The sequence below is a fragment of the Gossypium arboreum genome, chromosome 1, assembly GCF_025698485.1.
Source record: "Gossypium arboreum isolate Shixiya-1 chromosome 1, ASM2569848v2, whole genome shotgun sequence".
Classification (NCBI taxonomy): domain Eukaryota; kingdom Viridiplantae; phylum Streptophyta; class Magnoliopsida; order Malvales; family Malvaceae; genus Gossypium; species Gossypium arboreum.
This window is the reverse complement of record NC_069070.1, coordinates 40,858,789-40,930,877: the sequence shown is the minus strand read 5'-3', so window position 1 is coordinate 40,930,877 and position 72,089 is coordinate 40,858,789. Positions and strand designations below refer to the sequence as shown.

At 36.2% G+C, this 72,089-nt stretch overlaps 2 protein-coding genes across 2 annotated transcripts; one reads left to right on the top strand and one right to left on the bottom strand.

Moving 5' to 3' along the window:
• Positions 1 to 63,364: 63,364 nt before the first annotated feature.
• Positions 63,365 to 67,765, top strand: LOC108479408 (uncharacterized). The gene is made up of 6 exons (XM_017781984.2): positions 63,365 to 63,776; positions 64,002 to 64,143; positions 64,300 to 64,914; positions 65,573 to 66,065; positions 66,614 to 66,695; positions 67,258 to 67,765. The coding sequence occupies exons 1-6, from the start codon at positions 63,747 to 63,749 to the stop codon at positions 67,456 to 67,458; spliced, it is 1,563 nt and encodes a 520-aa protein (XP_017637473.1). The 5' UTR covers positions 63,365 to 63,746; the 3' UTR covers positions 67,459 to 67,765.
• On the bottom strand, positions 67,709 to 70,794 carry LOC108479409 (uncharacterized). Its single transcript, XM_017781985.2, has 5 exons — positions 70,195 to 70,794; positions 69,319 to 69,453; positions 68,485 to 68,541; positions 68,202 to 68,336; positions 67,709 to 68,069 (listed from the first exon to the last, which is right to left on the bottom strand). Exons 1-5 carry the CDS (start codon positions 70,492 to 70,494, stop codon positions 68,004 to 68,006), a joined length of 693 nt encoding a protein of 230 aa, XP_017637474.1. The 5' UTR covers positions 70,495 to 70,794; the 3' UTR covers positions 67,709 to 68,003.
• Positions 70,795 to 72,089: the final 1,295 nt, after the last annotated feature.

The following is a 72,089-nucleotide window of genomic DNA, read 5'->3' as shown; positions in this document are numbered from 1 at the left end:
AAAGGCGAATGTGGTTGCGGATGCCTTGAGTCGTAAATCGTCATTCACTTTACGACGATGAATGTGCACTTGTCTATCCGATCCGACAGGTGTGTTAGTGGCTGAAATGAAAGCCAAACCATTATTGACACACCAAATTCGAGAAGCTCGAAAGTCGATGACGAGTTGGTTGCAAAACGGGCTGCGTGTGTTCGAACAAGGACTCGGAGTTTCAAATCGACAATGACGATTGTTTGAGGTTCAAAAGTCGTCTGGTGTCCCAAAGAATTGAACTCATTTCGATAATTCAAATGAAGCCCATTGTAGCCGAATGGCAATCCACCCGGAGTACGAAGATGTACAATGATTTGAAACGTCGATTTTGGTGGCATGGTATGAAGCGAGACATCTCCGACTTTGTTTCGAGATGTTTAATATGTCAACAAGTGAAAGCGGAACATCAGTGCCTTCGGATTACTTCACCAATCACGATACCCGAATGGAAATGGGATCGAGTCACAATGGACTTTGTATCCGGACCGCCATTGTCGCAAGTAAGAAGGATGCGGTTTGGGTCGTGGTAGATCGATTGACTAAGTCGCCCACTTTGTCCCCTCGTCGTCGGATTTTCAATGGACAAATTAGCGGAATTATACGCTTCTCAAATTGTGAAATTACACGGTGCCTATTTCTATCGTGTCGATAGAGATCCGAGATTTACCTCGCGATTTTGGAAAAAGTTGCAAGAAGCTTTGGGTACCAAGTTGCATTTCAAAGACCGCCTTTCACCCCCAAACCGATGGTCAATCCGAGCGGATAATTCGGATACTCGAGGATATGTTAAGATGTTGCGTCCTCGAGTTTAGTGGTTCATGGGAACGGTATTTGCCGTTGATTGAATTCGCTTACAACAACAACTTTCAATCGAGTATTAAGATGGCACCTTACGAGGCTTTGTACGGGCGTAAATGCCGTACACCATTGTTTTGACCGAGCTTGGTGAAAGCAAGATTTTCGGTGGATTTGATTAGAGATGCTGAAGAAAGTGAAAGTAATCCGTGAAAGTTTGAAGATAGCCTTCGATCGTCGAGTCGTGCGCGGATATGAAGCGTAAGGATATCGAGTATCGTGGGTGATAAAGTGTTTCTCAAGGTATCGCCTTGGAAAAAGATACTCGTGTTCGTAGTAAGGGCAAGTTGAGCCCGAGGTTCATTGGGCCATATGAGATATCGAGGCGAGTCGGTCCAAAGGGCATATCGCTTGATTTTGCCCCTAAACTCAAAAAGGTTCACTATGTCTTCCACGCTTCGATGCTTCGACGTTATAGATCTGATCCATCGCACGTGATTAGTCCATCGTGAATTGAAATTCAAGCTAATATGAGTTATGAAGAAGAACCGATTCGTATCCTATCACGAGAAGTGAAAGAGTTATGCGAAACAAGCGGGTTCCGCTAGTGAAAGTGTTATGGCTCAAGCACGGATAGAAGAAGCTACTTGGGAGACCGAGAACTCTATGAGAGAGCGATATCCGAACCTATTTACTGGTAAGATTTTCGGGACGAAAATTCCTTAAGAGGGGGGAGTTGTGACACCCCAAAATAGACCCTAGCCGAATGTGGTTTCGGGACCACAAAACCGAGGCATAACAATAATTTAAAATTTATTTTGATGCCTATAATATGTGAGTATTCATGTATGACATTTTTGATGATTGATTTAGTGTTATAAAGGTGAATTTCACTAGAAAGGACTTGTGTGAGAAAATTTAGAATTTGAGATAGGCAAATGTGGAAGTGGCCTATTGATGCACACTAGGAAATGTTGTCCTTGCATGTCAAATTCCCCAAATTTGACTATAGTGGCCGCCATGGTGATGAATATGGGCAAAAGAAAACATGTCTTAAACATGTTTTCTAGTGGTGCATGTTTGAAATAATAAAATAAGAGTATGAAAAAAAAAGAAAAAAAATGTTCATCCTTCTCCATAGGCTTGGCGAATGTACTAAGGAAAGAAAAGAAAAATTTGTTCATCCTTTCTCATCTTCTTGGCGAAATTACTAAGGGAAAAGGGGAGGATTTTTGCTTCATGCTTGGGTTGGAAGAGACCTAGAAGGAGATTTGGCTAAGTTTACATCAAGATTAAGGTATGTATGAGGTTGTGTTAGGAGTTTCATGCATGACTTGGTTGCTAACTTGATGTGCATGTTAGCCATGGCTCAAATCTTTGTTATGCCATGGAAATGGTATTTGGCCAAAGTTGTTATGGTGATAAAGCCATTGCATGCTAAGTGTGAAGCTTGTTGATGATGCATGCAATGATGGATTTTCTACTCATGAGTAAGATTTTGAGTTTTCTCTTTGTTTTATCATGATTGAAGTTGAAAAGGAGCATGATTGTCATATTCGCCATGATGCATTCTTGAGCATGATTCATGCTTCTTGCATGTTAGTTAAAAATTTGTGTTTTGGATGGCTATGGACACCTTGAAAATTCGCCATGCTCATATATGCATATATATGATTGCACATTATGTTTGGTTATGAACTAAGTGATGAATATATTGGTTTAAAGAAGAAAATGTGGAAGAATGCTTGTGAAATTGCAAGCACAATTCGCCTAGCACACATATAAGTGCTTGATGCTATATTATAAGTTTTAAATACAATGTGCAAAGCATTAATTAGTAAATTGCATGCTGTTTTTGTGAGGTATTATGCAAAATTGACCTCAACATGTACATGAATAATCGGCCTTGGGTAGCCTATTGAAGGCCTTAGCATTTCCTTGATGCTCAAATAAATTGTATTGAATTGCTTGGTGTAGTATAAAATGTGCATGACCATTGTGTATTCAAGCTAAAGAGTGGCCATATGACCATTTAAAATCCTTGTCATATTCGCCATAAGCAAGCACAATGAGGTTTTAATAAATTGAATTTGTTTGAATTAGCTCAAGAGCTAAGAGGGCCACAATTGGACAAAGGGAAGGAAAAGGTGATCGAATAGCCGAAAAAGCCGCTTCGACAACATCCGAGGTAAGTCCTCAAGAAGTGACCTTACTTGAATTATGTGAGATGAAATATGGATGTGTATGATTGTTGATTATGTGTGTATGAGTATTTGAATTCCACCCTGGGCTAAGTCCCAAGGCGAATATGCTAATGATTATAATTGTGTTTGAGCCTTAGTAACTAAAAATGAAATATGTATGTCCAATGATTATTGATGTATGTGTGCATGAGAAATTGAATGATATCCGGCTAAGCCCCAAGACATTTATGCTGGAATTTATATCCGGTTAAGACCAAGGCAATTGTGCTAGTGGCTATATCCGGCTAAGACCAAGGCATTCGTATGCGAGTTATTCTATCCGGCTAAGACCAAGGCATTTGTGCACGTGATTATATCCGGTTATATTCAAGAATCTTGGGCTGGAGGTGAGTGTTGGTTGCTGAAATGAATTCAATTAGTACACTCGGAAAGCCCAAAGGATAAGGTACATTATATGTGCATTGGAAAGTCGACATGTTTGAGCAACATTCGCTCAATCGACTAATGAATTTCAGTTATTGAATTGATTGATGCTTTGCGAACTTATATAATGATGAAGTATGAAGTAAGAATGTGTATTAATGAAATGATGCATTTGGCTATGTGAATGTATTGCTGTAATTAGAGTTGATTATATTCCTTGAGACTTACTAAGCATAAAAATGCTTACCCGTTGCTTTGGCTCTTAGTTTTCTAGATTTCGCTCAAGCAATCGGATTTGGGATCGTTGAAGTCGAAGTCATCCACACTATCAAGCCTCCATTTTGGTATAAATTTTGGTTGAACTTGAGATGGCATGTATAGGACTACCCCTTGTTTGTTAAATACGTTGTAATGTAAGTATGTACGGCCATGCTAAAATGGCTCGAAAAGGAAGCATGAACTTAGTCTAATTGTGGGTTGTATGTATATATATTTGGTGTCATGATGTGGCTATGGCTTGAAATGGGAATGTTGGTCATATGATCAGCCATTGGCATGGTTAAAATGATCATATATGAACCTATGTATGGTAAGACTAGTTGAATCATGGAGACTACCAAATAGGCAAGTCCTATCTTAAAAACAGATGCTGCCAGCTGCAGTGGCATGAATGTGAAAAATCACCAAAATTCATAGGAATGGAATTAAATAGTGAATAAGCTATGTAAATGAACCTTGATGAGTCTATTTTCATATGGAAGAAATGAAATGGTCATAGGAGTTACAGGTTAAGAGATATTAAAGCTATTGTGAGACAGGGCCAGAATGGTTTCTGGGTTCCCTGTCGCAACTTTAAAAATTCACTATAAATTATCCAAAAATAATTAGGAGATATACCTTATATGTACAGATTCCATTTTGAGTCTAGTTTCATTAGAAACAAACGACACCAGCATTAAATCCATGTACAGAGAGGTATTCAAGTTATACCGCGCGAAGGTCAGAGCAGTCAATCCCTGTAACATGGGTAACTTTAACTAATAAACTGTACCAATTTGCCCGACCAAAAATCCTAGAAATAAATCCATGGATGGATATATGAGTCTAAATTCAGGAAAAATTTACGAAACCAGTTTCCGAGTTTTGAAACTCGAGATATGATTTTTAAGGCGACAGTGACGCAGTTTTCCAGCCTGACTGGAAGTGTCAAATTGGTGGGCAAAAACATGTGAACTTGGCTTGTTAACCCCTCGGGTCCGACACCGGCGATGGTCTCGGGTTTGGGGTGTTACACTTACTGTAAAATGATTAAAGCGCAAACAAGAAAACTTCCCTGAGAAGGTCGAACCTTTGTTGATGTATTGACATCGGGTTTATTTCCTCCAACCGGACAAGCAATACCTACAAAAATATACTATGACAAGAAATATGTAATTTAATATTAAGGAAAAGAAATTAATAAATGAAATAAATACTACATTAATATAATAAATGAAGCAAAATTTACAATTGGGATGATCCGTGTGCCACCATGGAAGAACTTCCAGCTAGTTATCGAAACTTTGATTCGATGTTTGTTTTACTGTTGATATATATGAATTAGCCCCTTTAGTTAATTCCAATGATGTTTCCTTATTTTTGTCCAACGTGACATCCAAATTACAAGCCATTTGGTACCAAATTCGAGTCAACCCCAAATTATTTTCCGGGATATTATTACCTCAAGCTTCCTCCTCTCCCTGTTGTGTGAGATTTTGGTTACTCAAGCCTTGTTGCCATTGTCGAATGAGCATGAATCAAACTCCTCGACCTCTTTAGTTGGCATCTCCTCTTCTATGGGAAAAAAGTGTATTGGCTCTTTTACACTTTCATTCATGATCGATTTAAGTTCCATGTTAATGGTTAGTTCATCCCTCACTTCTTCATTTACTCTAGTGCTACGTTAATTAGATACCAGTGTTCAACTCATCCCCATGATCTTCAATTACTGGCTCTCGCCATGAATCTCATCATGGTCATCGGTGATACCAGTGTTCTCATAATCCGAGTTGTGCACATCAAACATGTCATCTTTCCTTGGAGGCAGCGCTTCAGGTATCTCTTGCATCATTTTTATTATTTGCGCCATCATATCTAACATATTATTTGGTAAAAAGACGAGGTAAGTACTTCTGATTACTTGGTAAACGTTAGAATGAGCATGAAACCTTAGCAATAGGTAATAATTACTGAAATACCCTTATACATGCAAAATTACAATTTTACCCCTAGGGTTATATTTTTTTTTTGAAAAGCATGATGTTCTATTTCTGTATACGTATGCCATGACATATTATTTCTGTTGCATGGGACATGGGTTTATATTGATGGAGGAAGCATTCGCGACCTCATTTGCAACTGTGGCCTCGCCACATATATCTGATCGTGACTTCGTCACAATATCCGGCAAATTTCATCGCAATCTGGTGGCTTTGCCACATATATATATATATATATATATGTTCTATTGGCCTAGCCACAATATCTGTATCTGGTGACTTCGTCACAATATCTGGCAGCCTCGCTGCAATTTCTGTGGTGTGTAGCGGTTGGGTGGGTCGAGTAGTCTCCCCACATGGTGTAAGGCTGGTATGAGGGTGTTATGGATGGTTCTGGGTTGGGATTTCTATATTCATGATATATTTGTTCTGTATTTGCTATGGGTCTATGGGTTTCATCCTGATTTCTGTACTGGGCCAAGGCCCAGATAAGTCTGACTCTGAGGTTTGATCTGTTTTGGGCTATGGTTGGGTTATGTTACACACTGAGTTTACTGAACTCACCCTTTATTTTCATCTCTGCAGGAAATCCCCAACCATAGTGGGCTTGGATCTGTGAGGGATTTGGAGTGGCCACATCATCTGCAAAGTTGGTTTTTAAAAGTTAGTTTATTTTTATTATTTTATATTCTGATTTAATTTTGGGTTTTAAGTTGTAATAAGGCCGCTATTTAAATTTCTTTTTTCGCAATGGTTTTATTTTCTGATTATATTTATACTATGTCGAAACTACTAGTGTTAGGCTGCGCGGGTTTTCAAAATTAATGAACGTTTTCCAAGACTCAACAAGCACAACAAATGGATAGCCTAAAGATTGATAAACCAGCTTTTCATTCAACCGCTGTTTTTACAAAGACCATACCAATCACTTAAACCAACGAATGCATACTAAGTCGTAAGTCCATGTGACACGTCAGATCTGGTCATAACGTCTGGGTCGGGTTTGGGGTGTTACATATTTCGTGATTAAAGACCATCTCATCATTAAACCACATGTAATTAGTTTCATCCATGTTTAAATGATTATGTTGGGATAGTCTCTATGGAGCAGTGACTAACTAAACAAGTGTTCCTCTAATTTGAGGCATATACTGAAATTAAAGAAGAAAGAAGTTAGAAAACGTAAATTAATAAAAATAGAATAAAATAAAATCGTATCTATAATTTAGAAATTTCCTAATTATTCTATATAATGCAAAATATTAAATCAATCTAGTAGCGTTGCCTCTCCAGCAACAGCGCCAACAACTTGACCACGTTCGGACATACTAACGTCTAGAGTGCGAATACTGCACTTAAAGATATGGAATTGAGGCAGTGTCTGAAGGTATACAGGTCAAGTTGTAATATAGTTACAACAAAGTAGGTGAGTGCTCCGAGGATCGTACCCAAGGGAGGTGAGTACTAGATTAATTCTAACTTAAACACCAATTTAAATAAACTATATTACGAATAGACATAATTAAAGGGTTTTTTGTTTTTATAATTACAGAACTAAAAATAACATAAATAAAATGAGTCTTCGAAAAACTATATTATAAATTGGATCAAACATAGACATCGATGATTAGCTCGCTTTGGTAATCATAATCAACTGTCGTCTCTGGTTTTCTTGTTCAATCAACTAGTTAATACCCCAGCAAGATCTTCCGATACGTCCACTGAAATATTAAGCCGGCAAGAACTACTTACCTTCCGACCTTACAGTCTAGATCAATTCAAGGTTAAGGTGTTTATGGATAGGCCATACCAAATTTGGGTTAACACCCACTATATAACTTCCTAGGGTTGTCAAGCCTAGGGTTTAAGTTCTTCCTTTCCTGAGCAGCTGATCCATTAAGAAATCCCTACAAAACAGTTAATTATTCATACCTTTACTCACTAACCCCCCATGTGACATCCCAAAATTGACCCTAGTCGGGATGTGGTTTCGGGACCACAAAACTGAGGCATAAAAATAATTTATAATTTATTTTGATGCCTATAATATGTGTTAATTCATGTGTGACATTTTTGATGTTTCGATTTAGAGTTATAAATGTGAATTTCACTAGAAAGGGCCTAGTAGTAAACATTGAAAGTATGATGGGGAAATGTGGGATGACTAGTTGATAATACATGCAAAAATAAGGATTTGCATGTCAAATTTCCCCTAACATGAAGTGGCCAGCCATGACAAGGAATCATGGGCTAAACATGTCATGAAACATGTTTTGTTGGTGCACTAGGGAGAAACAATAAACAAATGAGTATGGGTAATAAAGAAAGAAAAAAAATGTGTGTGTGTGAGTGAAACCCCCCCCCCTTGCCGTGCATTGTGGAAGAGAAAAGAAAAATTTTGTTCATCCATTTTTCTCTTCTTTGCCGAAAATACTAAGGAAAAGGGAGGATTTTGCTTCATGCTTGGTTTAGAAGAGAACTAGAAGGGGATTTGGCTATACTTGCATCAAGATTAAGGTATGTTTGAGGTTGTGTCATGAGATTCATGCTTGTTTTGGTTGCTAACTTGATGTGCATGTTAGCCATGGTTCAAATCCTTGTTATGCCATGGAAATGGTATTTGGCCAAGGTGGATTTTGTGTTAATGCCATTGCATGTTAAATATGAAGCTTGTTAATGGTGTACGTGATGGGGGATTGATGGCTCTTGGACTTTCTTTTTAGTATTTTTGAGTGAGACATTAAGTTCTTTGCTTAATCATGACCAAAATGATGGTGTTGTGATGTATTCGGTCATGGTATATCCACAAGTATGATTCATGCATGTTAAATGGTAGGTAAGATTTGAGCTTTGAATATGTGTTTGCACATGATGAATTGGTATGACATATATACTATTTCAAGGTATATATTTGCTTGGGATGATGTTTTCGGTTATGTAGTACATGAGAGATGTGTATTGAGCTACAATATGTAATGCGTTAGTTAGTAAAATGCATGCTGTTTTTGTGTGGTATTAAGTGCATAATCGGCCTCAACATGGACATGCATATTCTACCACATGAGGGAAATTGGTGTGCATGCATTCGGTTAGAGGCAAGCATATTGATGCCTATTCTTGGCTTAGAAAATTCGCTAAGAGGAATACTAACTAAGGTGTTGAGTTCGATTCATGATTTTGTACATATGCGACTTTGATGCCTAATGAGTAGATATTTATATATTGGCTAGGCATCTTGAATTCCTCTTCCGATGCTCAATTGATAAAACCAATTTATTTGTTAAATTTAGCTCAAGAAGCTAGAGGTGGAGAATCAAGCAAAGGCAAAGGAAAGATAATCGAGTAGTCGATTGGAAATCGTTTCATCCAATATAAGGTAAGTCATTACATATATTTGGTGTTGATGTAAATGACCATAATATATACACAATTGTGTTTAAATGAATTGATGTGTAAATGGAAATGTATGTGTATGGAATGATGCCATTGTTGAATGTATAAAGGCAGCAAAATGCATAAGGTATTGGTCTCGGCACTAAGTGTGCGGGTATAAATGGACACGGTGACAAGATTGGCACTAAGTGTGCGGGTTTAAAATTGTACAGCACTAAGTGTGCGAGTTTGATTATATAGCACTAAGTGTGCGAGCTGAAAATTATATAGCACTAAGTGTGCGAGCTGAAAATATATAGCACTAAGTGTGCGGATTCACTATATGCTCTTGTATTACAATTGGCACTGAGTGTGCGACATTATCGAGTTAATCCCGGACAGCGGATCGGGTAAGTACCTCTAGCTCATGATGAATAGAGAATACGTTCATGCTTGGGGTTGAATTGGTAAGCCTTAAATCTATGTGATGACTGAAATTGTATGGTTGTGCTGGAAAATGAGTTAATGTGTAAAAATGCTTGATTATCTTGTTGTGTAGAATATGAAATGTGGATGTATGACTTGGTACGAGATTGGACCGAAAGGTCCGAGGTATTATGGTATAGATTCGATATGGATGAGTACCTAGCCTCGCTTGTGTACATGTTGTAGTGATCAGACGATGGATTGATGAATGCTTATGACTTACTGAGTTGTAAACTCACTCGGTGTTTTTTTCTTGTCACCCATTTTAGGTCTCTCGGATTCGTATTGCTTGCGTGATCGGGACCGTCGTTGAAGTCATCACACCGCTGAAATCTTGTGGTATTGTTTTCGTTGTTGAAGAACATTTGGCATGTATAGGCTATTATATTTTGTCGAATTGTGGGTTGTAAACTTTAAGCCATGTGAAAATGGCCTATGTGGTCGCCGAGTGGGATGCTAGAACCTATAGCCACGAGTCTTAGAAACTCTAATTTTGATAAGGTGGCCACAATTTGTGTCATGTATGATGGATGATTAAGGCCAAGGAAAGATTCATGAAATCGGCATAGTCTACTGCAGTAACTGTTGCGGACAGCAGCAGTGAGATGAGATTGAAAATCACTAAAAATAGTAGAAGTAGAATTAAATAGTGGGTAAATTATGAAATTGAACCTTGATGAATCTATTTTCATATGGATGAAACGAAACGACCATATGAGCAGTATACTGAGAAATATTAAAGTTCTCGTGAGACAGGGCCAGAACGGTTTCTGGGTCCCCTGACGCGACTTTGAAAATTTACCATAAATTATCCAGAAAGAATTAGGAGTCATGCCTTATATGTACAGATTCCATTTTGAGTCTAGTTTCATTAGAAACAAACGAAACCAGTATTAAAGCCCTGTACAGAGAGATATTCAAGTTGTAACGCGCAAAGGTCAGAGCAGTCGATCCCTGTAACATGGGTGACTTTAACTAATAAACTGTACCAATTGGCCCGACCAAAATTCTAGAAATAAATCCATGGATGGGTATGTGAGTCTAAATTCAGGTAAAATTTACGAAACCAGTTTCCGAGTTTTGAAACTCGAGATATGATTTTAAGGCGACGGTGACGCAGTTTTCCAGCCTGACTGGAAATGACAAATTGGTTGGTACCTTGAGAGGATTTGGCGTTAACCTCTCGTGTCCGACACCGCGACGGTCACGAAGTTAGGGGTGTTACAATTTTATTGGTATCAGAGCTATGGTTTAGTCGGTTCTAGGACTACCATAGCGCGTGTGAGTCTAGCTATACATGCCAAATTGTTAGTGCTGAATAATGTGATGACTTCGACGGTTGAAATTTTTGTTTTAAATAGCAATGGAACCCGGATAGAGAGACCCTTGGCGGATGACGTTGAAGGTGTAGCGGCTGCTCCGCACAAGGGACACCGCCTGTTGAGCCTCACCATCCGCGAATAATCAAAATGAAGGCGAAACAAGCCTTCTTTACCATGATGAATGAGTGGGTCGCGTAATATGCCCGAACCGACCCGGCTGTCCACCATTCCCGAATTTAAATACTCCACCCCAAGAGCCCGTAATGCCATCGCCATTCGATCCTGTGAGGCTGAGTAAACCACCGTGGACTTGATTAGGAAGCGTGGGGCGAGGAGTTTAAGGCCATAGTTACCGACGATGCCGAAAGGGCCGAAGTTCGCTTGATAACACCATTAGAGTGTTTGATGAATTGTCATGCACACCCGATGAATGTCTTAAGTGTGTTATATCTTTGTTGCGAGACTCAGCCTACTATTGGTGGAGGACCTTGATTTCCATAGTCCCAAAGGAACAAGTTACTTGGGATTTCTTTCAAACGGAATTTCGGAAGAAATATATTAGTCAACGGTTCATTGATCAGAAGCGTAAGGAGTTCTTGGAACTCAAGCAAGGCCGTATGACCGTATCTGAATACGAACATGAGTTCGTAAGACTTAGTCGGTATGCTCGGGAGTGTGTGGCTGATGAGGTTGCGATGTGCAAAAGATTTGAAGAAGGATTGAATGAAGAGTTAAAGTTACTAGTGGGAATTTTGGAGATAAAGGAGTTCGTGACACTAGTCGAACGAGCTCGCAAGGCGGAAGAACTTGGGAAGGAGAAGAAGAAGGCTGAATTTGAAGCAAGAGATTACCGTAAAAGATCGACGAGTAAAGCTCCGTTCTCGGCTGTAAAGAGGTTCGGGAGGACACCAAGAAGTCGAGGACGATCAAGGGAATTTCCATTAGAGCCCGACCATTGACGGACTCCGAGCTACTTCAGAGCTAGTGTGGGCAATAATCGTCAAGAGAGACCTGAATGCCCCAATGTGGAAGACGACACCTAGGTGAATGTTGGGGTAAGTCTATTAATAGGGCTGTTATGGATGCGGTTCAAGGACCACTTCATTAGAGATTGCACGAGCTAGATGAGAGGAATAAGATGCAAGGTGCAAGACCTAGTGGAACGACGGTGGAGGTAGGCCCCGAGAATCTCTGGAGGTAGGGGTGGTAATCGAGAGGAGCCTCTAATACGGCTGTCCGATCCGAGACCGTACTCTGCTAGAGCATATGCCATCCGCAAGACGAGAGGAGGCATCCTCCCCGACGTTATCACCGGTACTTTTACTCTCTTTGATACTAGTGTGATTGCATTGATTGACCCCGCTCTACTCATTCATATGTATGTGAAACCTTAGCATCCAAAGAAGACTCTACCGTTGAGTCTCATCGAGTTCATAATTCGAGTGTCAAACCCTTTGGGTCGACACGCATTGTTGATAAAGTGTGCAAGAGATGCCCCTAATAATTCGAGAATCTGCTTTTCCTACCGATCCGATGCTTCTACCATTTAATGAATTCGATGTTATTTTTGGTATGGATTGGTGATCGTACATGATGCAAAGGTGGATCGCAAAAGGAAAACCATTGATTTGAGGAGTGCAAATAATGAGGTAGTCCGAGTCGAGTCTCATCGATTTAAAAGGAGCGCCAATGATAATATCTTCTATGACCGCCGGAGGTATGTGAAAAGGGTGTGAAACATACCTTGCGTATGTGTTTGGAAATAAAGAGACGGAAAGGAAACTCGAATCGGTACCAGTGGTTTGTGAGTATTCAGATGTTTTTCCGAGGAGTTACCGGATTGCCACCGGTTCGAGAAGTGGAATTCGCATCGGTTGTACCGGTACTACGCCGATTTCAATAGCCCCGTATCGTATGGCATTAACTAATTAAAGGAATTGAAGGTTCAATTGCAAGAATTGACGGATAGAGGTTTTGCTCGACCGAGTTTTTCTCCATGGGGCGACTTGTATTGTTTGTGAAGAAGAAGGACGGAACCATGAGGTTGTGCATCGACTATCGTCAACTCAATAAAGTGACGATAAAGAATAAATATCCATTGCCACGAATTGACGATTTGTTTGATCAATTAAAGGGAGCCTCGGTGTTTTCAAAGATAGATTTGAGGTCGGGTACTATCGGTTGAGGGTCCGAGAATCGGACATACCCAAAACCGCTTTTAGAACGAGGTACGGTCACTACGAATTCTTGGTGATGCCGTTTGGGCTCACTAATGCCCTGCGGTGTTTATGGATTTAATGAATAGAATTTTCAGCCATACTTGGATCGGTTCGTAGTTGTATTTATCGATGACATTTTGGTCTATTCGAGAGATGAAATCGAGCATGCCGAACACTTGAGGCTAGTGTTGCAAATCTTACGAGATAAGCGATTATACGCAAAGTTCAAGAATGTGAATTTTGGTTGAAAGAGGTTAGCTTTTTGGGGCACGTGGTGTCCGTGACGGTATCGTGGTGGACCCAACAAAATTCGCCATAGTCGATTGGAAACCACCAAGGAATGTTACCGAAGTTAGGAGCTTTTTGGGGCTTACCGGTTATTACCGACGATTTGTAAAGGTTTCTCGACGATAGCCACGCCAATGACGGCTACTCCAAAAGGATGTTAAGTTCAAATGGAAGGAGAAATGTCGAAAAGTTTCGATCAACCGAAAGCTTATTTGATCGAAGCCCCAATTCTAGTGCAACCCGAATCGGGCAAAGAGTTTGTCATTTATAGTGACGCATCCCTACTTGGGTTGGGTTGCGTATTGATGCAAGAAGGGCGAGTTGTGGCCTATCGTCGAGGCAATTAAAGCCACATGAGAAAAATTATCCGACCCATGATCTCGAATTGGTCGCCATCGTATTCGCCTTAAAGATATGGCGACATTACTTATTTGGTGAGAAGTGCCATGTGTATTCGGATCACAAAAGTCTCAAATATTTGATGACCCAAAGAGACTTAAATCTGCGACAAAGTCGATGGCTCGAGTTGTTAAAAGATTATGAGCTCGTCATTGATTATCACCTGGGAAGGGCTAATGTGGTTGCGGATGCCTTAAGCCGGAAATCACTATTTGCTTTGCGAACGATGAATGTACACTTGTCTATCCTACCCGACAATGTGTTAGTAGCTGAATTGAAAGCCAAACCATTATTGATACGTCAAATTCGTGAAGCTCGTAAAGTCGACGATGAGTTGGTTGCAAAAGCGGGATGAGTGTGTTCGAACAAGGACTCGAATTTCAAATCGATGATGACGATTGTTTGAGGTTCGAAGTCGTCTGTGTGTCCCAAAGAATTGAACTTATTCCAATAATTTTGAACGAAGCCCTTTGTAGCCGAATGGCAATCCACCCGGGAGTACGAAGATGTACAACGATTTGAAACGCCGGTTTTGGTGGCATGGTATGAAACGGACATCTCCGACTTTGTTTCGAGATGTTTAATATGTCAACAAGTGAAAGCGGAACATCAAGTGCCTTCAGATTGCTTCACCGATCACGATACCCGAGTGGAAATGGGATCGAGTCACAATGGACTTTGTGTCCGGCCGCCATTGTCGCCTAATAAGAAGGATGCGATTTGGGTTGTTGTTGATAGACCGACTAAGTCGGCTCACTTTATTCCCGCGTGCGACGGATTTTCATTGGATAAACTAGCCGAATTGTACGCTTTCGATTGTGAGATTACACGGGTACCGATTTCTATTGTGTCGGATAGAGATCCGAGATTTACCTCGCGATTTTGGAAGAAATTTCAAGAAGCTTTGGGTACCAAGTTGCATTTCAAAGACCGCCTTTCACCCCCAAACCGATGGTCAATCCGAACGGATAATTCAAATACTCGAGGATATGTTGAGATGTTGTATCCTTGAGTTTAGTGGTTCATGGGAACAGATTCGCCTTTGATTGAATTCGCACAACAATAGCTTTCAATCAAGTATTAAGATGGCGCCTTACGAGGCTTTATACAGCTTGTAAATGCCGTACCCATTATTCGGATGAACTTAGTGAAGGTAAATTCTTCGGGTTGATTTGGTTAAGGATGCCGAGCAAAAGTTCGAGTGATTCGTGAAAGTTTGAAGGTCGCTACGGATCGCCAAAAGTCGTATGGATTTGAAAAAGGAAAGACATTGAATATCGGGTTGGAGACAAGGTATTTCTCAAAGTCTCACCGGAAGAAGGTGCTTAGATTTGGCCATAAGGGCAAATTGAGTCCGAGGTTCATCGGTCCGTATGAAGTATCTCGAACGAGTTGGGCGATGGCGCATCGATTAATTTTACCCCGAGCTCGAAAAGATTCACAACGTTTTCCATGTTTCGATGCTTGACGATATAGGTCTGACCCGACGCACGTAATTACTCCATCCGAGGTCGAGGTTCACCTAATTTGAGTTATGAAGAAGAGCCGTTCGCATTCGATGCGTGAAGTAAAAGAGCTACTAAACAAGAAAATCCCATTAGTGAAGGTGTTGTGGCATAAACACGAATTGAAGAAGCCACTTGGGAACTTGAGGACTCTATGAGAGAGCGATACCCGAGCCTATTTACGGTAAGATTTTCGGGACGAAAATTTCTAAGTGGGGAGAGTTGTGACATCCCAAAATTGACCCTAGTCGGGATGTGGTTTCGGGACCACAAAACCGAGGCATAAAAATAATTTATAATTTATTTTGATGCCTATAATATGTGTTAATTCATGTGTGACATTTTGATGTTTCGATTTAGAGTTATAAATGTGAATTTCACTAGAAAGGGCCTAGTAGTAAACATTGAAAGTATGATGGGGAAATGTGGGATGACTAGTTGATAATACATGCAAAAATAAGGATTTGCATGTCAAATTTCCCCCTAACATGAAGTGGCCAGCCATGACAAGGAATCATGGGCTAAACATGTCATGAAACATGTTTTGTTGGTGCACTAGGAGAAACAATAAACAAATGAGTATGGGTAATAAAGAAAGAAAAAAAATGTGTGTGTGTGAGTGAAACCCCTCCCCCTTGCCGTGCATTGTGGAAGAGAAAAGAAAAATTTTGTTCATCCATTTTCTCTTCTTTGGCCGAAAATACTAAGGAAAAGGGAGGATTTTTGCTTCATGCTTGGTTTAGAAGAGAACTAGAAGGGATTTGGCTATACTTGCATCAAGATTAAGGTATGTTTGAGGTTGTGTCATGAGATTCATGCTTGTTTTGGTTGCTAACTTGATGTGCATGTTAGCCATGGTTCAAATCCTTGTTATGCCATGGAAATGGTATTTGGCCAAGGTGGATTTTGTGTTAATGCCATTGCATGTTAAATATGAAGCTTGTTAATGGTGTACGTGATGGGGATTGATGGCTCTTGGACTTTCTTTTTAGTATTTTTGAGTGAGACATTAAGTTCTTTGCTTAATCATGACCAAAATGATGGTGTTGTGATGTATTCGGTCATGGTATATCCACAAGTATGATTCATGCATGTTAAATGGTAGGTAAGATTTGAGCTTTGAATATGTGTTTGCACATGATGAATTGGTATGACATATATACTATTTCAAGGTATATATTTGCTTGGGATGATGTTTTCGGTTATGTAGTACATGAGAGATGTGTATTGAGCTACAATATGTAATGCGTTAGTTAGTAAAATGCATGCTGTTTTGTGTGGTATTAAGTGCATAATCGGCCTCAACATGGACATGCATATTCGCCACATGAGGGGAAATTGGTGTGCATGCATTCGGTTAGAGGCAAGCATATTGATGCCTATTCTTGGCTTAGAAAATTCGCTAAGAGGAATACTAACTAAGGTGTTGAGTTCGATTCATGATTTTGTACATATGCGACTTTGATGCCTAATGAGTAGATATTTATATATTGGCTAGGCATCTTGAATTCCTCTTCCGATGCTCAATTGATAAAACCAATTTATTTGTTAAATTTAGCTCAAGAAGCTAGAGGTGGAGAATCAAGCAAAGGCAAAGGAAAGATAATCGAGTAGTCGATTGGAAATCGTTTCATCCAATATAAGGTAAGTCATTAAGCATATATTTGGTGTTGATGTAAATGACCATAATATATACACAATTGTGTTTAAATGAATTGATGTGTAAATGGAAATGTATGTGTATGGAATGATGCCATTGTTGAATGTATAAAGGCAGCAAAATGCATAAGGTATTGGTCTCGGCACTAAGTGTGCGGGTATAAATGGACACGGTGACAAGATTGGCACTAAGTGTGCGGGTTTAAATTGTACAGCACTAAGTGTGCGAGTTTGATTATATAGCACTAAGTGTGCGAGCTGAAAATTATATAGCACTAAGTGTGCGAGCTGAAAATATATAGCACTAAGTGTGCGGATTCACTATATGCTCTTGTATTACAATTGGCACTGAGTGTGCGACATTATCGAGTTAATCCCGGACAGCGGATCGGGTAAGTACCTCTAGCTCATGATGAATAGAGAATACGCTCATGCTTGGGGTTGAATTGGTAAGCCTTAAATCTATGTGATGACCGAAATTGTATGGTTGTGCTGGAAAATGAGTTAATGTGTAAAAATGCTTCGATTATCTTGTTGTGTAGAATATGAAATGTGGATGTATGACTTGGTACGAGATTGGACCGAAAGGTCCGAGGTATTATGGTATAGATTCGATATGGATGAGTACCTAGCCTCGTTTGCTGTACATGTTGTAGTGATGTGATCAATGGATTGATGAATGCTTATGACTTACTGAGTTGTAAACTCACTCGGTGTTTTTTTCTTGTCACCCATTTTAGGTCTCTCGGATTCGTATTGCTTGCGTGATCGGGACCGTCGTTGAAGTCATCACACCGGCTGAAATCTTGTGGTATTGTTTTCGTTGTTGAAGAACATTTGGCATGTATAGGCTATTATATTTTGTCGAATTGTGGGTTGTAAACTTTAAGCCATGTGAAAATGGCCTATGTGGTCGCCGAGTGGGATGCTAGAACCTATAGCCACGAGTCTTAGAAACTCTAATTTTGATAAGGTGGCCACAATTTGTGTCATGTATGATGGATGATTAAGGCCAAGGAAAGATTCATGAAATCGGCATAGTCTACTGCAGTAACTGTTGCGGACAGCAGCAGTGAGATGAGATTGAAAATCACTAAAAATAGTAGAAGTAGAATTAAATAGTGGGTAAATTATGAAATTGAACCTTGATGAATCTATTTTCATATGGATGAAACGAAACGACCATATGAGCAGTATACTGAGAAATATTAAAGTTCTCGTGAGACAGGGCCAGAACGGTTTCTGGGTCCCCTGACGCGACTTTGAAAATTTACCATAAATTATCCAGAAAGAATTAGGAGTCATGCCTTATATGTACAGATTCCATTTTGAGTCTAGTTTCATTAGAAACAAACGAAACCAGTATTAAAGCCCTGTACAGAGAGATATTCAAGTTGTAACGCGCAAAGGTCAGAGCAGTCGATCCCTGTAACATGGGTGACTTTAACTAATAAACTGTACCAATTGGCCCGACCAAAATTCTAGAAATAAATCCATGGATGGGTATGTGAGTCTAAATTCAGGTAAAATTTACGAAACCAGTTTCCGAGTTTTGAAACTCGAGATATGATTTTAAGGCGACGGTGACGCAGTTTTCCAGCCTGACTGGAAATGACAAATTGGTTGGTACCTTGAGAGGATTTGGCCGTTAACCTCTCGTGTCCGACACCGGCGACGGTCACGAGTTAGGGGTGTTACACCCCATAATAGAATTAGTTCCTCATGGAATCAATAAATATTGTAAACTTGATATTAAATATATGCATAAAGAATAAAAACATTGTAAATTTGATATATGAAATGCTGAAATCCTCAAACATTTGATTGCATCTACAAATCAAGTTCTCCAAAGAACACGAATGAAAAGAATTGAAAATAAGTCTAAACCCTAAGATAAAGAAAAATAAAATGAAAACTAAATTTTACAAAGGAAACTAATAATATAAAAAGTTGTCCTTTAACAAGTGTTTAAAAGCCTATTTATAGAGTTAGGGTTATCGTCATCCTCAACCCTAGGTCAACTAATACTCTCGTATTTAAATTTTGATTGTGCAGACCAAACACCCCTAGCTCGTAAGTGTTTCTCGTACAAGACCAATTTACGCCACCCTACTGCCTATGTCGCGACATCGAATGCAGTATGCTTAAGTTCAGGGTAGCTTTAAGGGTGTGTCACAACATCCAATGGTTATGTCGCGACACCAAAGGTAGTCTCGAGATTCTTGCATTCTACTCCATATGTTGCGACATCAAACTTCTCATGTTGCAACATAGTGACCAGCATTGAGTTTGTACGCCCACTGATGGTCTCCTTCACACTCACTAAGTACATTAGCTCACTTTTTGGCCTCATTCAACCCCTGCGGTCAATAGAAGACTCAAAATACACTTTTTATTGGATTTAAACTAAACTATAAAAAATTAACTAAAACATAATGAAAATGATTTTATTCAAGCTCCTCAAGTGCGAAAATTAGTTTAATCTACTACACTGAATTACGACAGATCAACTATAACAACCCAATTTAGGTGAAATCGGAACAGTGGTTTCAGGACCACAAATCTGAGCCAAAGATGAAATTTATTTTTATTTTATTGCATGGTTCGTAATATGATAGAAATGTAATGTGAAAATTTTAATAAGAAAATTTTACCGGTTTTGTGTTTAATTACGAGAAGGACCAAATCGTATAAAATGCAAAAGTTGGATTCTAGTAGCTAGAAGGATCAAATAGCTATGGAATTCAAAACTTAAGGTTCTTATATGGTAATTAGACCATTAAAGAAAAGTATGTAGATATTAGAGCGACTCATCCATGGAAATTCAGAAAAAGGGTAAGGACTAAATTGGAAAGTGAAATAATTTAATTAATTAAAAGATAATAAAAAGAAATATCATCTTATTTTTCTCATCTTCTTCCCTAAAAATACATGGAAACCCTAGGAGAGAGAGAAGAAACTTTCATGGCCAAATTGGTAAGTTTCATTGGCCTGTTTTTAGTAATTTTGATATTTTTGAAACTAGGATAACTTAATCTATCTATTTAGGGGGGATCAATTTGACAAGTTATCAAAGTATGGAAAATGGGTCATGGATGTATATGCTGAAAATTAGAAATTTATGGTAGAAAATGAAAGGTTGTTGATAGGTAAACAATTTTTACAAAGTGATTTTTGATGAAAACATGATTTAAGGACTAAAATGTAAAGTTGTGAAATTGACAAAAAATTGCTAATTTTTTATGAACAGATGTGCTGTAAATTTTGTAACGGAATTTTGGTGAGGCTTGGAATAGGAATTAAATTGTACGAATTTTATTTTCCGAGCCTAAGGATGAAATGAGAATTTATGGAAAAGTTAGGGGCAAAATGGTAATTTTTCCTAGGATGTAAATTGAATCCACATGAATGTGAAATGTGATAAATTGGCATTAAATTTAGTTGTATAGATCTGGATAGACCAAATTCAGAATTAGAACGAGGAAAAGAGGAAAATGTCGGAGTAGTAGATTTATGTACACGAACAGTTGTCGAGGTAAGTTCGTGTAACTAAATTGTATATGTTTTTATACTTGAATTAAATGTTGTGTTTGTGAATTGTATAAATTCCATTAATATGTGATATAATCACATACTCGTTAAAGCCTAATAAATGAAAGTGCCCGAGCAATTATAATGTTCAACAAATGATAAATGATAAAAATGTTAATTTTATGCTTGAGTTTAATGTGAACATTTGAATTGCATAAATGCAGAAATATATGAGATTGACCACATGCTTGATAATGCTTGAAAAATGCTAAATTTTGTTTGAATAAATGGAAATTTCGATGGATATGTGATTTCTTGAAATGATTGAGTTCCTGCATTTGTTGCGGACGGGATTTAGCTCAAACGAGTAATCCTATTGATCTCATGACAGAAAAGATTTAGCCCAGACGGGTAATCCTGATATAACTCCTCTTGAGCATACATTATGGATTGGATTTAGCCTGGACAGGTAATCCAGATCAAGCTCCTTAGAGCATATGCCATAAAAAGGAATAAGCCTAGACTGGTAATCTTGTTGTACACATGTGTGGCTCGAGAGTGTACTCCATGAAATAACACTTTATGGATACCATTGAATATGAATTGACGAATCTTGATTTGTACACCACGAGTGTACTACATATTTATCCATCAATATTTTAGATAAATTCAATGGGTAAAAGTTCGTGACATGAGAAGATATGAATAAGAAATGAGTTATTACACATATTGGCCTGAAATACATGAAAATGACGATACGTGATAATTTATATATGGAAATATGAAATGATGATATTGTACATGGAATTTATTTGATGAGTATGTACATCCTTGGTTGTAGACTTGTACACTTTAAGTGTACTACTACTCGTGTGACATTAATATTTCGAGTGAAATGTGTAAAGTTTTGATATGAAATAATCTGAACTCAAGATGTGTTATATGAAAATATACTTGAGATATAGCAATGTGACTTATACATGTTGTGGAAAGCATATGTGCATGGAAACTTGATTGTTATTGAGCCCATACATGTTTTCATGTTATTATGGAATATATGACTAACAAGGGCAGTGAGGATATGTGTAGAGCTTAAGGTCAAATTGAATGAATGTGCCTTACATAGTTACCTCAAAATAGAATAAATGGTAAGTTACGTACCAAGTTATACAAACTTACTAAGCATTTTATGTTTACTTAGTTTTATTTCCCTATTTTATAGTAAATCGGAAGCTCGTTGGATTGGAACCTTGGCAGAGATCACTCACACTATCCATCAGCGTATATCGGTATATATGGTAAACCAATTATGGTTGTAATAGCATATATAGGTTATATTGGTCATATTGGCATGTAAATGTAAATAATGCTTGTAATCTAGACATTGGAATGGTTAGTAATGGTTTGTTTTGATATATTTATAATGTCATACTATGGTAGCTACATATGTGTTAAGTAGTTGATCAAATTATGTTTAACATATGGACTAAACTAAGGCAAGATTATGAACATGTATGCATGAAATGATATGCCATGATGAATGATGGAATTTGCTTGTTTTGAATGCTTGAAATGGGTGGTATTTGGATGTGTGATTCAGGTGCAGGTCATGGGTGTGATTGTGGGAGAGAAATGAGGCTAGGAATGGCTTTATTTTGTCCACACAGGTAGAGACACAGCCGAGTACATGGGCGTGTAGTTAGGCCGTATGTCCACTGCACCCTAAGTTTGGAAACAGAATGCTCAAATTGAGCACACGGGCAAAGCTCTCAACTGTGTGTGCTACACGGCCTAGCACACGGGCGTGTGTCTTGCCGTGTGAAACCTGCACCTAATTTTCAAATTGAATTAATTAACCATACGGCCTAGCACACGGGTGTGTGGCAGGGCTGTGTGCACAAGTTAGAGAGTTACGTGGGGTCGAACACAGCCTGTAGCATGAGTGTGTCCCAGGGTCACACGGGCATGTCCCTTGGACCACATGAGCATGTGAGCCCTGCACCTTGGAAAAATTTTGAAATTTCGCGAAAAATTCTTAGAGTTTCCAATTAAGCCCGAACTCGATTCTAATGCTCGATTTAGGCCTCGAGGGTCCATTTCATGGACAATATGAATAATCTCAGTTAATGAATATAAATTGTATGGGAATTATTTGAAAATGTTCTGAAAGTTTTGGTAACGCTACGTAACCCTGTTTCAGCGATGGATAAGGGTTGGGGTGTTACATCAACGACCCTTGAGCAAATATGATACAAATATTGACTTTTGAGCACATGACTAGTCATTTCATCTTTATGAATAATTTTGACATGATAAATAATTGATTTACCATTTTGGCTTCAAAAATCTAAGTTCAGTGTATTACAAAGTATACAAGCATTAAGGGTCTCACATGTAGGAATCCATCAACAAATCATACAAGTAGTTTGATTATCCTAGCAGAATACAAATAGCAACTTATGCTATTATTTAGTATAATGTCCATTTATGCATAAGGATAACTAGGTCACAAAGGCCTTTTCGACTTGTAACGTTTTGAAGCTTAGGACAAGTATGAAATTCAAAACAGTAAGTATCAAAAATGGATACAAACACAAAAATAGTTTGGCACATAGTATTAATCCCTCTTCTTTCCCTTTAGCAACTCTTACTCACTTATTGCCTTATTTCTCCTTCTCTCACCTTCTTTATTTCTCTGCATAGGAAATCATTAAATAATATAATAACTACGGCTAGCCTACAAGTTTTCTGTGCACTGATGAATGACTTTATTTTCTTCTTCTCGTGACTTTGTCACTTTCTTTTTTAGTACATCTCGCTCACAAATGCTTTTTCCATTTAATTACTTTTTCTACTCGTATTGATTTTCTTTTTGAATTAATCTTTTTTTTCTGCAATTTAGGCTAACCTTGTAGCACCTCTTACCCATATCCCATGCCGGAATAGGGTACGAGGCATACGGACTTATACACAAGCAATCATACAAAACTGAGACGTAAATTTCCATCCAAATTTAAAACTTTACACATACATTCCTCTCGTCCCTAAAACGAGCCTACGAGGCCCAAAATATGCATTAGAGGTGGTTCGGGACTAAATTGAAAACTTTAAAAAATTCTTTCATCAAAATAGGGTCACACGCCTATGTGGCTTGGGACATGCCTGTATGGATTGGTCGTGTGGTCACACACACCCGTGTCTTCAACCCGTGTAACTCTCTATTTATGATGTCACTCACTAAAGGAAGTCACACGGCCAAGTCACACACCCGTGTGCTAGGCCGTATGGTGAATTTTAATTTTCGAAATTTTTCATAAAATAGGTGCAAATTTCACACGTCCATGTCCCTAGGCCATGTCCTTCACACGGCTGAGACACACAGTCGTGTCTCTGCTCATGTGGACAAAAATAAGGCTATTTACCAAGCCATTTTGCCACCCTTGCTTGCACCAACCTATACAACAACAAGCAACACCAACCCAAGCATATACATACAACCAAATCCGCTACAAATAAGGTATCAATACATCATTTGCACATACCAACATCTATCATGCATAAACATCACATACTTTCTTTTCCATTCATGCCAATTCCATCTTATTGATAAGCATCATCACATAAACATACCAAAGACCAATACGATTAATATTAGCCAACTTCCAATGGCTATATACAAAATGAATCATTAACCATTACAATGCCAACACATTTGGCTAAACCAATATTACACATAACAAAATGGCCAAGTCTCTATACATGCCATACTTAAAATATTGAAACAAGGTATACCAAAACAATCGTTCGATAGTGTGGATTGAGCTCCGACGTCCCTCAATCCCTGAGCTAGCTTGGCAACACTATAAGGAATGGGAAGAAAATGGGGAGTAAGCTTTAAAGCTTAGTAAGCTTGCATGTAGATAACAAGCAACATTAATCATACATTAATCATATAATTATGCAACATAAGTTGACATAAATATCATCATGCATCTTAGCCATAACTCACTCATTAGCATTCTTATCAATGGTTCGTCACATACCAAGATTCATACTCATGAGTTTTACATACATACATGTACCAACTTATAACATAGTCACATACTTTGTCATCTTTGACATACTCTTCGGATTACCCGTTGAACACTTGGAATACTATCGGATACATGGAAATTCTTGCACATAAGTGCCACATATGAAGTCAATCATACCTCATATCTCATATCTCACGGGTCTACTCACACAAGCTATCAGCCAAGATGTAACTACACAGGCTGCTCACACAAGCTGTCAAGTATCTACAACACATGCCAAACTACCCAGCCACCGGTAGGATGTACATGACCAGCACCTGGATTCACATAAATCACATAACTCATGGTTTTCGAGTGACATGTCACTTGTATCCTAAACTATTCCTAAAGTTCAATTGGGATTTTCCCATCGTCGAAACATCGTTGAATATTTTCATAGAAACAATCATACAATTTATTCGATATTAAATATTAAATACATAATACAACATTGCATTATTTACACACAAACTTACCACGGTACAAAATAGTAGGAAATGGACTTAATCGTCAATAACCTTGTTCTTCCCTTGATCAAGGTCTGAACTTCATTTTTCTTGATTTATAATAGAAAATTTAACTTATTTAATTATCACATTATTCAATGCTATCCAAAAATCACCTTATGGTAAAATTACAATTTTGCCCCTAACTTTTCACATTTTTACAAATTAGTCCTTAGGCTTGTAAATTGAAATGTATTCAATTTCTTTGTTACCCAAGCCTAGCCGAACCATATACATGCTCATATCAGCCTACATTTTTCATTAAATCAGATTTTTACTACCCATTTTATAACTTTTTACAAATAGGCCCCTTTTTTTTACATTTTCACTAAAAATCACTTAGTAAAAGTTGTTTATCATAAAATAAACATACTATATCTTCCATCAAACATCAAAATACATGCATATCACACATGGATAAACTTTTAAACATGAACCTTACTTCAAAATAATGGTAGAAATAGGTAACCCGGGTTATGAGGACTTCAAAAATGCAAAGAGCATTAAAAACGAGTCTAGGATGTACTTACAATCAAGCTTGAAAGTTGAAGAAAACCCTAGCTATGGTGTCTTGTAAAATTAGGCCAAGGAAAGAAGATGGACACTAATTTTGGCTTTATTTTCCCTTTTAATTCTTTTATTAACCAAATGATGAAAATGCCTTTCATTTAAAACTTTGAAATTTCACCTAATCATGTCCATTTTTGTCCATAAACTTAACTAATGGTTTAATTATCATATAAGGACCTCTAATTTAAAATCCCATAGCAATTGGACACTTTTAACAAGTAGAAATCAACTTTTGCTCTTATTATAATTCAGTCCTTTTGACTAAATTGAGTACCCAAACGTCAAAATTTTCAAACGATATTTTCACGAAATCATTCCTTAAAACTGCAGACCATAAGAATATAATAAAAATAAGTTGTTCTATGTCAGATTTGTGGTCCTGAAACCACTATTCTGGCTAGCCCTAAAATCGGGCTGTTACAAACCTAGAGTTCTTATATCACACTAATTTTTCCTATTTCACTCTATTTTTAAGAAAGTATCTACTTATCCCTTAATACATATGGCCAACCGTCTATAGTCGTGATATTCAGGACCAGAGAAATAGGGCAAATACAAATCATTGTTTTAAGCTTGGGTTTTGTAATAAGGTTCATCAAGAAGTGTTTACAAGCTCAAAAAAGGTATTAAGGGTGAATAAATACAAGTCAGCTTTTTTGCACTGGATGAATGTTTTCCATTAAAGTTCATTAAAATATTTTTCAAAATTCGGGTTTGCAAAACTAGAGGAGTTTTAAGCTGTCAATGGCTCTGGTTCAATAGTTCGATTAACCTTTCTAAGAGCCATTGTTGGTAAACTAAGAACTAATGCAGAATATTAAGTAAAGAAATGCAATAGAACAATAAAAGTTTAAGTTAGGAACCCTTAACCTCGTAGAAGTCATTGAATTCCTTATTTTCTATGGCGTCTATTATTCCCTTGGTTGTTCCTGTTATTTGCTATACTAGGCATGATTTGGAATATGAAGTCCAAAAAAATCAAAGAAAAGGTGAAAATTGGGTTTTAGGGTTTAAGAAGTGTTAAAATATTTTGAAAGGGTTGAGAGGATTAAGGGGTTAAAAAGTGTTTAAATAGGTGGATAATGGGTTTTTAGGTTATAAAATATGTGATTAGATAGTTAAAAATCAGCTAGAATGGGTTTTAAAGCCACCAAGTTGTGCTATCGGGTAGGGTCACCTATAGAAAATTGCAACGAGGTTGTAACACAGGGATTCCAAGTCTGTAACACCCCTAACCTATATCCGTCGTCGGACTGAGGTTAAGAGGTATTACCGGATGTATAGGAACATTTTATGATCAATTCACAAACATCATCCACAAGTCATAACATCATAGTCAAACATCATCACAAAGACCCTTTTTTAGGTCAACGAGACCTTAAACATGCTGTAAGAAGGGGTCGGGACTAAATCGATCACATACAAAATTTTTCTAAAACTTAACAAATTTTTCAAAGTTACAGAGGTCACACGCCCGTGTGTCTAGGCCGTGGCAAAGTAGGGCATACATACTGCCTTATCCACACGACCACATGACACGCCCATGTGTCAGGCTATGTGAAAATTAGAGAGGTTGCTGACTTGGGTCACATGGCCGACCACACGCCCATGTGCCAGCTCGTGTGCCACACACGGCTAATAGACACACCCGTGTGTCTATATCGTGTAACTCATTGACTTGTTTTGACTAAGATGTAGGGGTTACGCGGTTGAATCACACCCTCGTGTGCTCAGGCCGTGTGGCATAAAAATAGGCTTGATTAAAGCCACATTTCACACCATTTTCCAGCATCCCTACAAGCATCAAATTACACATAATTCATACCCAATTTGCAGCCAAAACATTCTTAATTCACATAACAAATCTATTTATTCATCTATGATCAACATTACTAGTTCCACATCAAATCGTATGCCAAAATCATACCAAATTCACAACTAAATCTCATATCAAACTTACCAAATTGACCATTTTCACTAAGCCATATATGAACACATTATGAACATCCAATTTTATCACATATCATAACCAAAATAAGTTCTTCATCTCAAGCCATATCACATGGCGAGATTCACTAAACAAAACATAACATATTCCCCCTAGCCTATACATGCCATACACCAATATTTACAACTTCAAATGTACCAAAATATCGATTGATAATGTGATGATGAACCTTGACGATCCCCGAGCTCACGATAGCTTCGATAATCTATAAAACAATTGAAAAATACACAAAGTAAGCTTTCCGAAGCTTAGTAGGCTATATACAAATAAACTTATCATATAAACAATTATAGACCAATTCATACATATGAATCATGGAAAACACAATTGCAAGATCATCTTTCTCATATAGCTCAATTGTTCATAATCACTTGCTTATAAGCACATCACATTTTTCATATAGTTCACATCTCAAATGATCATATTCATTCTTACTTCTCATTGCCAAATTTTATATACCTTTCATATGTACCTGAATCAGATACATATTCACTTGATCATTTATTTCTCAATAATACCCATTGAACCGTTCGGAAGCAATAGGATACTCGGATAGCTTAGAAAGCTCGTACAATGCCAACGTCCCAAACGTGGTCTTACATGTAATCAAATATCGATGCCACTATCCCAGACAGGGTCTTACACGAAACCATATACGATGCCGATGTCCCAGACATGGTCTTACACGTAAATCTCAAGTCAATGCCAAAGTCCCAGACATGGTCTTACACGATACCACACCTCGGAATCCTATGTCATGACATATGTATCCTATACTATTCCTATGGTTCGTACGGGGCTTTCAGATGTCGTAACTTTGTTGATACTTTCTCAGATTCACTTATGCAGCTCTCGTAACAATTCAATACATTTCCAAAACAATCAAACATATATTATTCAATTGAAATACATTTATTTGCATATGAACTTACCTCGGAAATGAGAATGGCTAAACAAGTCGATTATTCTACAACCTTCGACTTTCCCCGATCTAATTCCGATTTCTTTCATTATTGATCTATATAAATTCATATTTCACTAATTTAATCACACATTTATTCATTTCAATCCACAAACACATAATTAGGGCATTCTACACTTTAGCCCCTGAAATTTTACATTTTGACATTTTAGTCCCTATTTCATAAAATCACAAATTACACATAATTTCACATTTCTCATGCTTAGCCAAATTTTCATATAGTCTCTAGCAACCATAAATTTCATTTATTTCACATTTTGACCCTTCAATTTTCAAATTTTACAATTTAATCCTTAATACACATTTTTATAAAAATAATCACTTAATTAAACATAATAATCTATCAACAAAGATTTATTTTTCATCATGAAACCACAAAAATCTCAAGCTATCAACAATATCAAATCAGAAAATCCACAACCAATTCAAAAATTCAGGCATGGGCTAGCTAGAACACGAAGCAACGATCACAAAAACGTAGAAATCATCAAAAATCGAGCAAAGAACATACCTTAATCAAGATTATAAATAGCCGAACCCTAGAACAATCTTTTCTTCTTCTTTTTCTCTTAATATTCAGTCATGAATAAAAGAAATAAAATGATTTTGGCTTTTCTTTCATTTAATACATCATTAATACATAGTTTCCTATTATGCCCTTAATTAATAACCATTAAAAACTTATAATGGACGTCCATAAATGTCCATTATCATAATCAATGGTCTAATATCAACATAAGGACCTTTCATTTAATAAACCATAGCACTTAAGCACTTTTAACATATGGAATGCCACTTTTACATTTTACGCGATTAAGTCCTTTTGTCAAATTAAGCATCCAAACTATAAAATTAGCATACGAAACTTTCACACATATATAATCACATGCTGTAAACACATAAAATAATATTAAAATTATCTTCTGACCTCATAGTTCCAAAACCACTTTTTCGACTAAGGTCTAAATCGGGCTATTACAAGGTCACAACATCCCTGTCAATTTACCAATGTCGCGACACTGATGTGTTGTATTGCGACACACCCTACAATTTGAAAAACCTAGGGAAACAGTATTCTATATAGTGAGACAGATGTGCCATGTTGTGACATCGAGGTGCTTTCTCCAATGCTAGCATGCTACACGAGGTGTGGCTAAACAAAGTTTCTATGTTGCAACACTACCTCTGTTTCAGCCAAAATTTTCCATTTTTAGGATGTCTCTATCTAAAGTAAACATACATCAAAAAAAAGTTAGAATCTAAACTATATGGTTAGTTAAATATACAATAATATACAGGAAAAATTAATTTTAAGTTTCATCATGTTTTACTGTCGGATTCATCCAACAGTTCCACCAACACGTTCCCCATTCATCTCTTTCAACATTTGTCCACCTATCGTCATGTCCTTTCGTCCTTTTCCACTTGTATCTTTCTTTATATCTACTCTTTAACCCTACATTAATTACATTAAGCGTATTCCTGGATTCATAGTAATTAGATTTAAAGGTAGATCTAGAATGACACTGCTCCTTTAATTTCCTTCAGTTTTCTTGACTTTGGTGAGATCCACATCTTAACATTTCAGTTTCACCATTACTTTTCATCCTTAATTTATTTTTCTCAAGGTCAATTATGGATCTAGATGTGGCTAGAAAAGGTCTTCCTAACAAGATGGGTATATCTTAATCCTCTTCGAAATCTAAAATTATAAAATAGGCCGGGATAATAAAACTGCGCACCTTAACTAATACATCCTCTAGCACTCCATTAGGTTGGAATACAGATCTATCAGCTAACTGCAGTGTAATTTGAGTGTTTTAAGGTCCCTTATCCTGAGTTTTTCATAAATAGATAAGGGCATTAAGTTTACACTAGCTCCTAAATCATATATAGCTTTCTTAAAATGAATGATCCCTATCTCTATTGGAATTGTAAAGTTTCCCAGGTCTTTCAGTTTCTAGGGTACCTGTTTGGAAATAATAGCACCACAGGATGCATTTATGTTAAGTTGCTCTTCTACCTTAACTTTCCTACGCCTAGATATGATATATTTTAAGAATTTGGCGTATTTTGGTACTTTATTGATTAATTCAATTAATGGTAGGATGACATTCAATGTTTTAACAAGTTTAGAAAACTTACAAACTTATCCTCATCCCGTTTATGTTTCTCTTCTAATCCGGAAAGGAACGGTATTGTGTGTTTGTAACCTTGTCTTTTACCCTCTCTTCTGGTTCGACTGCAGGTTCGATGAGCTCCTCTAGTTCTGGTTCTTAATTAGCTTCTTGGATTTTTCTAAAGGTCCTTCAGTATTTTCTTTTGTATCCTCTTGTTCCAAGGTTATCGGACTACTCAAGATTTTGCCTGAATGGTGTGCAACCGCTTTTACTTGCTCTTTCCCTTTTTGTTGGGTATGCTTGTGCCAAATTGCCTTTTAATATCTCCCATCATACTCATCAATTGCCTTATTTGGCCCTCCAGTTCAGTCAATGTTCTTGATGAATTAGTACACTCAAATTGCACCTATTTTACTTCTGTTCTAATTGATTGCATCTCTCATTCGATTCGATCTAGGCGTTGACCACATACAATATGGTCGTTTGGGTTGGCCCTACCTTGAGGTTTCTGCAAATAAAGAGGTTCGTAATTAGTGTTTTTAACTTGATTTGAATTATTATTACCTCCTCCTTAATTTCCTCCCCAGCTCAAGTTTGGGTGATCTCTCCAACCGATATTGTAGGTATTTAAATAAGGGCTTCCACCCCTATTATCGATGTAATTCACATCCTTGGTAGGATTGTTGATATAATGAAAAAGTGGTTTGTCTCCTCCATACACAGATGATACAATATTTGCAGGTTCAATACAGTTAAGTAACTGCTAATATTTGTCGTCTTCCTGGATAGCTTTTACCGTAGCTGGTTTCTAGCCATATGCGAATCGTACAATAGGCCACTAACAGGAGTTCAATGCCATATTTTCTATTAATTCGTAAGCATTGTCGTGCATTCTGTTCAAAAGAGCTCCTCCTATTGCTCCATCTAATCCGGACCTTACATTTGCATCCAACCCATTGTAAAACACCTAAAATGAGTTATCGTCTCCACAAGGACTGTATAAGCTTAATCGATTAATTACAAAATTTTAAATAACAATTTGATGTAAAAATTCAATAATTTTGGATAGTGATGGTTAAATTAAATAAATGCAGAGAGTGATCCCTAAAGCTATTTTAATCTAGATTCAATTTACCTAAATGTATGAATGAATGGCTTTAGCATTAAAAACAATCAACATTAAATGGGCTAGGATAATTATATTAATCAATTCAATTTACCTTATCATGGTTAAAAATGTTCGGAAATACTTCCATGGCAACTCGATCTTTCATGAGTTTGGAAACCAAATTAAGTCCTTTCGGAGTCTTTTACTTAGCTAAATGTGCATTTTACTGATAGTATTAACTAAGGGTTTCTTAGTTAAATGTGCAAAAATTTAATCACATAAACCTAAAAATTATGCAAGATAATAGAGCTAACTAAAGATATTATGAACCGTAACTTAGTCGGGTTTAAGGAACTAAATTGAGCATTGCACTTTTCAATTATGTGTCTACTATGGAAGATAATTGTAACAGGTTGTTTTCAATGAAATTGGAATAGTGTTTTTGGGACCAAAAATCCAAAGTCAGAAGAAAATTTATTTTAATATTATTTTATGGTATACATTATGATAGAAATATCGTATTAAAATTTAGTTAAGAAATTTTATTGTTTACCTGCCTAGCTTGATAAACAGGACCAAATTGCATAAAGAGCAAAAGTTAAATTCTAGTAGCTAAAGGTATCAAATAGCTATGGAATTTAAAATTAGAGGTCCTTGTATGGCAAATAAACCATTTAGAGGAGTTAATAGATAAGGATGATTATTCATCATTGGAATTTAGTAAATTATTAAGGTTAATTTTGGAAAGTAAATAATAAAATGATGATAAATAAATAAAATAATACAAATTATCATCATTTTCATCATCTTTCTTAAAACAAAAACATGGAAACCCTAGCCATAGAAGTTGAGTTCAAGCAAGCTTATTTTGCTTAATTAGATGAGTATTCTTGTAGTATTTTTAATTATTTTTATGTTTCCGAGATGTTAATTGTAACACCCCTAACCCGTGTCCGATGTCGGGACAGGGAACGAGGCATTACCGGACTTATACTCAGACATTCTTGCAAAATTGGACTATAAAGTTTTTCTTCAAATCAATTTTATTCATACATACGCAATTCGTCTCTTACATGGGCCTACGAGGCCAAAAATATACATCGAGGGTGGTTTGGGACTAAACCGAGAACTTTCGAAAAACTTTGGGCAACTTATCAATTTTCTTGTTTTGGAGAGTCACACGCCCGTGGGGTTAGTGTAACACCCCACACCCGTAACCTACACCGAGACGAAATATGAGGCATTGCCTACTTGAACACATACATTCCTACATTTCTGAATCATCAAGATTTGGTCAAATTTAAAAATTTTTCTAAACTTATTCAATATGGTCTACGAGACTCCAAATATTCATTTAAAAACCAATTGGAACCAATTCGGGTCCTTCAGTGAACTCTGAAAAATAACACTAGACACAGGGGCATACGCCCGTGTGGAAGGCGCAACACGCCCGTGTGACCAATTCAACATGGTCGTGCTGTTGGCCCGTATGGCTCACAAAGCCTAAGCATACAAGGACACGCCCGTATCCTTTACCCGTATGGAATTAATTTCAATTTCGAACCTACAGGGGTTTTCACACGGCCTGGCACACGCCCGTGTCCTTGGCCCGTGTCCCTCACATGACCGTGACATGCCCGTGTCTTAGCCCGTGTACAAAAACCTGGACATTCTGTTTCTAACGTCAGCAATTCTTAAGGGTCACACGGCCAAGGCACACGCTCATGTGCTAGGCCATGTCCTTCATACGGGTGAGAAACACAGTCATGTCTCTGCCTATGTATTTACTACCATGCATACTGACTTGCAAATTTTACGTACAGGGGATACACGACTGGATCGCATGCCCGTGGGGCATACCGTGTGTTTACCCGTATGGGAAAAAATAAGGCTATCTACGAAGCCTCTTTGACACCCTTACTCACAGAACCTACACCAATACAAGAATGATCCACATAACTAAAACAGCCACAATAGACAACACTTCTCATATACTATTTACTCATCCATGAAAAAACATCTTTTATGTATATATAACTGTAACAGCCCGTTTTTAGGGTTAATCGGAACAGTGATTTCGGGGCCACTAAATCCGACGAGTAGGTTTGTAAATATTATATTTAATATTTACGAGTTAATTGTGATTTTAAAAATGTTTTTGATATTGTGATTTTCGTTTTATAAGTAATTTATTAAGTTCAAGTGGTATGACCTTAAGGTCAAGTGGGTTTAGAAAATGAGGTATCAGAACCTCGTTTCTATAAACCAAGTCGTAAATTTTTTTATAAATATTTACAAAGTGGCAATAAGATGTCGTTGAAAAATTTTATCATTTCGATAGTAAATTAAGCAAAAAGGACTAAATCGCGTAAAGTTTAAAACTTGTGTGTTATTAATTAAGGTGTCTAATAGCTATGATTTATTAAAGTGAAAGTCTTTATAAGAATATTAGACCATTTTTGTGTTAATGGATGATAGTGGAAGGGTAGTTGGAGTAGTTTTAAATGTTTTTGAAGGTTAATATTGTAAAATAACTAATAAGTGTTTTAATAAATAAAACAAAATAAAAAATTGGCTTCATTCTCATCATCTATTGCCAAAAGTTAAAAGAAAAAGAAGCCATTGAAGCTTCAAAGTATTCTGCCATTGCATGTTAAATTGGTAAGTCCATTTTGACTTGGTTTTTAGTGATTTTTACGTTTTTGAGATCGTTGCTTCGTAATCTAGCTAGCCCATACCTCTAATTTTAAAATTGTTAAAGTATTTGGATGATGCCATTATTGAATGTTTGAGTATCTTGATGTTTAATGATAGAAAATAAATCTTTGATGTTAGATTAATAAGTTTTGTTAAGTGAATTTTGGTAAAAATGTCAATTTTGGATTAAATTGTGAAATGTGGAAATTTAGTGGTTAAAATGTGAAATTGTGAAATATATGGGTTGTGTGAGTGTCTTTGAAGGTGTTTGATGTTTTTGGTATTAAATGTGATGATAGATGAGTTGAGCTTGATGAATAAGGATAGTTGTGGTTAGATAGATAGATGGTAATCGGCTATTAGAGTATAATGCAAGAATTGTACATGGTAGTTTAAAATAAGGCTTGAATGGGAGATATAATTGCCAAATGATCAAATAGTTAATGAATTGAATAAGTGTTTAAAATGTTATTCGGGTATTGGTGTTATGTGCTAGCATGATATGTATGTGTGATTTAGGTGAAAAATGTTTAAATGATAATTCTGTTTGAATAATTACCAAATGACATTTTGGTGAATGAAATGAGTGATTGTTTGCAAAGTGAGATTATTGAAAGTTGAATTAGATGATTTATAGTAATCGGCTAATGTGTTATTGTGGATATAGATTCCGAATGTGGACTTAAGAAATTAATTGGAAAATTTGTTGTTCATTTAGGTGATAGAAAGTATGAAATGGTCTTATGTGATACGTGTATATAAGTAGATGGAAATGAAGTGTCGTATATTTTTTGTGTATGGGATTAATTGCACTTTGATTATAATGTGCATGATTATTACTATGTTTAATATGTGTGAAAGCCGAATATACTCATAATACAATGCTTGATTAGTTGATTAACAATAAGTTAAATTTGTTTAATCCAAGCTCAAGAGCAAAAGGAGACAATTTTGGATAAAGGGAAAGCGAAAGCGAAACTAGTCGATTAGTCAATCCGTAGTTATTCGATTAAATCCAAGGTAAGTTCTTAAGTGTTTGTGTTTGATCATGTTATATGCTTAAGAGTTGAATAATCATAATTAAGAAGATGTTTGATTGTATATATATACATACATATGTTCTTTGTGTTGAATGAATATTAAATTAAAGTTATGAGCCGTATGTGACTAGCATATCTAGTCAACTTTGATACTATTAAATGATGTACTAAGATATGTGTTCCAATGTGGAATTTAAACCCTATGTGGTTGAAAGGATGAAAATCTTTGCTCATTGATATGTATTTCAGTTATACGTAATTGAAGTATAAGTTATGAAAGTATGAAAGAACAGGTGAATTGTTTATCGAAATGTGATGTTCGGGCCTCGGCCTAGCAAGCTTTAAGCTGGTGAATAATATTATCGGGCTTTAGGCCTAGCAGGCTATAATACTGGTGAGATAATATCGGGCTTCGAGCCTAGCAGGCTATAATGCCGGTGAAATGATATCGGGCTTCAAGCCTAGCAGGTGAAATGCCGGTGAATAAGTTCAGACTTAAAGTCTAGCAGGCTTCGTGCCGGTGATGATTTCAGGTATAAAACCTAGCAGGCTAAATGCTGGTGATTTGATAAAAGTCTAAGACTATGAGACCTTGTGTTAAATCGGCAATTGAATTCATTTAATACATTAAGTTGGCCAGGTATGTGATATATACTTATGCATGTTAGATCGATTGGAACTGAATCATGAATGTGAAATGAGAAGCATAGGTGAAGATGTCATATGTGTGTATTCGGTCATGGTGAAAGGTTATATGAATTATGTGAAATACCATTTAGATATGAATGACGAAAGTAACTGTGGTTATGAAATGGTACAATGGTTGAATTCGGTTGAATTAAAGTTGACACTAAAGTATTTAAATGCCTATGTCATATATGTGAGTAAGGGTAAAACCATTGTAAATTATCGATAAGGGTGGGCTATATGCGGAACCATCTTATAATTGCTAATTTGAACGATTGTGTGCGAATCATTGAGCATGATGTATTGTATTGAGATTATGCTTAAGTGAAATTATAGATATGTGATGAAATTGATTGGTTATATACATGTTTAAATAATGTGAATGCAAAGAATGTGTGAAAGAGTAAATTTGTAATAAATCTGCGTGGGATAGCAGCAGTAACGTGATTTTGGAAAATCACATAAATTGTGGGAGTTGAATTAGAAGCTGAATAAATTATGTAATTAAATATTAATGAGTCTAGTTTTTTAGAAAATCATTATAATTTGTAAAAAAATGCTTATAAGATAAAATTTATATTCTTAGACTCCTTAATGAGTCTAGTTTCAAATGAAATCAACAAGAACATATTTTGAATTACGTACAATGAGAAATTTGATTCAATCTTGAAGAGTGGTCGATTAGTCAAACAAAGGAAATAGGGAAACTTTAAGAAAAATCTGGTATTGATTGGCCAAACTAAAAATTATGAAAATTTTATGGATGGAAGATATATGAGTCTATTTTCATGGAAAATTAACGGAAATTAGTTTGGAGTTTTGTAGCTCCAGTTATAAATAATTTAGTGACTATTTCTTAGGAAGACAACTTGTAGTGAATTTGTGATTATGTTGTAAACATTGATAAAACCTGTTAATGGGTTGCTTATTGTTTTCTTATGAACTTACTAAGCGTAAAGCTTACTCCCCTTTTCTTTCCCATATTTCCTAGGGTTGCCAGGTTAGCTCGAGTTGGAGGCCGTCAGAGATATCATCACATTGTCGAGTCTACGCTATCGGTGTAAGTAAATCTTAGTGTTTCGAGTCTATGGCATGTATAAGGTTGTAAAGTTGAGTATGTAATATTAAAATTAAGCCAAAGACTTTGGCTTGTTATTAAGGTAGTTTGATTATTCATATGCTTGTATGTTATTATCTCCTGTGATGTGATTTATAACATGTATATTTAGAATTTGAATTGTGATTTATTGTTGAGTAAGTAAATGATACAAGACTAAGATATTGGTAAATATTTAATAATGCCTCATGAATGTTTTGGGGCCTTGTAAGCCCGATTATAAGATAATATACGCGTGTACGAAAAGTTTAAAATTGATCAAAAAAAATTTTTACGGCCTGGTTTTATATAAATGGTTGAGTTTAAATCTGGTAGCACCTCGAACCCTGTTCCGGCGAGGGATACGAGTGAAAGGTGTTACAATAACAATTTGAATATTAGGCCTTATCCAAGGCTTTATACAAAATAAAAGCGTTTTAGCCCAAGCCAACACATTTGGCCAATTCCCAACGACACAAAACATTTAAAGCCTAAGCCATATACATGCCATACTCAAAACAAGTAGTCTAACTATACCGAGTGCTTCGGCTGATAGTGTGATCGTTGGCTCCGATGTTCGTTGGTCCTCGAGCTATTTAGGCGGTACTATAAGAAAATGGAAAGGAGAGGAAGTAAGCACAAGGCTTAGTAAGTTGCATGCAAATAAATATAACAACAATTCTACCATTCATCATCATGCTCATAATACAAGAGAAGGTATAAGTACAACTTACTCATCACTATCCATTACTAATCATATAGCATATTTTGAGCTCACTTCTCATACATGCTAAATAGATACCTGTACCACTCACAACAAGGTTATACTTCTCTCATTTACTTAAACTATAACTCTCACCGTTGAACCATTTGGAACACTACTGGATAATTAATAAGCCTGAAACATGGGGTAGAATGCCAATGCCATGTCCCAAACATGGTCTTACCCTGACTATCATCATCGAGGCTGACGCCATGTCCCAGACATGGTCTTACACTTGCTCTCACATAGCTATGTCGATGCCATGTCCCAAATATGGTCTTACACTGACACATCTCGTAGCCGATGCATGTCCCAGACATGTCTTACACTGGCTTATGTCTCAAGGCCAATGCATGTCCCAGACATGTCTTACACTAGCTCTCGCCTCAATGTCGATGCCATGTCCCAGACATGGTCTTACACTGGCTCATAATAACCATACGTCATGGCATGAATATCTGATTTATTTCCTATGGTTCAAACAGGAGATTCTACTGTCTCAATTATCATCATACATTCTCAAATTCACAATCAAGCAATTCAGGCTATAGCAATCCAAAAACATATAATAACAATGTAGTTGTATTATTTACGTACAACTTACCTCGGATTATAAAATATGGCGATTAGTCGGTCTAATTTCCTTCCTTGGCCTTCCTCCGGTCTAGGTTTGGATTTTGAATTTCTTGATCTATAATAATAAAATTTACTCATTTTTTCAGCACCTTAATCTAGACACTCGAAAATTCAATATTGACAAAATAACCATTTTGCCCCTAGACTTTATCAAAATGACTATTTTACCCCTATGCTCAAAAATTGATTTTTATCGAATTTCTTCATATCATAAGCCTAGCCAAACCCTTTTTACTATTATAGTAATCCAAAATTTCCACTATTTCACACATTTATCACTTATTTTATAACTTATGCAAAATGGTCCTTAGTTAGGGTTTCCATGAAAACTTCTTCACAAAAGTTGTTTATTACACATCTAATACTCATATTCTTTCATAAAATTTCGAAAAACTACATGAACACTCTCATGGTAAAACCCTAAACTTTCAACCATTTTGCAAAATGGTCCCCACATTTGAAAGCTCATGCTTCAAGGGGTCCAAAAATGTAAAAATCATTAAGAAAACTATCAAAATCACTTACTTGAAAGAGGGATAAGTTGCTGAAACTTTCAAGCTTCCCAAGCCCCTCTAATGGTTGATATTTCGATGGGAATAAAGAAAGAGTAAGAGGGATGAAGGTATATTTTTATTTTATTCAATCTATTCACTAAGTCACCAACCCACCTAATTTCTTTAACTTTTCTATTTCCTTGTCCCTGTGGCTAGTCATGCTATTCTAAAGGGTCTAATTGCCTTTTAAAGACCTCAAATAAGGTTCTCTAGCTATTTGACACCCTTAGATATCAAAATAGGACTTTAGTACTTTATGCGATTTAGTCCTTTTTCGTAATTAAGCTCATAAACGCTAAAATTTCTTCACCAAATTTTTCATGCACTAATATAAACATATTATAATCTTAAAATAATAAAAAAATACATTCTCCGACCTTAGATTAGTGGTCTCGAAATAACTGTTCTAACTAGGCCCAAAATCGAGCTGTTTCAGGTAGGTCGTGTTGTCACACATGCCCATGTGGCTTGGGACACGCCCGTGTCTTCAACCCATGTAACTTTCTGACTATGACGTCATCATCAAAATAAGGTCACATGGCCGTATCACACACCCATGTGTCTAGATCGTGTGGTACATTAAAAATAAATGAATTTCTCATAAAATGGTGTAGACTTCACACAGCTAGAGCACACGCCCGTATGGGTAGGTTCTGTCTCTCACACGGCCAAGACACAAGCCTGTGTCTTAGCCCATGTGTTTACTACTGGGCATACTGACTTGTAAAACTAGGGTGCAGGGACACACGGCTATGCAACACGCCCATGGGGGCAGACCGTGTGTCACACACGGCCTAAACACATGCCCGTGTGTCTACACTTGTGGACAATTTAGAGGCTATTTTCTAAGCCAATTGCCACCCTCACTCATCCACATTCTCAAACATGTTTCATAGCATGCAACATAGCATATTTAAATACTCAATATCCAGTGTCATGGCATTTTCAGGCCTTCAAAATATCATCCCAAAGCACATTCAATTAGTCACACCATTTAAAGGCATTCCACACCAATTTCATGCATAACCAAATTTGTTATCCAAATTACATAATACATATTCATGACCATGATCATATTAAGTCATTAAGTCATTTCTTATCTTCTAGCATCTAATCCAAACTTCATCATACATTCACCAATAGGGGTGTGCAAAATTTGGGTAAAACCGAAAAAATTCGGTTAACCGACTGAATTCGATTAATCGGCCGGTTAACCGAATTAATTCGGTCGGGGTCGGTTAATAATTTTTTGAGTTTTCAATTAACGATTAAATCGGTTCGAAACTGGTCAGTTAACCGAATTTTTCCGGTTTAACTGAAAAAATTAATAAATAAAATTATAATATATAAATAGCCCCTTATTCACTCAAACCCAATCCAACATAAACCCAAATACCCAATCTAATATATATTAACCCAAGTACCCAACCCAACCCAATTACCCAACCCAATCATAAAAATAACAAATAATTTAATAAATAAAAATAAAAATCTAAAACTCAAAATAAAAATAAAAAAATATAATTTTATACAAATAATTCGATTAATTCGGGTAATTCAGGTAATTCGGATAATTCGATTAATTCGATTAACTCGGTTAATTTTATACTTATTTTAACCTAAAATTAAAAAACATATAATTTTCGGTTAATTCGGTCGGTTAACCGAATTAACCGAAAAAAATTCTGTTCAGTTAATTTTTTTGAAAAAATTTCGGTTCGTTAACAGTTAAAAATTTTGAAGGGTCGGTTAATTCGGTTAATGTTATTCCGGGTTGGTTAACCGGTCGGTTAACAGATTAAACACCCCTATTCACCAAGCAATAACATATCACATCATCAAGGCATTAGCACATACATCCATGGGTAATTAGATTACAACCTAATAATCAAATATAAGCCATGTCACATGGCCATTACAAAATGAATCATCAATATTAGAGGCCTTTACACTTGGCCAAATTAGCATGACACGTATCACAAAATAACCAAGTCCCCGATACATGCCATACTCAAGTTATTAAATTCGTCTATACCTAATATTCTTTTGATAGTGTGATCGAATACTCCGATAGCTTCTGATCCTCGATCTAGCTTGACAGAACTATAAAGGATGGAAAGGAAAGGGGGTAGGCATTAAAGCTTAGTAAGTCCACATGCAAATAATATGCAATGATAGTAAGCAATCATCACACAAGACATAATAACATAACCATAAAGATTAATCATCATTCAAGCATTTTGACTTATTTATCAAGTGTTCATATAAATATACTTTCTCATCACAATTCATCCTTTATCAAGGCATTGCTCATGAGTTTATCGTACATACCTGTACTTACCCGTAGTATATCATATGATTATACCTTCTTAAACATGCCCTAATTGGAACTTTCATCACCTCATCCATTGCATTACCCGTTGAACACTCAAAATACTATTGGATACACGGAAAACTTGCACATAAGTGGCACATATACATTCGTAGCCAAAGCTACCTCATAACATGTAACGCTCACAAAGGAATTACTCACGAGCCTGCTTATATAAGCTATCGGTCAAGGTGTAACTACACGGGCTACTCACATAAGCTGTCAGGCATCTGAACCACTCAGGACTACCTAGCCACCGATAGGACACACAAGACCAGTACCTAAAACCAAATTACATGTCTCTCATGCATCATGAACTCAGACCACTCAATAAGTTCAGAGGTCACATATATATATCACGAACCTAAACCGCTCAATGAGTTCGGATTTCTTAATTCCTAGTGACATGTCACTTATATCCTAGACTATTCCTAAGGTTCAAACGGGGTTTCCTTGCTTGTCGTATCACTGTCGAACTTACTCGTAATGTCATTTACAATATCCATAATACCAACCATGTACCCGTGGAATATCAAGGCATATAATTCATGATAGCAAATAAGCATTTAAAACATGTAATACATCACATTATTTACACATGAACTTACCTCGGTACAATATGATGATAATCGAGCCTATTCACCGAAAACTTTATTCTTCCCTTGACCAAGTCCCATATCACATTTTCCTTAATCTATAATGCCAAATTTAACTTGTTTAATAATCACATTGTTCAAATCAATCCATAATTTATACTTTGATGAAATTACCCTTTTACCCTAACTTTTCACTTATTTACAGTTTAGTCCCTAGGCTCGTAAAATGAAATGCATGCCTTTTCTTTGTTACCCAAGCCTAGCCAAATTTTCCTTGTACTCATAACAGCCCATATTTTCATCAAAATCATATTTTTATCACTTATTTTACACCTCTTTCAATTTAGTCTTTTTTAGTGGTTTTCATGAAAAATCATCTTGTGAAAGATGTTTATCACACACTAAACTCTCATATTCCTCCACAAATCATCAAAATACATGCATTTCACACATGGGTAAATTTTCATACATAAACTCTACTTCAAAATAAGGGTGGAAATAGGTAAATCAAGCTATGAGGACTTCAAAAATGTAAAGAACATTAAAAACGGGCTAGGGAACACTTACTATTGAGCTTGAAAAGATAAACAAAACCCTAACTATGGCTCCTTGAAATTTTTGGCAATGGGGGAGGAAGATGGAAATAGATTTTGACTTATTTTCCCTTTTTATTCTTTTATTTACCAAATGACCAAAATATTCTTAAGGCCTTTCTTTCAAATTTTTCCTATGCATGTCCATTTTTGTCCAAACTTTTAGAAATTGGTCAAATTACTAATTATAATCTTCTAATTTATAATCTAAAGCAATTTCATGCTAAAATCTTCTAGAACATGTAACACCCTTACCCGTACCCCAGTCCGGGACAAGGTACGTGGCATTACCGTACATAAACAGGGCATTTCTGGAAAATACGGGTCATAAAATTTCATTCCAAATTAAAATCGATCAAACAAGATCATATTATCCTTATTATGGACCTACGAGGTCTAAAACATACATTAAAAGAAATCCAGAACTAAACTGAGAACTTAAGAAAATTCTAAGAAAGTTTCTAGGTTTAAGCCTCACATGCCCGTGTCCCAGACCCGTGTGGAATTACTAAAATTTATTTTTTATTTCGAACCTACAAGGGTTTTCACACAGTCGAGCACACGCTCGTGTCCCTGGCCCGTGTCTCTCACAAGGCTTAGACACACCCGTGCCATCGCCCGTGTCCAAAAACCTGGACATTCTATTTATGATGTCATCACTCATTTAGAGACACACAGCCAAGGCACATGCCCGTACACTAGATCGTGTCCTCCACAAGATTGAGACACACGGTCGTATCTCTGCCCGTGTGTTTACTACCATGCATACTGACTTAGAAATTTTAGGTGCAGGGGACACACGGCCATTCAACACGCCCATGGGGTAGACCGTGTGTCACACATGGTCTAGACACACGCATGTGTGTCACCTTTGTGGACCATTTAAGGGCTATTTTCCAAGCCAATAGTCACTCATAGACCATTTAAAGGCTATTTTCCAAACCAATAGTCACCCATACATTCAAACATACTTTATAACATGCAACATGACATATTCAAGCACTCAAATATTCCACACCATGGAACTCTTACATCTTCATAAAGTCATCTTACTGCATATTCATTTGTTGTATTATTTAGAGGCATTCCACACCAATTTCATGCATTATTAAACTTGTTATCTTGACTTCAAATTGTGCATTCATACTTATAGTCATTTTAAGCCATTAGGCCATCCCTTATCCTTTAGCACCCAATCCATACTTTACCATACATTCATCGACCAACAACATATCACATCATTATCATGCACTCACCAAGCAATAACATATCCTACCATCGAAACACTAGCACATGCATGCATGGGTAATTAGATTACAACCCAAACGATCAAATATGAGCCATATCACATGGCCATTACAAAATGAATTATCATTATCTTAGGCCTTCACAATTTGGCCAAATAACATGACACATATCACAAAATGACCAAGTTTCCTATACATGCCATACTCAAAATAATAATTTCACTATACCCAATAGTCTTTTGATAGTGTGATCGAATACTCTAACAACTTTCGATCCCCGAGTTAGCTTGGCGGAACTACAAAGGATGGAAAAGAGAGGGGAGTAAGCATTAAAGCTTAGTAAGTCCACATACAAATAATATGAAATGGTACTAAGGGATCAACATGCAGAAACATAGCAACATATGCATAAGGATTATTCATTATTCAAACCTTCTTACTTACTCATCATATGGGCATATATATATACGGGCTCATCGTAAACTGATCTTTATTAAGGCATTACTTGTAAGTTTAGCATACATACATGTACTCATCGTAAAGTATCCATAACCATACCTCTTTCATATGTCTTCCTCGGGACTCTCATTACGTTTATTACATTACCCGTTGAACTCTCAGAATACTATTGAATACGCAGAAACCTTGCACATAAGTTGTAACACCCCGTACCCGAGACCGTTACCGGAGTCGAACACGAGGTGCTAACCGACTAATTCATTTACTCTCGCAGTCCAATTAAAAATTTTTCCAGACGACTGGCTAACTGCGTCACTGTCACCTTAAAAATCATAACTTGAGTTCCACAACTCGAAAATCAGATTCGTAATTTTTCCCTGAAACTAGACTCATATGTCCATCTACATATTTTTTCTTAGAATTTTTGGTCAGGCCAATTAGTACAGTTTATTAGTTAAAGTTTCCCCTAATCCAGGGTTCGACTACACTGACCTTCACACATTACGAATTGGATATCTCCCTGTACAGGGCTTCAATACTGATGCCGTTTGTTTCTATAGAAACTAGACTCAGAGAGTAATCTATACATATATGGCATGACTCCTAATTATCTCTGGTTAATTTACAATGAATTTCCAAAGTCGGAACAGGGATTCCAGAAACCGTTCTGGCCCTGTTTCACAAAAACCTAAATATCTCTTAACATACAACTCATATGACCGTTTCGTTTCTTCCATATGAAAGTAGATTCATCAAGGCTCATTTACATAATTTATTCACTATTTAATTCCATCTCTACTATTTTTAGTGATTTTTCACATCCACATCACTGCTGCTGCCAGCATCTATTTTTAGGGTAGACTTTACACATAGTTTCTATGACTCAACTAACCCTCTTGCATATATAGTCCAAAATATAATCAAGATGAACCATTCTAATGGCTGATCGTTGCCAAACATTTCCATGCCTCTTAATGAGCATATACATATCAAATGATTATAACATTATGCTCAAAATATTTATAAGCCATTTTCGCATGGCTATCTAAAATTATACAAATCCAAAGGGTCCATGACCCACAACAAAAGGGGTAGTCCTATACATTGACCAAAATATCCTCTCACTACTAGTCTATTCCATACATGCCATAAGATATTCCAAAAGCGTAGCAGTACCAAGCGGTGGGTAGTGATAGTGTGACTAGTTCTTGACGATCCCCGAGCACAGTAGCTTCCAATGAGATCTATAAAGCAGAGGAAACAAGTAAGCGAGTAAGCATTACAATGCTTTGTAAGTTTTAAGCGGTGTCAACAGATAACAACCAAATCATAACATAGTTGTTCGTATTTTTATTTCACTCTTCCTTCGGGCATACTATCCCTTTTCCGAATTTGCACATCTCATCATATACAATAGGCGATAAACTCTCACATAAAAGTGAGCTCATGTGACATAGATATATCGTATGATTTCACATAACCTCTCACACTAAACCGATGTCACATAATCATAGGAATAGTCCCATAGATTGCTCTCGTGTGCATCATATATAAACTTGGAGTACATACTGTTTAACCTTTCGCATTGCGTATATTTATAAGCAATTCTTATTACAAGTCTTACCGGACATAATCTCCACATGTAGTCATCGGGTCTTACCGGACATAATCTCCACACGTAGTCATCGGGTCTCACCGGAACATATTTCAAGTTTCATGTACATTTAATCACATGTTACAACATTCACATTAGCCATTCGGCTTTACCACACATACACATCACACATATATTTCACATTAGCCATTCGGCTTTACCACATATACATATCACACATATATTTCACATTAGCCCTTCGGCTTTACCACATATACACATCACACATATATTTCACATTAGCCATTCGGCTTTACCACATATACATATCACACATATGTTTCACATTCATCACATCGGCCATTAGGCCTTATCACATATATATACACCTTCACATTCATCACATCGGCCATTAGGCCTTATCACATATATACTCTTTCACATTCATCACATCGGCCATTAGGCCTTATCACATATATACTCTTTCACATTCATCACATTGGCCATTAGGCCTTATCACATGTATATACACTTTCACATTCATCACATTGGCCATTAGGCCTTATCACATATATACATCTCCTACATATTTCATATTTTTCTTGTACATCAATTTCAGCAATAGCTCATAAGCAACTCAAATAATTTCATCAAAGTTTACAACAAAATCACCTATTCACTACAAGCAGTTTTCTTTTCCTGAGCAACAGTCGCTAAATTGTTTATAACTGGAGCTACAAAACTCAAAATCAATTGCCGTTAATTTTCCCGAATGTAGACTCATGTATCTTTCATCCATAAAATTTTCAGAATTTTAGGTTTGGCCAATCAATACCAGATTTTTCTTAAAGTTTCCCTGTTTCACTGTTTGACCAATCTGACCACTCTTCACTACGAATTAAATTTTTCATTGTACAGAATTCATAATGTGTTTTATTTGATTCCATTTGAAACTAGACTCATTAAGGAGTCTAAGCATATAAATCTTATCTCATAACCATTTTTGTACAAATTATAATGATTTTCCAAAAACAGAACAGGGATTTCGAGTCATTCCGACACTGTCCGTACAACTTTAAATATCTCTTTATAGGAAATTCCTTTGCTTCCACGGTCTCTTTTATAAGAAACTAGACCAACTAAGATTTGATTACATGTTTTATTCAGCCTATAATTCCACACCAACAATTTATAGTGATTTTCTAAAATCACATTACTGCTGCTGTCCAAGCAATTTATTACAATTTGCTCTTAACTTTCCAAGTCCAAACACTTATGAACTTACCATTTGGGCTTAAGACATATCATGGCCACATCATATCTTATCAAATCAACTCATTATGTCCTATTATGATTGAATTTACTCAACGATTAATCGCTTAAAACTTACCTCGGATGTGGTCGAACGATTTCGCGGCTATTCGATCACTTCTTCCTTCCTTATCCAACTTGATCCTCTAGGCTCTTGAGCTTAATTAAACAAACAAATTGACTTAATCATTTGAGCATCGAAAGAGGAATACAAGATACTTAGCCAATATATATACTCATTAGGCATCAAAGTCGCATATGTGCGAAATCATGAATCAAACTCAACACATTAGTTAATATTCCTCTTAGCGAATTTTCTAAGTCAAGAATAGGCATCAATATGCTTGCCTCTAACCGAATGCATGCACACCAATTTCCCCTCATGTGGCGAATATACATGTCCATGTTGAGGCCAATTATACACTAATACCACACAAAACAGCATACATTTTACTACTAACGCATTACATATCATAGCTCAATACACCTCTCTAATTTACTTCATAACCGAAACATCATCACAAGCAAATATACACTTGAAATAGTATATATGTCATACCAATACATCATGTGCAAACATATATTCATGTAGGTGCAAGGGCGAATTCTCAAGTGGCTTATATCCAAATATATACACATATCCAAAGCTTAAATCTTACTTACCATGCAACATGCATGAATCATACTTATGGATATACCATGGCGAATACCACAACACCATAATTTTGGTCATGATTAAACAAAGAACTTAGTATCTCCTTCAAAAATGCTAAAAGAAAATCTAAGAGTCCTCAATCCCCCATCACATGTTTCATTATCAAGCTTGATATTTAGCATGCAATGGCATTAACACCACATTCACTTTGGCCGAATTTCATTCCCATGACATAGCAAAGATTTGAACCATGGGCTAACAAGAACATCAAGCTAGCAACTAAAACATGCATGAATCTCATGGCACAACCTCAAACATACCTTAATCTTGATGCAAGTATAGCCAACCTCTTCCTAATCCTCTTCAAAACCAAACATGAAGCAAAATTCCTTCCTTCCTCTAGTATTTTCGGTCAAGGGAGAAAAAAATGGATGAACAAATTTTTTTCTTCTCTTTCCTCAATACACTGCAAGAGGGGGTTCACTCACACACATTTTTTTTCATTCTTTATTACCCATACTTATTTGTTTATTGTTTCTCCCTAATGCACCAACAAAACATGTTTCATGACATGTTTTGCCCATGATTCCTTGTCATGGCCGGCCACTAGAACTTGGCGGGGGAAATTTGACATGCAAGTCCTCCCCTTTAACTACATGCACTATTAGGTCCTTATAGATTAGCCTTTCACTTTTCAAAAGTGTCACACAAGTCCTACTAATTGAATTCACATGCAATCGGCTAAATCGGAACTTGAAATTTTCACACATTCATAATTACATATTCTAGACAATAAATATTACATTCAAACATTTCGGTGACTCGGTTTAGCGGTCCCGAAACCACTTCCCGACTAGGGTCAATTTTGGGCTGTCACATAAGTGCCACATATACAATGTAGCCAAAGCTACCACATAACATGTAACACATCCATGATGAACTCAGACCTCTCAACGAGCTCAGATGTTACATGAATTGCATCTATTACGAACTCGAACCTCTCAACGAGCTCGGATGCTCGTATCTATAATGAACTCGGACCTCTCAACGAGCTCAAATGCCACATATCTCACGAACCCGAACCACTCAATGAGTTCAGACGTCTTAGTTCCTAGTGACAAGTCACTTGTATCCTAAACTATTCCTAAGGTTCAAATGAGATTTTTCCTCACTTGCATATAGTATCTCCATCGTACTTGCTCGTAACGTCGTGGATAATGACCATAATAACATTCATGCTTTCATAACAATCAGTAAACATATAACTCATAATTACTATAAAACATTTATTACAATACATTAAAGCATTAAAACATACTACAACACCACATTATTTGCATGTGTACTTACCTCGGTACAAAATGATGATAATTGAGCTTATTTGTCGTGTACTTTATTCTTTCCTCGATCAAGTCCCGGTTCACGTTTTTCTTAATCTATAATGCCAAATTTAACTTATTTATTATTCGCATTGTTCAAATGGGTCCATAATTCATACTTTTGCAAATTTACATTTTGACCCCTAAACTTTCATATTTACGATTTAGTCCCTAGGCTCGTAAAATGAAATGCATGCATTTTCTTGGCTAACCAAGCCTAGCCGAACCTTTACTATGCTCATATTAGCCCATATTTTCTTTTATTTCACATTCTTACTACTCTCTTTTACACTTTTACAAACAAGTCCCTTGTTTAGGTGTTTTCACTAAAAATCACCTACTAAAAGATGTTTATCATGCATCAAACATTCATATTCCTTCATTAATCATCAAAATACATACATGTTACACATGGGTCAAATTTTATACATGAACCCTAGCTCAAAACATAGTTAAAAATGGGTAGCTCATGCTTCAAGGACTTAAAAAATGCAAAGAACATTAAAAACGGGGCTAGGATGCACTTACAATCAAGCTTGAAAATGTTGAACAAACCTTAGCTATGGTGTCTTGCAATTTTCAGCAATAAAGGAAGAAGATGGACGTCAATTTTGACTTATTTTTCCCTTTTTATTATTCTAATTACCCAATAACTAAAATACCCCTAAGGTTTCTCTTTTACATTTTTCCTATGCATGTCCATTTTTGTCTAAAATTATAGAAATTGGTCAAATTGCTAATTAGAACCCTCTAATTCAATATCTAATACAATTTCATGCTTAAAACTTCTAGAATGCAAGTTTTTCACTTTATCCAATTTGGTCCTTAAAATGCAATTAGACATTTTATGCATAAAATTTCTTCATGAAACTTTCACACAAGCATGTATTCATAACATAAACCTCATGAGAATCATAAAATAATTATTTCTATCTTGGATTTGTGGTCTCGAAACCTCTATTCTAACTGGGCCTTAATTCGGGATGTTACAGAACACAAGTTTTGTATCTTATTCAATTTGATCCCTAAAGTTCAATTAGACATTTTATGCATAGAATTTCTTCATGAAACTTTCACACAAGCATGCATACATATCATGGACCTCATAATAATCATAAAATCATTATTTCTATCTCGAATTTGTGGTCTCGAAACCAAAGTTCCGAATAGGCCCTATTTCGGGATGTTATAACTCCCCCCTTTAGGGATTTTCGTTGGTAAAAAGGTTTGGGTACTGTTTCCTCATAGCCTCCTTTGGCCCCCATATAGCTTCTTCAACCCCATGTCTTTGACATAGGACCTTCACAAGAGCAATACTTTTGTTTCTCAATTGCTTGACTTCTCGAGCCAAGATCTTAACCAGTTCCTCACCGTAAGTCATATCTGGTCGAATTTCAACCTCTGTTGGTGTAATCACATGTGAAGGATCAGATCTATACCAATGGAACATAGACACATGAAATACATCGTGAATCTTTTCCAACTCAGGCAGCAAGGCCAATCGATAAGCAACAAGCCCTATCCTTTCAGTAATCTCATACGGTCCTATAAAATGAGGACTCAACTTGCCTTTTCTACCAAATCTCAAAACCTTTTTCCATGGAGACACTTTCAAGAATACTTTATCACCGACCTGATACTCAATTTCCTTTCTTTTCAAGTCCGCATACGACTTTTGTCTATCCTATGCTGCTTTCAAACAATCGCGAATTACCTTCACCTTTTCTTCGATTTCCTTAACCAAATTAATTTCATGAATCTTATTCTCCTTAAGTTCAGTCCAGTATAAAGGTGTACGACATTTACATCCATATAATGTGTCATAAGGTGCCATCTTCAAGCTCGATTGATAACTATTATTGTAAGCAAATTCGACTAAGAGTAGATAATTTTCCCAACTACCTTGGAACTTAAGAACACAACATCTAAGCATATCTTCAAGTGTCTAAATTACTCTTTTGGATTGCCCATCGGTCTGTGGGTGAAAAGCGGTAATAAAGTTCAGTTTCGTGCCCAAAGCCTCTTGCAACTTTTTCTAAAATCGTAAAGTGAACCTCGGATCTCTATCCGAAATAATTGAAAAAGGTACTCCGTGAAGTCTTACAATTTTAGAAACATACAATTCAGCCAACTTATCAAGTGAAAAATCAGTGTGTACCGGTATAAAATGGGTCGATTTAGTCAACATGTCAACTACAATCCATACAGCATCTTTCTTTCTTGGTGTCAATGGAAAACCTGTCACAAAATCCATAGTAATTGGTCCCATTTCTATTCGGGAACCAAAATAGGTTGAAGTAAACTTGAAGGTACCTAGTGTTCAGCTTTTACTTGCTGAAAAATCATACACCTCGATACAAACTCGGATATATCTCTTTTCATGCCGTTCTACCAATACATTTTCTTTAAATTATTGTACATTTTTTTGCTACCCGGGTTAACTGACATACACCTGTTATGAGCTTCATGCAAAATAATCTAAATCAACTCAGTATTCTTCGAAACACAAATTCTACCATGGAACCTCAAACAACCATTAGAGTCTTTCTGAAAATCTAGTTCACTGTTCAACTCACACTGAGCTTTCTTTGCTTGCAACTCTTTATCAACTTTCTGAGCATCACAAATCTATTGTAGAAAAGTCAATCTAGCCCTCAACTCTGCCAGAATTACACCATCATCGGACAGGGTCAGCCGCGTGTTCATAGCTCTCAAGGCAAATAAAGACTTCCTGCTCAGGGCATCAGCAATCACAGTTGCCTTACCAGGGTGATAATCTATCACAAGCTCATAGTCTTCTAACAATTTAAGCCATCTTCATTGCCTTAAATTCAAGTCCTTTTGGGTCATCAGATACTTAAAACTTTTTTTATCTGTATAGACATGGCATTTCTCCCCAAATAGATAATGTCGCCAAATCTTCAAAAAAAATACAATGGCAGCCAACTCTAGATCATGTGTTGGATATTTCTTCTCATGGGGCTTCAATTGTCGTGAAGCATAAGCTACTACTTTACCCTCTTGCATAAGCACACAACCCAATCCATAAAAGGATGCATCACTGTAAATCACAAATTCTTTCCCTGATTCCGGTTGTACTAACACTGGTGCCTCGGTCAATAATATTTTCAATTTCTCAAAACTCTGCTGACATTTTCTGACCACTCAAACTTGACATCTTTTTGAAGTAATCTCGTCATAAGAGTGGCTAGCATAGAGAATCCTTTCACAAAACATCTGTAGTAACCAGTAAAACCTAAAAAGCTCCTAACTACAGTTACATTCCGTGGTGGCTTCCATTCAACAATAGCAGAAATCTTATTATGATCAACTCAAATACCATCACTTGAAACAATGTGGCCTAAGAATCAGACCTCTCGAAGCTAAAACTCACTTTTATTAAACTTAGCATACAACTGTTTATCCTTCAAAGTCTGCAAAATAGTTCTCAAGTGTTCGGCATGCTCTGCCTCATCTCTAGAATATATCAGAATATCATCGATGAATACCACAACAAACTTGTCCAAATATGGCCGAAATATTCGGTTCATTAAATCCATAAACACAGCTGGAGCATTTGTTAATCCAAATGGCATAACAAGAAATTCATAGTGGCCATACCTCGTTCTAAAAGCAGTCTTAGGTACATCTAACTCATTAACTCGTAACTAGTAATATCCGGACCTCAAATCTACCTTAGAGAGCCATGTCACTCCTTTCAATTGTTCGAACAGGTCATCAATCCTTAGCAGGGGGTACTTATTTTTAATTGTCACCTTATTGAGTTGTTGGTAGTCAATGCATAATCTCATGGAACCATCCTTCTTTTCCACAAATAACATAGAAGCACCCAATGGCCAAAAAACTTAGTCTCACAAAACCTTTGTCAGTCAACTCTTGCAACTGTGACTTCAATTCTTTCAGCTCAGTCAGGGCCATCTTGTACGAAGCAATAGAAATAGGTACCGTCCCTAGCATTAACTCAATACTAAATTCAACTTCTCTAATTAGAGGCAAACCTAGCAATTCCTCCGGAAATACATCCGCATACTCGCATACAACTGGCACTAATTCAATTTTCAATTCGGATTCCTTTGTATTCAATATGTATGCCAAATAAGCTTCATACCCTTTTCTCATACATTTTTTAGCAGACATTGAAGAAATCACAATTGGCGACTTATCTGCATCATCTGATTCAACTCGAAGAATCTCACTATTTTCACATTTCAATTCAATAACTTTCTGTCTACAATTCAATATAGCATCATTTAGTGTCAACCAATCCATACCCAGTATGACATCAAATTCATCAAACGAAAACAAATCAAGTCGGTCGGAAAATAATGACCTCTAATCATTAAATGGCATTTCTTACATACTTTATCAACTATCACATGCTTTCCTAACGGGTTTGACACCTTAATCATAAATTCTGTAGACTCAACAGGTATATTCATGCTAGATACCAATTTCATACACACATACGAATGAGTAGAGCCAGGGTCTATCAAAGCAATAACATTAGTATCGTAAAGAGAGAAAATACTAGTGATCACATCAGGAGAAGTTACATCTTCACGTGCGCGTATGGCATTGGCTCTGGCTAAAGCTCTAGCTTCTGACCTCACTGCTGTATCTCTTGTCATATTTTTGCTACCAAACCCATTCCCGGCATTTCTCGAGGGTCTTCCCTTAGAAGCTATGCCACTCGGTCTTGGATTCTGAAATCTTTCTTTCTCTACCATCTCGGGACAGTCTTTAATATAGTGGTCTAGAGAACCACATCTAAAATAAGATTTGTCACTCACCCTAAAGTTGCCGGAATTACGTCTACCATATTGTTTGCATTCTATTTTGAAAGGTTTAGCGTTACCCACACTTGCCATAGATGTAGCCTGAGATCTAAAACCCGAATTTTGCTTTCTACGGTTCCTGTATGAATGTCCAGCTAACACATGTAAACGAGAGTACATCTCTCTAGATTTCTCAAACTGAGATGGAAATGACTTACTCGTGTGTCTCTTTTTTGTATTTTTAGCCTCGGACTCGGCTTTCCTCTTTTCTTTAATCAGTTATTCAACTTTACAAGCCCGTTCGATGAGTACTACAAATTACTTCAACTCAAGAATACCTACTAACGTCTTGATATCCTCATTAAGTCCATCTTCAAACCTTCTACACATTTTAGCCTCGGAGGATACACACTCCCAAGCGTACTTGCTGAGTATGACGAATTCTCTTTCATATTCATTAACTGTCATACGACCCTGTTTCAAATCCAAAAATTCCTTACGCTTCTGGTCGATGAACCGTTCACTAATATACTTCTTTCGAAATTCCTCTTGAAATAATTTCCAAGTAACCCTCTTTGAGGGTACCACAGATATCAGCATTCCCTACCATTGATATGTTGCATCTCTCAATAAAGATATGGAACATTTTAAGCATTACTCGGGTGTACAAGATAATTCATCAAATACCCGTATCGAATTTTCTAACCAGAACTTTGCCCTCTCCGGGTCGTCATTGGCATTTACCCTAAATTCCTCAGCACCTTACTTTTGAATTTTTTCAATTGGTGTTCTAGAGAATCTCATAAAATCTATACCTTGAGGCATCATAGGTGTAGGTTGAGGATTTGGAGGAGGTGGGGGAGGTTGAGCATTTGTGTTCGTTCGAATGAACTCCGTGTACCAGGAATTCAGCATGTAGAGAAAGGCTTTTTTGCCTCCTTCTCCTCCACTAACAATCTTAGGTCTATTATCGAATGGCACTGCTCCTTCAGTGGGAGCAAGTGCATTACTTTCTACATCATCCGCCACTGCTCTATCGGGATCCATTAGCTATATGAAAACACATTTTAAAATTGTCAAGAGTTATCACACTATCATAAAATATGTATGGCATGTATAGCTAGACTCGAACACATGCTACGTAGTTTGAGAACTAAATAAATCGTAGCTCTGATACTATTAAATGTAACACCCCTTACTAGTGTCCAACGCCGAGACAGGAAACGAGGCATTACTGGACTTATACTCAGACATTCATGCAAAATTGGACTATAAAATTTTTCTTCAAATCAATTTCATTCATACATACACAATTCATCCCTTACATGGGCCTACGAGACCCAAAATATACATCGGGGGTGGTTAGAGACTACACTGAGAACTTTCAAAAAACTTTGGACAACTTATCAATTTTATTATTTTAGAGAGTCACACGCCCGTGGGGGTAGGCCGTATGGTCACACACGCCCGTGTCCTCAACCCTTGTAACTCTCTGACTATGACATTATCATCACACTAATGTCTCACGGCCATACCATACGCTCGTGTGTCCAGACCGTGTGGTACATTAAAAATAAATGAATTCTTCATAAAATGGTGTAGACTTCACATGGCCAGAGCACACGCCCGTATGGGTAGGCCGTGTCTCTCACACGGCCAAGACACAAGCCCATGTCTTAGCCCGTGCGTTTACTACTGGGCATACAGACTTGTAAAACTAGGGTACAGGGGACACACGGCTATGCAACACGCCCATGGCGGTAGACTGTGTGTCACATACGGCCTAGACATATGCCCGTGTGTCTACCCATGTGGACAATTTAGAGACTATTTTCTAAGCCAATTGCCACCCTCACTCATCCACATTCTCAAACATGTTTCATAGCATGCAACATAGCATATTTAAACACTCAATATCCAATGCCATGGCATTTTCATGCCTTCGAAATATCATCCTAAAGCACATACAATTAGTCACACCATTCAGAGGCATTCCACACCAATTTCATGCATAACCAAATTTGTTATCCAAATTCCATAATACATATTCATGACCATGATTATCTTACGCCATTAAGTCATTTCTTATCCTCTAGCATCTAATCCATACTTCATCATACATTCACTAAGTAATAACATATCACATCATCAAGGCATTAGCACATGCATGAATGGGTAATTAGATACAGCCCAATAATCAAATATACACATGGCCATTACAAAATGAATCATCAATATTAGAGGCCTTTACATTTGTCCAAATTAGCATGACACATATCACAAAATAACCAAGTTCCATATACATGCCATACTCAAGTTATCAAATGCGCTATACGCAATATTCTTTTGATAGTGTGATCGAATACTCTGACAGCTTTCGATCCCCGAGCTAGCTTGGCGAAACAACAAAGGATGGAAAGGAAAGGGGGTAAACATTAAAGCTTAGTAAGTCCACATGCAAATAATATGCAATGATAGTAAGCAATCATCACACAAGACATAATAACATAACCATAAAGATTATTCATCATTCAAGCATTTTGACTTATTTATCAAGTGTTTATATATATATATACTTTCTCAACACAATTCATCCTTTATCAAGGCATTGCTCATGAGTTTATCATACATACATGTACTTACCCATAGTATATCATATGATTATACCTTCTTTAACATGCCCTCATTGGGACTTTCATCACCTCATCCATTGCATTACCCGTTGAACACTCAGAATACTATTGGATACATGGAAAACTTGCACATAAGTGCCACATATACATACATAGCCAAAAGCTACCTCATAACATGTAACGCTCGCGAAGGAGTTACTCACAAGCCTGCTTATATAAGCTATCGGTCAAGGTGTAACTACACGGGCTACTCACATAAGCTATCAGGTATCCGAACCACTCAGGACTACCAAGCCACTGGTAGGACACACAAGACCAGTACCCGAAACCAAATTACATGTCTCTCATACATCATGAACTCAAACCACTCAATGAGTTCAGAGGTCACATATATATATCACAAACCCAGACCGCTTAATGAGTTCGGATTTCTTAATTCCTAGTGACATGTCACTTGTATCCTAGACTATTCCTAAAGTTCAAACAGGGTTTCCTTGCTTGTCGCATCACTGTCGAACTTACTCGTAATGTCGTTTACGATATCCATAATACCAACCATGTACTCATGGAATTTCAAGGCATATAATTCATGATAGCAAATAAGCATTTAAAACATGTAATACATCACATTATTTACACATGAACTTACCTCGGTACAAAATGACGATAATCGAGCCTATTCATCGAAAACTTTATTCTTCCCTAGATCAAGACCCGTATCATGGTTTTCTTAATCTATAATGTCAAATTTATCTTGTTTAACAATCACATTGTCCAAATCAATCCATAATTTATACTTTGATGAAATTACCTTTTTACCCTTAACTTTTCACTTATTTATAATTTAGTCCCCAGGCTCGTAAAATGAAATGCATGCATTTTCTTTGTTACCCAATCCTAGCCGAATTTTCCTTGTACTCATAACAGCCCATATTTTCATAAAAATTATATTTTTATCACTTATTTTACACCTTTTTCAATTTAGTCCTTTTTAGTGGTTTTCATGAAAAATCATCTGGTGAAAGATGTTTATCACACACTAAACTCTCATATTCCTCCATAAATCATAAAAATACATGCATGTCACACATGGGTAAATTTTCATACATAAACCCTACTTCAAAATAAGGGTGGAAATAGGTAAATCAAGCTACGAGGACTTCAGAAATGTAAAGAACATTAAAAACAGGGTAGGGAACACTTACTATTGAGCTTGAAAAGATGAACAAAACCCTAGCTATGGCTCCTTGAAATTTTTGGCAATGGGGGAGGAAGATGGACACAAATTTTGACTTATTTTCCCTTTTTATTCTTTTATTTACCAAATGACCAAAATGCCCTTAAGGCCTTTCTTTCAAATATTTTCTATACATGTCTATTTTGTCCAAACTTTTAGAAATTGGTCAAATTTCTAATTAATACCTTCTAATTTATAATCTAAATCAATTTCATTCTATAGAACACATGTTTTGCATCTTATTCAATTTGGTCCCTAAAGTTCAATTAGACATTTTATGCATAGAATTTCTTTATGAAACTTTCACATAAGCATGCATATATTATGGACCTCATAATAATCATAAAATCATTATTTCTATCTCAGATTTGTGGTCTCAAAACTAATGTTCCGACTAGGTCCTATTTCGGGATTTTACAGTAATATCTTAATCTAGCTATCTCAGGGATTAATTTGTAAAGTTATTAAAGTATTAGGGTTTTTCCATGGATGAGTATAGTTTAATTTTGAAGTTTTATGGTAGAAAATGAAAGGTTGTTGTTAAATAAACAACTTTTGTAAAGAGAATTTTGATGAAATTATGATTTTGGGACTAAATTGAAAAGATGAAAAAAATTATGGAAAAATTAGAAATTTTGTGTATTGGGCTGCTATTAATATGTATGAAAATCGGTTAGGCATGGAATAACGATTAAATTGAATGAATTTCATTTTCCGAGCCTTGGGATAAAATCGTAATTAATTAAAAGTATAAGGGAAAAATAGTAATTTTGCCAATGATGTGTGTTGGATTGAACTGAATATGAATTTTATTAAATTGAGTTAAATTCATTCGTATAGATCCGGATAGACCTAATATGGAGTTAGATCGAGGAAAAGAAAAAGTATCAGATTAGTAGCCTTTGTATCTACGAACACTTGTCGAGGTAAGTTCGTATAACTAAATTGTATATTTGTATGATTTGAATTGAACATTGTTGTATGGGTGATTTGTATAAAATGCCATGTATATTATTGATCACATATCCGACAAGTACCAAGTTCCGTTTGAACCTTAAAAATTCGAATGATACAAATGACATATCATTAGGGTTCCCAGATTGATTGTGGTCCTACATGTGTTGCGGACACACCACAGCTCTTATGAGCATCCCGATATTTGGCTCTCACGAGATTCCCGATTAATGGCTCTCATGAGCTTCCCGATAATTGGCTCGCATGAGCTTCTCGATGTAAAGCTCACATGAGCTTCCAGTTATATGGCTCAAAGAGCTTTCCGTTTACATGCTCGTATGGGCATACCTGTATATAAATTGATGAATTATAGATTTGTACACCTTGTGCGTACTACCTATGTATCCAACGATATTTTACATGGTTCAATGGGCTAAATTCTGATATGAGAAAATATAAGTTCGAAACGAACTATTACTCGTATATACGTGAAGTACATGGAAATGATATTACTTGATATACTGAAGCATGAAATGATTGTTACATGTATATGGAACTTGCTTGATGACTTTGTTCATCCATGATGATGGGCTATTATATGTGCTTACATGGCTAACGTGTTGAAGATATGTGTTTAGGATTTTGGCCAAGTTGATTGGAATATGCTTTGTATGCTTACCTTAAATGTCAATGAATGGTAAGTAAAATTCCATGTTATACGAACTTACTACGCTTAAATGCTTACTCTATTTTATTTTCCCTATTTTTTAGTAATTCAGAAGCTTAATTTGGTTGGAAGCTGGTCAGAGTTATTTCACACTATCCATCGGCTTATTTTGGTATATATAGTAAATCAATTTTGGTTATAATGGCATTTATAGGTTAACTTGGCCATTGACGACATATAAATGTTTTGATGAAACTAGACATTTAAATGGCTTGTGTTCGTATATTTTGATGGGTATATAAGTGGTTTTATCATGTTTGAAGTGTGAGTTTGATTATGCATATATATGCATTTGGTTATCTAGATAAATATGAATATTTGGTTGACATGTCTTTAAATTGTCATTTGAGGTGCTTAAGATCACCTTGGTTGTATGTGGTAATATGTCATGTTTAAGACATGATTGTTTTGATTGATTTGTTATGGTTTGATGATGTCCAAAAATGTAGATTTAGGTGGATGACAAATTATGTGAGAAATATGGCTAGGAAAATGGCCTATTTTTGTCCACACGGGTGTGTGTCTCAGCCATGTGTAACACACGGCCAAGTGATACGGCCGTGTGTTCCCTATATCTTAAATTAGCACAAAACAGAATGCTCACATGGCCTAGCACACGGACGTGTGGCTTGGTCGTGTGACCCAAGTCAGAAAGTACATAAGTTTGGACACGGGTTGAGACATGACCGTGTGTCCCTACTTCGAATGCCCACACGGCTTCAACACGAGCATGTCTCTTGACCGTGTGAGACACACTACCTGGCCATACGAGCGTGTGTCCCCTGCACTTTTGAAAAATTTTAATGTTCTCCAAAAATTCTTTAAGCACCCAATTTAGTCCCGACTTGTTTCTAATATCTATTTTAGGCCTCGAGGGCTCACATAAGGGACATTATGCTTGATTTCGATTGGTTTCTGATATGAATGCTATATGATATGAAATATCTGTTTATTTGTTCTGTAAATTTTGGTAATGCTCTGTAACCCTGTTTCAGCGATGGATACGGGTAAGGGGTGTTACAATAATAAAGCTAACTAAAGATATTATGGGCTTGGGCAAAAAAATGAGGCCTGTTTAAAAAACAGGTCGGACCTCGGGTAAGGCTTTTTAGCTCGAGCCTAGCCCAGCCCGAACATGAAAACAAAAAAAAAACCTGTTGTTTTTTTACTTTTTTTATTTTCTTGCAATTTTCTTGTTGTTTTTTTCAGTATTTTGCTACCATTTCACAATTATGTTGCTACTATTTTGTTGTTATCATTTGGATATTGTATAACTCTTGTTTTATTGTTAATTTTGTTATTATTTTACACATTTACTTGTTAAGTTACATTTATCTTAGTGTTATTTAAGTATGCATATTTTTTAATTTATTTCTAATTTATTGGGAAGTATTTATTTTAATATTTTAATATTTTTGATGTATTATATTTTTAAAAATTATAAAAAATTAATATAGGCGAGTAAGGTCGAGCTCGATTTTAGTATTTTTATTTGGATCGAGTTTAGACAAAATTTTAAACTCATTTTTTAAGCTGGACCGAGCCTGAGCATAGTAAATAAGCTTAATTTTTTTGTTGAGCCCAACTTAGTCCATGAATACTTTTATGACTTGACTTAACTGATACTCTGACTTAACTAACTCTAACGCATTTGACTTTAACATTTTTTTTTTCATTTCATTCCCTTGAATTTAATAAAAGATATGGAAGTCAATCTGATAAAAATCAATTTCCTCCTCCCAAATAGAAATTTGTTCTATTTGACATTTATGCAAGGTGTATCATTTGAGTTTTTTTTTTTTTTAATTTGATAAAAAAAAACCAATTTTTTCCTCTCCAAACAACTATTTAGCCTCAAATTTGAATATTTTCTTCCTCTTCTTAGAGATGATTAGAGGATACCGTGACTCTTGGTAAATGTATGATTTTTTGTAGTGTAATATTTCTATTAATTTTTAAGCTATAATCTAGTGTATTATAAGTGAGTTTGAGATTTATAAATGTCAGCATCCATCAGCCACTGACACTTTATGGGCGGTGGGGGAAAAGAAAATGTTTGTACATGAATGGGGACTGTTTCCAATTTGACTGTTGTTAATTCAACATCACAGATCCGTCTCTTAAGCAACTTTCTTGCATCAAATACAAATTGGCTTTGACTGAACTGATTCCATTCAAAAAGTGATAGAAAGAGACAACCTTCTTTACTATATATATATATATATAAATAGATACACCTTTCACTTTTTATTTTGAGATAATATAAATTTTGGCTCTTAAATTTGGTAAATAAATTTATATTTGTTTTGAATTTTTTTGTCTATTATGATTTCTGAATTTGAAAATCATTAATGACCATTTAAAAATTATATGACTTTTGACTCATAACCTTAACAATTAAGTTCACTCTGGTACCTATATTTTTTATTTTGTTTATTTTAAACTTGAAGATGAGATCTATTTTGATTCTTAAACTTGAAAAAGTTAAAATTTTGATGATGTGATATTTTAAAATTATGTCATGTCATCACTTAAAAAAATAGGTAATGATTTGTTATAAACTTAGAATGACATATTCAATGTTTTAATAACTGAATCAATGATTGAACAGTTTAGATCATCAGTTCTCAATTCAACCAGTTCAACCGTAAGACCAACAATAATGAAATAAATAATTAAAAACTCATAATAATCTAAAAAATCAAGTAAAACCGATTTTATCTTTCTTTTTTAATTTTTTTTAGATTTTTAAGAATTTTTAATTATTTATTTAATTATTGTTGGTTCGACAGTTGAATACATCGAACTGGTTAAATCGAGAACTGGTGGTCTAACGTGTTCAACATGAATTTGGTTATTAAACATTGAATATGGCATTCTAATATTGTTCTAAATCATCATCTAAAAATCTTTTATTTTTCAAACTCAAAATGCAACGTCATCAAAGTTTTAAATTTTTCAAATTCATGAATCAAAAAAGTATAGATACCAAAGTGAACCTAATTTTCAAGTTTAGAAACCAACGTGAACCTATTTGCTAAGTTTAATGGCCAAAGCTTACATTATCCTTTTTTTTCACGATAATTAACAAAATAAACTTAAATAAATAATTATTTTTATAATAATAAAAATTCCATGGACTTACCAAATTCAAAAAGAAAAAGTTACACTATCCCTTTGACTCCCTCGTGAATTTAGGATTCAAAGATACACTCCTTTAAATTACTGATATAAATTTTAATTATTTTTAAAATTCTAAATATTATTATTTTATTTCCTAACTCTCTAATTTCATCCTTATTCATTATAAATAATTATTTAACAAATGTACTATATTTTAAAAGATTATGGTATAATATAAATTATAATATTCATTAGGTGAATGTAGTATTTGATTGGAATTTATTTGACTATTATAACCATAATATTTTCAAATCTAGTTTTTTGTTTTTCTTCGACCAAATATAATTTTATACAGCTATTTTCTTTAGAAAAATATTGGTCAGAGACGGGTATCCAAGGCTCATTATCCGGTAAAAATATTTTAAAAAAGTAATCATTTTTGTAACTTTTCTTCCTCTGAATCTGTCCATGGCATCCAAGGTTCACGAATTTAAACTCAAAGCATACAATTATTAAATAATAGGAGGTTATTTATTTCTAGTAATTTTGTCAGTTTATAGGGCGAAAGAGAGACATATCACTTCAATTCCCTTACTGGACAGTTCTTCAGCTCTCAAGCAACAAGCATGGTGTAGTAATAATAATAATAGCGATGCTGCCAGTTCAGTGATTCTAGCTTCCGTTTCTATGTTTTATCTGCGGAGTGTAATATTGAAAGTAAATCAGTTTTCATTTTCATGGATTACGAAAGAATCCAAAAGCCTCAGGTACTTATGCTTCTCGCAATCTCTCTTTTCTTTTTTTTTTATTTTTATTCTTAATGCCTTTCTCTTCGCCCTATGCTCCGTTCCTTTGTTATTTTTGGGAAAGTAAGAAAGCAAGCAAGAAATAGAGGAAGATGAGATTTCATTTTCAAATTTTCTTTTACTGATCCGTTGCTTAAATCCATTTATTACTGAACAAAAGAAAAAAAAAATTGTGAAAATCCGTAGGGTGGTGGTGGATTTTCCCCTGCTAAGCTACGGACTATGCTCCTAGGAGTAGAAAAGAAAAGAAAACAAGAAGAAGAAGAAGAACAAGTTGAATCTTCAATAGATTTAAGATCTGAACTTTCTCACCTTGATGACGATTCAGGTATCTTTATTTTATTTGTTTATTTACTTATTTTTTGCTTTTATTGATGTATATTTGAGAATAGATTCAGAAAGAAGAAAGAAAAAAGGAAAAGTTGAAGAGAATGGAAAGAGTGTGGAAACTGTTGATTTTTATGTTTAATTTCTTTTTCTGCAGGGAAAAGTGGCTCTGATAGTTGCAAAGATGTAGATGTGGTGAGTGTTCTTCCAGAATGTTCCACTTCTACAACAGCTAGTTCTACAGTTGCTATGCAAAATGGTAACGAGCGAAGATCAAAGGATCATTCTTTAGGCACTGCTCAAAACCGGTTCATTGAGGATCATCCTGGTTTAGATTATGATAGTGGGCATGACAACATGAGTGTGTCCTCATCGATCTTTGAGTTTCAGAAGACTGAACGAGCACCGCAAAGGGTTCCCCTTGGGCCGTTTTCTAAGCCTGCTCCATCGAAATGGGATGACGCTCAGAAATGGATAGCCAGCCCTACTGCAAATCGGCCGAAGACAGGGCAGGGTGGGCAAGGGGTGGGATCAAGAAAAGGAGGTACTTTTGGTTACGGGAGGCAATCGTCTACTAAGGTGGTCATTGAAGTTCCAGATCAAAGGATGGTTGCTTTCGAAGAACCGGATACAAAATGGATTGATACTAATCATGCTAAGAAGGATGATGGGCTGCAGAAGTTTGTTAATTGGGAGAGTGATCCATACCCAGTTGTGGATTCATATGGGAAGCCTGTACTAATGATCCAGAACTCTGTTGCTGAGTCAGCTAGTAAGGATTAAATTTATTTTATGTTCGAAGTAGTCTTAGTTACATTTGCACGTTTCTTTTGAAAAATTAGCCTTCATATTCATAATTATCATGTCCACTCATGCTTTTAATCAAAGAATTAGCCCCTATTGAGCACTTATCATGTTAAAACTTGGAAATTTTGTGTTGTCATCAATTAGGCATAATTGCTATTGGTCTTGCACTAGAAGTTTACTGCAATTAGTAATGTATGATTAATTTTTGGCTGATTGAAACCGATATTATTTGAGGGTAGCCTTCTATTTAAATCTTTCGTGCATAAGAAGGAAGTTCCTTCATGTTACTGATAGTATTGGGGGTATTATTTTCCCTTTAGTCGACTTTGTGTGGTTAGTTTTTATACTTTCAAGTAAATGTGCAGTTGGTTTTTCTGCCGCAAGAACATAATCTCAGCTCTGACCCTTTTGATAAACTTGGAAATTTTCACACAAAGAGCAGATATGGTGAACTTGCAGCTTTGCTGTTTGAATGAAGTGCTAAAACTTAACTGCCAGTATGCATGCCTTAATTTATTTAAAAAAATCAACTCAACTTCTATGCATCAAAAGCGTCTAACATGAAGCTGCCTTAGTAATTTGCAATGCACTAATTAAGAAATTAATTGTTGATTTATTTGCAGTTAGTCTTAGCCAGCATGATTCATCAATATCGATACATAGTGCTACGACGTTTATTCCTCCTCCCTCAACAGCTAGATCAGTATCCATGAGAGATATGGGCACTGAAATGACTCCTATTGCTAGCCAAGAACCTTCAAGGAATGGAACTCCTGTGCGGTCAACAACACCAATTCGGAGCCCAAATTCATCGAGGCCATCAACTCCCACCAGAGCTGTACTTTCTACATCTCCAGAAAATTCACGTAAAGACCACTTAGATCTAAACAGAGATTTGTCAGAGAAGGAGCTCCAAATGAAAACAAGGAGAGAAATTATGGTTCTTGGGGCCCAGTTGGGTAAAACAAACATCGCAGCATGGGCTAGCAAAGAGGAAGAGGATAAGGATGCATCCACTTCACTGAAAATTGTAGCACCAGAACAACCATCTAAGAGTGTCATTGAAACCCGTGCAGCAGCATGGGAGGAAGCAGAGAAAGCCAAGTACATGGCCAGGTATTTTCATTCTAAATAATTGTCAATGCCTTTTCAATCCCTTTTTCTTTGTTTTGAAGCTTTTGGTTTTGTTATGAAGCTGAAATGTTGATCCTAAGCATACAACTTAGTATTGAATGAGAAAACTGGCATGAAATCGATCTGTTGATTTGACAAGCTTTAGAACGATACTATTTGTCACCAACCACAAAACCTATGTATGGTAATTTATCTGAAGGAATTATTTATGTTATGTCTTGTCACTCGGTGCCTGGACATGTACAGAACAGTATCTGAAGGAATTATTAATGTTATGAGGCACTATTTCTAGTAATTTCTCTGTAGGAACTATTGATGTCATGTCTTGTCACTCGGTGTATGGACATGTACAGAAGATATAAGTTCCCATGGATGCACTTATTGTAGGATTTTTATGGAATAATTCTTATGTTTTTGGAATATTGACAAGACTATTCATATACAAAAATCTGCCTACCACTTACTGGTAGGTTTTTAGTTAACACTCATCCGCAACTTGAATTGTAAAGTTATGAGGCACTTTCATCCAGGTTCAAACGTGAAGAAATGAAAATTCAAGCATGGGAGAACCATCAAAAAGCAAAAACTGAGGCTGAGATGAGGAAGATTGAGGTATTATGTAGCATTTTATTTATTTGTTTGTGTCATGGTCATTTCTCTATTGCCTAATCCTTAAGTTAATAAAATCAACTGTCTATCCATGGTCTTTCTCCATATGGTCTTGGAGATTCAGGGTTTTGTGATTAGAACCGCGGCATAGAGTTGAATGAAAATTCGAGGGTGATTATATGGATTCAAAGTTCAAAACTATGAATATCAATTAAGATTGAAAAACAGGCAAGCTGTGTGGAACAATCAGTTAAGTACCCAAGTTCTTCTGGGTTACCCTCTGTTAGCTTAATCTCAAGCTAAGCTTGGCTTATGCATTAAATAACCCGATTGACCTCAGCCACACTATTTTCCAAGTTCCTAAGCTTAGGCAATTGATTATCCTCAATGCCCTCTTAACCCGTATATTCCATATATAGATCCATGACTAGCATTATAAAAAATTAGTGGTCTATGAGTAATTTGCAGTTGCTACATCATACATTCTGAAGATACTGGGACGACATTCTATTGCTAATATGTTGATATGAATTCATATACTGACTGTGTATGGTATGGCTTTAAGGTTGAGGTTGAAAGGATGAGAGGGCGTGCTCATGATAAGCTCATGAATAAACTAGCCGCTGCAAGGCACAAGGCAGAAGAGAAGCGTGCAGAAGCAGAAGCCAAGCGAAACAGACAAGCTGCAGAAACTGAGCAACAAGCCGACTATATTCGAAGAACCGGCCGAGTACCCTATTTTCGTTGCTGGAGTTGGTGCTCCTAAAAGAAATCAGATTTTTTCCATTCAGATTGATCTGCTCTACCTACAAAGCTGTTTTTTGCTTATCCCAACTTCTATTAAAATGCCGTTTCCAGGTATTCATCACTTTTGTTCACTTGCACATTGAAAATATCATACTCAGGATTCCAATCTGTAAATCTAAGCTTTTGTAGCAACCCTGACAAACTGATCAAAGCTAAAAATGCTGAGGGTAGAAGGTTATGGTGATTGAAATTTAAAAATCCTTCAGGGATTTGTTGTATGAATTGTTTATTAATTGGATCAATTACAAGTTCCAAATATTCCCAAATGTCTTGGATGCTTTAAGCTATATCAAAATTTAGGGTTTTGAGTAATATTTTAAGTACACTACCTGTTTATATATAACATGAGTTCTTGTAGATGAGAAGTAAATAAAGAAAAAGCATGGGATAATGCGTGTATGAGTTGAGACTGAGTGCAGCAAATAGATGTTATTATCCTCCATCCATATCAGTTGATGATGATAATAATGCTGTTGTATTGTAATGGCGGCAGAACAATCTTGCCTACTTGTAAATCCATTCATTTGCACGACCTCCAGTCTCGTCCATGTCAATAAATATGCTCACTGCCTGCAAGCATTCATTAATATTAAAAAAATACCAACCTAACCATCAGTATATGAATGAATGAATGCCAACGGTGATGTAAATCCAACTGCACCACATATCGAAATATCCATTGGACTCCAACCAAGACCCTACCTTCCCTATTCGAGGCCGCTCTTTCAGCTTGGCCAAGCTGTTTCGAATGTGGGAGACTGCTCCCCAACATTTCAATGTGTTGGCCACATCATCAAGCCTTAGGAGATATTCTTCTTCAGTCAGGGGAAATGATCTCTTCACACAAAAGGGAAAGATGAACTTAGAACATGAACATAATGTAATAATAAAAAGACAGATGCTGGCAAGGCTACTCGCATCTCGTACACTAGTACAAAGCTATTAGTGTATTTCCAAGGCACAAATCTGTAGCTCAAAAAAATACCTGCTCCATATACTTCCACATAACATTCAGTGCAAGGAGATTTCTTCCCATGAACTCCTAAATTAAGGTAAGCAAAAAGGTTAACTCTTTTAAGTGATGGAATAAAAATCTCAAGCAAACACAAAATAGCATCTGCATAAAATGTTAACCCAATCGCAATAGCATTATACTGAATGAAACTTTAGAATTAGCTCTCAAAGATACAAAACTGGTGTCAAGTTAGCCGTATTGTATTCTGTAATAAGAAAGTCTAAATAATGGTCTTTTTTTGGACTAAAACCTCTGGTGGCCAGTAGACATATTGGGCCCTGATTAAATCCAAAGTCAAACCGAGTCGGATCCCTAAACAGGGAGTAAAACTCTACTAGATTTATTTTCTTTATCCACAACACTTGAACCCCAAACCTTATATACAAAAAAAGGAAAAAACATTTATTTTCTTTATCCACAACACTTGAACCCCAAACCTTACATAAGGATACCACTCGATCCAACTAGCATTGGTAATTCTAGATCATATCAAGTTAAGCAATATACAAAAAGAGGAAAAAAAACAAATGTTCAATAACATATCAATGTTTAATCTGCTATTGCTTTCAAAAATACATTGCCGGATCCCTATAATTAAGAGAGTTTTTCACATAGCTGACATTGGAACTTCATATTATCCATTGAAGCTTGACTCTTGAAATAAATCATTATAAAGGACATTCTTTTACCCCATTAGAGAAGCTAATTAATTTTCAGCAGATAGTTTCAAATGCAATGCAGAAAAGGGATTAGAAAAAGTAAAAGTAATCTAATAAAGCCATCCTCTCATTTAGGAACGTGTACCTTCTTTATCAGTTGAACATCATAAGACCTGCCATATTTGTTCCTAATAAGAGTTGCAAGGTCTAAGCCACTAAAGGTGGAATCATCTGTGCCAACTATTCGTTCAAGGTTTTCCCGAAGTATATCGCTGTTTGTCTGAGACAATTACAAAAGAGAAATATATAAACGAAAATAACCATAAAATGCATTAGGATCTTGAATGTAAGAAGAAAAACTTGGAAAGAAACTTTGTCCACAAAGAAAAATCCAAAAAGGAATATAACAAGAATCCACAAAATTACCAATCAAGAAGGTAAGAAGCAAATAAATTCATATCAAAATAGACATACAGATGCTACCTGACCCAACCAGCAGAAACAAATATGTTCAACAACCGAAATCAAGAACCCAACAGCCTGAAATCAGACCTTGACACAAAGGAAGTAACCGTACAAGTTACAACCCGTAAGCTGACCTGGTTCACCAAATTGCCACCTCTATTAATACTTCTTTTTACTGTTTATAAACCAATATTAAAAGATAACACTACCCATCGCAAATTCTATTAATACATGCTCCTCAAAGTGTGCGCCAACTCTTTAGCATCGCACGGTTTCGCCTGTTCACACACTCCTGCAGTGCTCACATTCTGTGAAGCAGTCACAACTCTCAGAAAAGTTGAGAGCAATAACAGGCAGAGTAGGGAGACAAAATCCCAACCAGAGACAATAACTGATGTACTGAGAGTACAATACACCCCCCAACAAACATAGTTAAATGAGACCCAACATACAAATTCAATGAAACATGTCTGTGTTCATTTCAAAGGCGTCATCCCAATAAAAAAAAAGGAGTGTTTTTCATTTAATTTAATTAAAAAGAGAAGATGAAGCGTACTCCTTGGTTTTCGCTTTGTGAAGATTCTTTCTGTCCATTCCCATCCTCAGCATCACCCGAATCAGCGCCACCATCATCGACGGCGCCGGAAAAGATAGGACCACATCTCCCACGACTTTGAGAGGAAGTAGCAGCAAAGTATTGAGCCTGACCCCGGGAAAAACTAAACCCACCGAGATGAAAATATGGACCACAACATCTGAGTCCTGGAGGCTTATGAAATCTTCCCCTGCTGCTGCAAACGTGTTCCGACACTCCAACCGACCAATTACAACAGTGAGTCGATATAAAGCTTGTCATTATTTACCCTGTAAAATTTACCCAAATTCCCAAAAGCTTTAAAGGGAAGGCAAGTGAAGATGAGAGAAGGAACCTGGTAACTGTGAAGGAGAAACCTCAGTCAAAAAAATGAAATGGGATTAGAGAGAGAGAGAGTGGCATTGGCAAATGGCAATGTTTTGTTGAGTAAAGGAAAGAAATGTGGTAATGGATGAGGATAGCGTGCAATCTAATATCTTTGCTTCCCCCACTCAATAAATCAACGCCGTTTTGCCTTTCCCTCGCAAACAAAAAATGGGTTCCTTTGGAATTTTCTTTAGCAATTATCTCCCCACCCCCGAAAAAAAAATTATTTTTTTTTCTTATTCTTTTTGTTTGAAAAAAAATTAAGAGAAGTTTGAAGACCATATTTATAAATAAATGTGAGAAAAGGAAACAAAATGATAATTAAATAATTGAGAATCACTTGTGCTATCCCTTAACTTGGGTTGAGCCAAAATAATTTTTTAATAGTTAGATGCCTTTTATTTAAATTATATGTAATTTTAATTTTTATGATGTAACTTAGAATAATAAAATTAATTTAGAAGTTCTATATAATTTTTAAAAATATCATAGGAAAGTTATTGATTAATTCTTATTTGAAAAATATTTTTCTAAAATTATTATAAAAAGGACTTTAAAATTTTACTAAATGATATTCAGAAGGAATAGAATGAAGTTAACTTTGTAAAAATAAACCCAAACATAAAAAAATAATCTGAAAAACCTGAGAATCAAATTGGAATGAACTAAATTATTATGAACAATTTAAAATTTTCAAAAAAACTCGACCAAACCAAACTCAATAAATTGGGTACTTATTTGCGAGTTTCTATTATCCATGGTAGGGTCTCTCGCAAGAGTTATGCTTCCATTGTGGATAGAGTGATGAAGGAACTCTGAGATTGGAAAGGTAAGGTGCTCTCCCCGTTGGGACGAGACGACGACACTTCTTCAATCCACCACATCCCTCTTTGCTTGATGTAGTCATCACTTCTTCCAGTTTCCACATATAAGCAACTTGATATACTTAATATAACCATGATCATTTAGTTAATTGGGAACAAGTTTGTTACCCAAAGAATACAAGGGGACTGAGAATGCAAAAAGCTAGGCAATGCTTGCTAAGTGAAGCTGGCATTTATTCTGGAAGCAAGATTTGTTATGGTGTCGTTGCAAATACTTGAATGTGAAACCGAGAGCAATTGCTTTTTTGACATGGCGCTGATTGTTGAAAGCTAGAGAGGGAGTGTTCAATGGATGGAAATGGAGAATCAAGTTCGGTTTTGGCATGGTTGGTAGGTTGGCAAGACGTCTTTCAAGAAATAAATACAAGTGCTAGAGATTGACAATGGTTTGGAGACAGTGTCGACCTATATAGATGAGAACTGGGACTGGAATTTAGAGATCTTTTAACTAATCAGATTTTGTCAGACATCGTCCCATTGTCACTTCTTGTAGGGAGCGAGGCTTAAGATTCATGTTGTCGGGGCCTAGGGAGTTGGATAAATTTTCATTGATATAGGTGTATTACAGAAAAAAATAATGCGCGACTAATTTGGATACGGAGGTAA

Bases quoted from the DNA above. Each gene is read 5' to 3' on its own strand.
- LOC108479408 (XM_017781984.2), top strand. From the start codon at position 63,747: ATGGATTACGAAAGAATCCAAAAGCCTCAG. The intron at 64,144-64,299 runs GTATCTTTATTT...CTTTTTCTGCAG, and splicing joins TCACCTTGATGACGATTCAG to GGAAAAGTGGCTCTGATAGT. The intron at 66,066-66,613 runs GTATTTTCATTC...ACTTTCATCCAG, and splicing joins AAAGCCAAGTACATGGCCAG to GTTCAAACGTGAAGAAATGA.
- LOC108479409 (XM_017781985.2), bottom strand. From the start codon at position 70,494: ATGACAAGCTTTATATCGACTCACTGTTGTAATTGGTCGGTTGGAGTG. The intron at 69,454-70,194 runs GTACGCTTCATC...TAATTGTCTCAG, and splicing joins CACAAAGCGAAAACCAAGGA to ACAAACAGCGATATACTTCG. The intron at 68,070-68,201 runs GTAGGGTCTTGG...GAATGCTTGCAG, and splicing joins AGCGGCCTCGAATAGGGAAG to GCAGTGAGCATATTTATTGA.